The sequence below is a fragment of the Eutrema salsugineum genome, unplaced genomic scaffold (assembly GCF_000478725.1).
Source record: "Eutrema salsugineum unplaced genomic scaffold, Eutsalg1_0 scaffold_8, whole genome shotgun sequence".
Lineage (NCBI taxonomy): Eukaryota > Viridiplantae > Streptophyta > Magnoliopsida > Brassicales > Brassicaceae > Eutrema > Eutrema salsugineum.
The window spans coordinates 1,430,324-1,501,806 of NW_006256414.1; the positions used below are offsets into that span (position 1 = coordinate 1,430,324).

Sequence of the window (71,483 nt, forward strand, 5' to 3'; positions counted from 1 at the left end):
TTAAAAATCTAATAAGAAAAAATATCATCTATTTTTAAAAATGATTCTTGGGTTCACCCCTAAAGTTGAATCCCTTTATTCACCGACTTCTATTATAACCAATCAAAATGTGTTATGTAATATTTAAGATGACTTAAAAAATAAAAAATAAAATAAAATATATGAGATAAAGTAACAAAAAAAAAAAATCTAAACTAATTCTTAAACATTGAATTCTAATCCCTATACCCTAAACTATAATATATAAATTAAAGAAAAAATTGAAAAATAAAAACTAAACCAGAAACCATAAACCCTAAATCCAATTTTTTAAATTTTAAAAGAAATTAAAAATAAAAACTAAACTCTAATCTCTAATCCCTAAACCCAAATCTTGATTTGTAACCTTAAATGTATATTATTTATTTATATATATAAAATAAAATATTTGAATGAGTATTTTAATTCTTAAATTTTAATTTTATATTTTAATTACAAATAATATTACATAGCAAATTTTAATTAGTTATAATTAAAAAGGGGGTGAACAAAGGAATTCACCCCTAGGGATAAACCCAAATTTTTTTCTAATTTTTAATAGATCTAGGTAAGAATTTAATTTATTCATAATATTACTATCTGTATTTTTAAATTATTAAAGAAAATTAGCCAAAAATTTGAAGTTATTCACATATTTTTTAAGTTATTCATAAATGTACGTGATATATCTGATAAGAGATAAATCTCTTCCCTTAATAGTTCTCTCTCTCGTCGACAAAAAAAAATAGCACTTTTAATATAATATGATACTAAATTCTACTTCGTGCTTTCGCATAAGAACTTTTTTTATTTATGTAATATAATTTTATTTTCATTTTTGTTTATATATAATTTTTATAATAAGTTAATTTTTTTTTTGTTTAGATATAACTTGTTTCTATTGATTTACTTTTCTAGTATTATATATGACCGCGATTAGAAAAACATTAGAAAAATTAGCCAAAAATTTGAAGTTATTCACATATTTTTTAAGTTATTCATAAATGTACGTGATATATCTGATAAGAGATAAATCTCTTCCCTTTATAGTTCTCTCTCTCGTCGACAAAAAAAAATAGCACTCTTAATATAATATGATACTAGATTCTATTTCGTGCTTTCGCATGAGAACTTTTTTTTATTTATGTAATATAATTTTATTTTCATTTTTGTTTATATATAATTTTTATAATAAGTTAATTTTTTTTTGTTTAGATATAACTTGTTTCTATTGATTTACTTTTCTAGTATTATATATGACCGCGATTAGAAAAATATTATTTTATCACATCCGTTCATATTAATCTAGAAAGTACTACTATTATAAAAACGTCATTATAACATGATTATTTATATTAATCTAAAAACCCAATATTATTAAAACATAATTCTAACATGGCTGTTCATATTATTTATATATTTTTAATATTTATTAAGTTTAAATATTTAAAATTTTAGATTTATTTAATAAAAATATATAAAATATATGATTTTTATCTCTGTCATTGAAATATTATTTAAATTTAAATATTTAAATCAAATCTAAATTAATATTTGGTTTATTAATTTTGTAAAGATATAATAATAATTTATTTTTTTTAATTTTTGATAAAATATATAACTTTTAATTAAAGAAATCTATAGCAAATCTAAATTAAAATCCAAATTTTTGGATTTATATTAAAATATAAATTTAAAATATATTATTTTCTTAATATTACACTAAATTAATTTATTTGATAAATTTAAATTAAAATCAAATTAATATTTGTTTTTGGTAATAGAAATAATAATTATCTAAAAACAGAATAGTAATGAACTAAAAAGATTCTGTTTGGACACAAAAAATGCTTCCACTGTAATAGTATACTAGATTTTACCCCGTGCATCCGTATGAGACTTTTTTTAGTCAAAAGTTATAACATAATATATGTTTTCTTTATAAATTTATTTTTCAAATAAATGACAGAAATTTATTTTTGCGTTTAATTATAATTTGTTTTTAATTCTTTTTTAGTATTATTATTACCACTATCATAAAACCATAATTCTAACCCGACCATTCTATTAACTGAAAAAATGACTATTATTATAAATATATATTTCTAAATTGCTCATTTTATTAATCCGAAAAGAATCATGGTTAAAAGACCATAATTCTAACCCATATGTTTATATTCTATATAATATAAATATTTACTTATTTTAAAATAATTTTATCTTAATATCCTACATGTTTTGATAACATAATCTCTATAAGAGCATCTCCAAGAGATACTCTATAACTTCATATTTAAAGTTTTTTACACTCCAAGAGATACTTCAAACCTTCAAATTTTGAAGAATTGAATAGTGATACTCCAAATATAGAGTATCACTATTCAATTCTTCAAATTTGAAGTATCATCTTTCTTTTTGCAATTTTAGTCCTTATAATTATCTATCTTTATAGATAATGTTATTAGTTATGTTTGTTTATCATTTTAATTCTATAATGATATATCTCATAATTATTTTACATATATCTTCAAAAATTATAACTTTAACAGATAAAATTAAAAAACAACTTGTATTTAAAATAAAATATATTAACACATAAAAATATAGCATAACATTACTAAAGATAAATCAAAAGAACATATAAATTTTTAGCTCGTAATCTACAAATAAAAGGCAATCAACGAGAATACCCAATTTCAACAATTTTTAGCTCGTAATCTACATATAAAAAATAAAGAAGCTCATATATCACTTCGAAATGCATCAATTGACAATATATGAGAGTATTTCGAAAATAATTTTAGTGAGTAATTTAATATTTTATTGTAGTTTATGATTTTATTAATATATTTTATATTATTTTATTAATTAATGTTGTTTGTGATTTTTCTGTAATGTATGTTTAAATGTTATTTATAAAATTTTGTGATTTTTAACTGATTATGTTGAATAGGAAGGACTATAATGCAAATTAATATTTTTTTTGAAGTTTATTTTGAAGTATCACCATTGGAGAGAAACACCTCATACTTCAAATTTGAAGTATCTAATACTTCAAATATAAAGTATCTCTTGGAGATACTCTAAGAACACAATTATAAAAAATACCTAACTCACTCCATCAAATTACTGTATAATATTAATATTTATCAGTTTCAATATGTGAAATTTTAGTTTGATTGAATATGATTGAAAAAAAAATAATTCGTTAATCATATATGTGTTATTTTGAAATTATTTATATTTCAAATGTTAAATCAAATCTAACATATATTTAAGGAAGTGTAGAGTAATTTTAATTAATATCTATTTTTCAGAATTAAATTTAATTAAAAAAATAAATAGTTATAATTTAAATTAAATATGACATATATTTAAGGAAATCTTTAGATATTTAAACTAATATCAATTTTTCAGAATAAAAATTATATTTTAAAAAGATGTTTTTAAAATAATATTGCAACAAAATAAAATAATTTTAAAACAGTTTCTAAACAATTTAAAAAAAAAAAACTTTAGGAGTGTTTGGATGCAAGCACTAAAAGTATTTCTGTTTTAATAGAATAGATGTGGATGGTTAAATCACCGAGACATTCAATATTCTAATTACATGTAGTATAAGAGGTTTGACTAATTCTTAGGACAACTATATATTTCTTTCCAACAAATATATGCTACTTAAGCGATATGCTGTAATTACTGTACATATTTTAAATGAGTAGAAGGGCTATCTATTATCGATCCGAGATAAGATTCAAAGTTTATTTTCAATATATTTATTCATGCACATTATATCTACATTAATATATCTAATGAACAATTATAAAACTTTTCACAAAATATTATACTAATTAAAGTATGATTTTAATATTATATGCTCTTTGTTTCAAAATATAAGTTGTTTTGATTAGAGCACAAAAATTAATTAATATTTTTGTTTCTTTCCATTTTTATTTTTAATATAATAACTAAAAATAATCTCAACAAATCAATAAAAAGGGTAGAATATAATTGATTACACAATATCCAATAAATTTCAAAATTGTATAAAAAAGTGAGAATAATTTATATTCTGAAAACAAATTATAAGATAAAACTTATAAATGTAAAACTATCACTTAAAAGAGCATATTTATATAAAATAAATTTATTACATTATTATTTGAAATATTAAAAGATGTAAATATTACATTTATTCATATTTTCTATTCTCAATATAAAAAAATAAAAAAAATCTGAATTAGTTTATAAGACACAAATAATAATTCAACTTACATTAATATTAGTAAATTTTAGAAAAATAAAAGGTTATATGTATATTAGTATACATATATACATATATATATACATATCAGTTATGTTGCCAACTTATAACGTTTTCCTTCGCTTGATTATTCCTTCCGGCGTAAATTCCAGTGATTCGAGCAGATAATTGAATTACCTTATCTTTATTTCCTCTATGCGTAACAATGTTCACCCGATTCCAATAGTTCTTTTTTGGAATCGCAAAGCTGAGATCACAACTCCATTTTGTGTTTGGTGTTTTGCAAAACTGGTGAATCCATTCCCGATTATATTCTAAAGTCAATTCTTTGGAATCAAACTTATTTGGGCCACCAAAACAACGAAATTTGAGACGATCACCTTGATGGGCGAGAGTGGGATCACGAACGATTTTGTTCCAAACTACTAAACGAGCTGAATCACAAGGAGGAGCAGCTTCATTCAATCTAAAACACATAACCATAACTAACATAAAAACTATTGAATAACCCATTTTATATGATGGAAGACAATTGACAAAGATCATTAGTGTGTGGTATTTATAGAATTTTTGTGTGAGAAGAACATGTTACTTTAATTTATTCGATATCCTATTTAAGACATTAGCTAAATATAGAAACAACTATGAACCAATTAAAATCTCTGGTCAGAAGAGAGTTTACTAAGTCTATTGTCGAAAGTATGGTCAATTTTTTGAAGACTTATTTTGTCCTCTACTCTTTTGAAAAGTTATTTGTTTTTAGAACTTTTTATCCGATTTTTATTTTTCATAAACATGTTAAGCTTTTTTAGGACTTTCTTCCTAAATATTAGTAATTTTTAATTAATATGATATTATCGATATACGATCGCACATAGTAATTGGTAACTTAACATAAAATTGTAGTCCATATGTTACAACTCCAAATCATGACGGTTTTTTTTTTACCTCTATTCATATTAATACAAGAAGCCCATAAAAGTAATTGTTTCCTTTACAACACAATCACCAGCAAAATATTTAAAATAAAGGTAAAGCTTCCAAAACGGGTTCGTGTAAAATGCTATTTCCATATGCGTTTTGCTTCATTTTTTTCTCTACTTATAATGACTGGCTTTAATAGAGGGAAAATCGGATTTCGATGGTCGATGTTGGGGCTTATTCAAGCTTCCCTTTCGAAACTCCAATTTTCAAACTAGGTCCTCCTCCTCCTATTCCATGATTACTTCTTCTACTGCATCATCTTCTCATCTTAATCAAAATCACATTCATCATCAATCTCACCATTTGTCAAGGACCTCTAGTCGCCGAAGGGTTGGGTCAAAACTATCATCAAATTCCTTGGATGGCATCTGTCGTGAGATAACTTATTCTAATAAAAAGCCGATTATATTAAAGCTTGATCCTCACGCAAAAACTTATTTTCCTTGTGAGTTACTGAAATTTCATCTCCATCCAATCGTTTCTTTCCCTGAGAGTTAACTCCACTGGGAAGGTCAGTTCTAGTGGAGACCAAAGACCAAAGAAGCTATTCTACAGCCAAATTCAGAAAACTTAGGAAAACAAAACAAGTCTAAGAAGAAAGACAATGATGCCAAATCAAACGATACAGGGGTAAAAGTTAATAAATTAAACCAAGGAAAATGTCCAAGCAATGCAATTATAAGTTGATAAGAATAAATGTTTAAACACAGAAAAGGAGGATGAGTCTCAGTGGCAGAGCTAGAAAAAAAAATTATGGGGGTCAATTTTAATTTATAATGTATTCTAAACAAATTTTACGGAAATTATTTAGCTAAATTATTAATATTATATATAGTTTTTACATAAAAATACAAATATTTATTAAAAAAAAATTGAATTTTACCTGGGTCAATTGCATCCCTCCCAATATGCTCCCTCCGCCACTGGGATGAGACCGATATTCCTATCTATTTAGGTTCGGATGAGAAGTTTTCAAAAGAATAACCCATTTTTGTTGCCCATTCTTGTGTCTGGTCTTCTCAGTCCATATACTCGGTCCAGTATATGGACCTTATCTAGTTATCTTCTGTCTTTTTGATCCAAAGCTTCTTTCTTTGCACGGTTTTCTATTATTCTCGCATAATTATCTTAAGAAACTCTAAATACTATAAATATTGTAAACTAAAATCACCACGTAAATTATAAAACTGCACAATACGTTAGATATATAAGTAAACAAAAGCATATTAAAAATCAGAAAACTAGTATTGGGTTTAAACGATTTATTCATAGTGAAACGAATTGAATCATTGTAAAGACAAATTATAGTGAATATTTTACTTTGGGGAGATAGTTTAACAACTAATAAAAATATGAACCTTAATATTTATTATTATTATTTCTTCCGGAGTATAAATGTTTTTAATAAATTTAAAGAAATCCGTTCTCTTTATCTTTAGGAAAAAGAAAAGGGAGTTTCGTCTTCACTTTTGTTTCATTAAGATTGAGTATTGTATTGGGTAAAAGTCGGCAAAAGACATATCTAAAGATCATGTATGAAAGGAGCTACGGAAAAAAAAATCTAAAATATAAAAAAGAACCAAATAACCAAATATTTTCTCCAAAAGATAAAAGCTAAGAATGATAGTTCAAACTCCAAACTGAGAGAGATGGCAAATTTTTGGTTGATTATTTTTTCAGTTTTGGGATTCTTTGATTCACATTGGATAATTCGATACTTTAGATCTGAATTCTTATTGTATGTATGCATGTATGTGAACTATGTACTCGTTATAAGGTAATACGGATTTTTTTTTAATATGTACATAATTTAATAATTATATTTGAAGAATTTGTATAATTTTGTGTTAATTTTAGTTTTCCGTTCGGACTGCTTTTAGTAGAAATATAAGGTGGTGAAAATGTCAGGAGCTTGTTAGGCTCTTTGGATTTACTCAATGAACTAGATGAGGTCCTTCAATATATTCTTAATAAGATTCATCAGTAATCGCTTTAGTTATTAATCATAATCATAATCTATCTTATTCTAAGCAAATACATCTTATTTTTCCCCGGATATATATTATAATGTTAATACACACATTAGAAACATTAGAATGGACGTTGTTGTGAGTGAACATTCGAGTACGGAGCAAATTTAGGGTAAGATAGTGTCAACTGTCTTCGTTATTTTGTTTGGATCTGAAATGAATTCTATATTTATTTTTACAAAAAAAAAATCATTAATATCAAAATATAATTATAAAGTCAATATGCAAAACTTTTGAAAAATAAAATATTACATATATATATATATATACAATATTTAGAAAATTCGATTACTTGGCAATAACCCAACCTTTAAAATTCTTATACTTGCATCACAGTGGTTGTAACTAGTAAACACCACTCATAAGTCATAACACTCTTGTTCTACTCGTTTGTTTAGTCTGTTCTGCTTGATTTTGATTTGCTTGTTGAGGATTGTATACCAATAATACCACTTGTTTTGCTATCACTTTGGAGATCCCTAATATAAGTATCTTATAATAATAAAAGTTGAAGTTATAAACTTTTCAAGACGTCCACATAGGATTTAAAAGAGTAATTTAATTGGTTTACATCAGTATTTAAAAATAAAAATTTTTTATCAATTTTTAATATTATTGCTGAATAATAAAATTAACAAAGTTTAGAAATTCTAATATTATTGTTGGATAAAAAAATTATGTATAAATTTTTTATTGGTCCACCTCGACATTAAAAATTAAAAAGTTTCCAAATTCTATTATTGTTTTTGAAAATTATTAAAAATAAAGAAATTATACACAAAATTTCTATTAATAATAAAAAACCTAAAATAAATAAAATTAAAATAGGAGACCATAAAATCTCCAAAGCTTGACCACCAAATTCGAGAAAAATGATAAATTCTAAACAATCCAAGAAACATGTCAAGTGATTGGTATTCGACACTTTTGAAAAACGAAGCACTGAAAATTGAGAAAGAAGTTATGTCATTAAGACGAAGGAGACTCAGGTATCCAAAGAATTTTTTTGAAATAACATAACATTTGATGGGTTTTAACAACATAACTTTAACCACAAAGGTAACAATTAACTGACCAAACAACATCTGAATACATTCGGTAAGCCTCGAAACAAGGATGAGAGACTAATATCATGATACTTTTGAAAAACAAAGCACTCAAAATAGAGAAAGAGATTCTTTAGATAGTGTCCACATAGGATTTTAAAAGGTAATTTTATTGGTCCACATCAATATTCAAAATCAGGAAACTTTACAAATTATAATATTATTGCTGAATAAGGAAATTAAGAAAGTTTACAAATTCTTATTATTGCTGAATAAAAAAATTCTATATAAATTTTGTATTAGTCCACCTCAACATTGAAAATTAATTTTTTTTTCAAATTCCATATTATTTTTAAAAATTATTAAAGATAAAGAAATTATATATAAATTTTTTGTTAATAATAAAAAAACTAAAATAAATAATATTAAAATAGAAAATTTTAAATTTAAATTAGATGTATACACACATATTTAGAGAATCTTACATTAGTATCCAAATTTTTGTCACATAACTATAATAATTTTTAAGTTTTTTTTTTTGTGTGTCCAACCATTTCAAAAAAAAAAAACAAAAAAAAATAGAGTTAGGTTTCACAAAAAAATGAGTCATTACAACGTAAAAGAACCAACTTGGCTAAACTATAAGTTTAACTATTAGCTAAATTACAAAGAATGTAATGAAACGAGATATAAACAAAGCCATTACAAGCCGCTTTAATATCGAAAAAAAGACTAAAAAATCTCCAAAGTTTGGCCCCCGAATTTGAGAAGAGCGACACAGGAAGGAACGGGACCAGTATGGAGGAAGAAGCAACACTAGGAATACTGCTAAAGCGAACTCCCTATTCACATAAAGCAACACAAGGACATATTAGTCGAAACGGAAAGCTAACCTATTTCAAGTTTGAAATCTGCTTCCCTTTTCCGGCAGCCGAATCTCCCCCCTCCTATAATGATAAATTTCAAGCAATCCGAGAAACATGTCAAGTGATTAATACTCGACACTTTTAAAAACCAAAGCACTGAAAATAGAGAAAGAGGTTCCGTCATTAAGACGAAGGAGATTGAGGTATTTGAGGAAGATTTTTAAAATAACATGGCATCTGATACGGTTTTAACAATCTAACATTAACCACAAAGGTAACAATTAGCTGACCAAGTAGCATCCAAATACATTCGGTAAGCCTCAAAACAAGGAGGCGAGACCAAAATCATGACACTTTTGAAAAACGAAGCACTGAAAATAAAGAAAGAAATTTTGTCATTAAGCCGAAGATTGAGGTATCCGAGGAAGATTTTTGAATGGCATCTGATGGGGTTTTAACAACCTAACATTAACCAAAAAGGTAACAATTAGCTGACCAAACAGCATGCGAATACATTCGGTAAGCCTCAAAATAAGGAGAAACCATAATCACTTGCCTCGTGTGGGATCTTCCAGCTTTGATTTCTAAATCTATTATTAAAAAAATGAAAAGCTATATGCATCTAAGAATGTCCACATATGATATAAAAGTTCAATTTTATTGCTCCACATTAATATTTAAAATTATGAAAATTTTTAAAATTTAAAATTATGAAAATTTTTAAAATTTAAAATTATGAAAATTTTAAAAATTTTAAATTATATGGTTAACAAAAATATTTATTCATAGAAAAATAAAAATTGAAGTTATATACCTCTAAAGACATCCACATAAGATTTAAAAGGTCATTTTTATTAGTCAATAACTAAAATTAAAAAAAAAATTATAAAATTACATTGTTAATACAAAAAAATATAAAAAAGGTTAATTAAAACTATTCTATTATGAATAACAGTTAAAGCTATATTATTTTCAAGGCATCCACATCAGCATTTAAAAATTAAATTTTATTCGTATATATCAAAATTATAAATTTAAAATTTTTTTCTTAATTCTATTAAGAAAATAAATTAAAAAATAAAAAATCTCGAAAGATACTTACTATGATTTTGTAATTTAAAAAGATACATAAAAATAATAAATTATAATTTTATTATTTAAAATATACTAAGTATTTTTCGTAATCCCTAGCTAGAATTATAATTTAAAAAGCTTTACCAATTTTTAAAATTGTTATTAATCTCAAAACAAATATTTTATTTATTAGTTTATTTTTTATATAATATAAAAAAATAAAAATTTGTATCGGTGAAACAAGAGAAGAAAAAAGATTAAATTTTAAATTTTATTATTATTTTTAAAAAAATTTATATATATATATAATTGGAAGAAAAGTGAAAATGATGAAAAAAATTATTTTCATGATTTAAAAAAGTGAATGTATAATATTTTATCATCATGTCAATATTATGTTTAATAAGTATCATTTGATAAATTTATAAAAAATTTAGTTAATTTGGGTATATTAATTTATAAGTGTTTAACCAAATAATACGTTATTGAAATATGACATACTGTATATAGATTTAAAACAAAACCGCTAAAATCTCAAAATTTACATAAAAATTATTATATTAACTTCATAATATTTTTAATATATTATTAAATCAATAATATATAAAATTTATATCTTAATAAATATAATTAATTGCATATAATTTTTATTAACGCGTACCATAGGCGCAAAATCTAGTATAACTAAATGTTCATTACTCAAAATAGTTTAGACGGTGACGTATCTCCTTATCCATTTCGACCAATAAAACTCTTCAGAATTTTTATAGACCATATAATTTTTTTAATAAAAAGCCACGAAGAGAAATAAATAAATAAAATAGTATTATTTTATCCAACGGTTCAGAAACAAACCACGCAAAGCCCGAAAGGCTTCGTTATCTCCAAGCCATACGAACAATACGTTACCCGAAGAGTAGTGAAGTGACCAAATTTGATAGACAGAGCAGAGAGGAAGAAGAAGAAGAAGCGATTTTGACGAGCTCCCAAAGCGATAAAAATGGCGGCGGATGCTCTGAGAATTTCGAGTTCTAGTTCCGGTTCGTTGGTTTGTAATCTTAATGGGTCACAGAGAAGGCCTGTTCTTATTCCTCTGTCTCATCGTGCTACCTTTCTGGGTCTTCCTCCTCGAGCTTCATCTTCTTCGATTTCCTCATCTCTTCCTCATTTTCTGGGAAAATCTCGTTTTGGGCTTGGTTCTTCGAAGCTATCACACCGGAGAAAACAATTTTCTGTCTTCGCCGTTGCCGAAGGTCAGTCATCTCTCTCGTTTCTCTCATAAAGCTTTCATCTTTTCCTCACCTGATTTGAAATTGCATACATGCCTTCTAAGTGTTTGTCAAATTGCCTGTGAGAAGTTTTTCCACTAGTTAAGCTCTGATATTGCTCACTCTCTTGTGTTTATTGGGCTGTAATTATGTTCGATGAATCATAATTACTTTATTTTAATGAATTTTCTGCTGATTTTTTTTTTCAAATGTGTGTGTTTTCTGCTGTTACTTAGGAGAGGCGAAGCGTGCAGTGCCACTTAAAGATTACCGAAACATTGGTATTATGGCTCACATCGACGCCGGAAAGACGACAACAACCGAGAGGATTCTTTACTACACAGGAAGAAACTACAAAATCGGCGAAGTGCACGAAGGAACAGCTACAATGGATTGGATGGAACAAGAGCAAGAAAGAGGAATCACCATTACTTCAGCTGCAACCACAACGTTTTGGGACAAACACAGAATCAACATCATCGATACCCCTGGACACGTCGACTTCACTCTCGAGGTCGAACGTGCTCTCAGGGTTCTCGATGGAGCTATATGCTTGTTCGACAGTGTTGCTGGTGTCGAGCCTCAGTCCGAGACTGTCTGGAGACAAGCTGACAAATACGGTGTGCCTCGGATTTGCTTTGTTAACAAAATGGACCGACTTGGAGCCAACTTTTTCAGGACTAGGGACATGATTGTGACCAATTTGGGTGCTAAGCCGTTGGTGCTTCAGTTACCAATCGGTGCTGAAGATGTGTTTAAAGGTGTTGTTGATCTTGTGAGGATGAAAGCTATAGTTTGGTCAGGAGAAGAGCTTGGTGCCAAGTTCAGTTACGAGGATATTCCAGAGGATCTTGAAGATTTGGCTCAAGATTATCGGGCGCAGATGATGGAACTGATTGTTGATTTGGATGATGAAGTCATGGAGAACTATCTAGAAGGAGTTGAGCCTGACGAGGCCACAGTGAAGAGACTGGTCAGGAAAGGAACCATCACAGGGAAGTTTGTGCCTATTCTGTGTGGCTCAGCGTTCAAGAACAAAGGTGTGCAGCCATTACTTGATGCCGTGGTTGATTATCTGCCTTCGCCAGTTGAAGTTCCTCCAATGAATGGAACAGATCCTGAGAACCCTGAAATCTCCATTGAGCGGAAACCGAATGATGACGAGCCATTCGCTGGGTTAGCATTCAAGATCATGAGTGATCCTTTCGTGGGTTCTCTTACGTTTGTGAGAGTTTACTCAGGGAAACTCACAGCTGGTTCTTACGTGCTGAATGCTAACAAAGGAAAGAAGGAGAGGATTGGAAGGCTCTTGGAAATGCACGCAAACAGCAGAGAAGATGTTAAAGTGGCTTTAACAGGGGACATTGTCGCTCTTGCGGGTCTCAAAGATACAATCACTGGTGAAACATTGAGTGATCCAGAAAACCCTGTTGTCCTTGAACGTATGGACTTCCCTGATCCCGTCATTAAGGTAGCGATTGAGCCAAAAACAAAAGCAGACATTGATAAAATGGCGACAGGATTGATCAAGCTCGCTCAAGAAGACCCGTCATTCCATTTTTCCCGCGATGAAGAGATGAACCAAACCGTCATTGAAGGAATGGGAGAGCTTCATCTCGAGATCATCGTTGACAGACTTAAAAGAGAGTTCAAGGTAAAAAAAAACATAACCTTTTCTAAATCTGTTCTCTCTTCAATGTTTTCCAATCTTCTAATTCCTTTAATTGTTTCAGGTCGAGGCTAATGTGGGTGCACCGCAAGTGAACTACCGTGAGAGTATCTCCAAAATAGCTGAAGTGAAATACACACACAAGAAGCAGTCAGGTGGACAAGGTCAGTTTGCTGATATTACAGTCCGTTTTGAGCCAATGGAAGCAGGATCAGGATATGAGTTCAAGAGTGAGATCAAAGGAGGAGCAGTGCCTAGAGAGTATATTCCCGGTGTGATGAAAGGGCTTGAGGAGTGTATGAGCTCCGGTGTGCTTGCGGGTTTTCCGGTTGTTGATGTCCGTGCTTGTCTGGTTGACGGATCTTACCATGATGTGGACTCGAGCGTGCTAGCTTTCCAGCTTGCTGCAAGAGGAGCTTTCCGTGAAGGGATGAGGAAAGCAGGTCCAAGAATGCTTGAACCTATCATGAGAGTTGAAGTTGTGACACCAGAAGAACATCTTGGTGATGTCATTGGTGATCTTAACTCAAGAAGAGGTCAGATTAACAGCTTTGGAGACAAACCTGGCGGTCTCAAGGTATGTTTGTGTCAAATCGAATGATCGAGAAACCCAAACTTGGTTGATGAATCTTGATTTTGGGGTTCTTGTTCTTGTTATTGTAGGTGGTTGATTCTTTGGTTCCATTAGCAGAGATGTTTCAGTATGTGAGTACATTGCGAGGGATGACAAAAGGTCGAGCTTCTTACACAATGCAATTGGCTAAGTTCGATGTTGTTCCTCAGCATATTCAGAACCAGCTTTCGTCCAAGGATCAAGAAGTTGCTGCTTAAGACAGATTTTGTTCTTTTTTTTTTTTCTGGACTAATCCTACACCGAAACATTATTGTGATTTTTGTTTGGTTTATATAGAAATGTAAGCGAATCAAATCTATAAAGACAAGGATGTTATTATCTTAAAACACACATGAATATGAGAAGGAAAATGTTATATCAGAATAGTCTGGAAAAAATGGTAAGGACTCGATTTTGGTGCTGAGAGTTATAAAAGAAAAACAAATCTGCGAAGAAATCAATGTCTTTGCTTCTGAGTTTATTTCATCTGGACGATTCCTGAGCTGATAAGCTTTTGGATTTTGTTCATGACCATTGGATTCTGCATGTGTTTCTGTGCTGCTGCTGGATTCTCCTGGAGATCAGACAGTACCTGTGTACAAAGAAAAAGTGTTGGATTTTGGTGAGACAGCATCAACATGGAAATCAGAACTAAACATTAATTTCAGAACTGTGAAAAAATCAAGAGAAGTTTTAGTGTGTTTCTTTACCTGTCTCATTACAGGATCTGTGAGAATGTTCTGGATTTCCGGGTCTTGCATTCCCTTAGCCTGCAAGAAGTAAAAGCAAAATCCCAATTTCCGTAATCTTAAACTCTTAATCGAAAAATAACGAAGTTTTATAACACTAGTTAGAATCTAACCTGTCTTTCTTTCAACTCCTCAGGAGTAAGGTCACCACGGTTTGCCTTGTTAATCTGTTGTACACATCTGCAGAAAAGGTTTACAACAAGTTACAAAGGCACTAAAATAACAAGAGTGAATAAACTCTCCGTGACTTTACAAATGTGCATACCTTCTAACACCGTCAAGAAGTTCCTGATTGTTAGGATCATATTTGAGACCCTCCTGGTATGTTTCCATTGCATTGTCATACTCCTTCATGAAGAATTGGACTGCACCTTTTCTGCTGTATCCCTTTGAGAATGTTGGATCGAGCTCGATACATTTTTCTGCATCCTTCAATCCTTCGGGCATTGCCCCTAGTTTTGTGTAACATGCAGCTCGGTTGCTATATGCCTATGTGAAGTTCAAACAAGTTATTCAAACAGACAAGCAAGGGAAAACCATGGTACACAAGATTGAAGCACATATGATGATGAATTGGTCTTACTCTCGGGTCTTTTGGATTCCTTTTGATCGCTTCAGTGTAATGCCTCACCGCATCAGGATACTTCTGCTCCTTGAAAAATTCATTACCTTGCATCACAAACACAAGAGATTGTTAATTCAACCAACTATTTATTGGGATAATTCGTGATTCATACCTCAAATTAACAAGATATAATTGCAAAGCATATACCTTTCTCACGCTCCGCATCACCAATACTGGGATCAAAATACTCTTGCTGCTCCAACTCTTTCTTGGCTCTCTCTGCCTCATTCAGCCTCTTCAACGTTTCAGGGTTACGATGCTCTGTAAGAGCTTTCTGGTAAGTCTCAATCACAGGTTCGTAGTCTTTTGAGCATTTAGCCATCTTCCCCAGAGCTGTTCCTTTTCTAGTCAAAGCTTTAGCTACCATCTTGTAATCTGACCTAAGCTCTCTACCTCTCTCAACTGCCTTATCACAATCCTTGATGCACTCATCATACTGAATCAAACACATTCACATTTAAAAATTCAACTTCGGGCCAAGCAAATCACTCTAGAATAATGACAGGAACTTGACAAGAAATAACATACCTTTCCCATCTCCAGATGAACAGCAGCACGATTTGTGATATAAGAGATATCTTCATCATCAATCTCCATAGCCGTGGAGTAATGCTTGATAGCAGTTTCAAAGTCCTTCTTCTTGTACGCAGCATTCCCCATCTCTTTCTCCTTGAGAGCTTTCTGCTTCCTCTCCTTCTTCTCCTTTTCTTCACCAACCTCCGGCTCAGGTTCAGGCTCCGGCTCTCGTTTCTTCTCTACCACCTCAGGCTCTTTCCTCGGAGGCACAGCCATCTCATCCTCTTGAGCCTCCACTTCATCTCCCGTCTGCGTCCTGAATTGAACATTCAACAAAACTCCAAGAGCTTGCATCACTCTCTGGTCTTTCAAGTAAAGATTCAGATTACTAGGGTTTTTCTGGATTTCCTGCATCATGTTAACAAAATCAGGCTGCTTCAAAAACCCTCTAGTCGAAGGATCCGCCGTCAGCTTCGCCCACATCTCCGGCCCTTGGAAAGCATCCCCAAACGGATTCGGGGCGGCGCGTGACCTCGACGCAGAAGCTTGTGCATCTGCTAATCCAGATTTCAGAGCTTCATTGCTTGGATCGATCTCGAGCCCTTTCGTATACGCATCGACGGCTTCTTCGGACTGGTTTAACCCCAGGTGAGCAGCTCCGAGACGGCTATAACCCTTGGCCCAATCTGGTTTAAGTTCAACGGTCTTCTTCGCGTCTGAGAGAGCTTCTTCGTACTGGTTAAGCGACGCGTGAGCAGCGGAACGGTTCGAGAAGAGGACGTGGTTGGTTGGAGCTAGATTGATTGCGTCGGTGAAGTGATTAACGGCGGATTTGAAGTCACCGGAGGAGAAAGCTGCGTTTCCTTTAGCTTTTGCTTCGTCTGCCATGGTTGAATCTGGGAAATTTGCAGAGTTCTCTTCTTTTTGATTTGTTCTTCTGGAAGATACCTTGAGAGAAGAGAGTTATTGGGGTTTTGGTTAAGGGAAGTGTTTGGATACGAGTATAAATAAATATCCGAGAATGAGTGTTTGTTAGGGTTTAAAATATCCTCACCGCGTTTATTTATTTATAATAGTTGTTTACATCAAAACGCCGTCGTTTGCTCAAGTGTTCCCCGTCGACACCTCTCCGGCACGATTTCTTCAGTTCGATTTCCATTTTTGTCGATAGATCGATACTTTTGGATTTAGATGTTAGATTGGTTTCAGAAACATCTTATGATTTGGAAAGACAGATCAAAGAGATCCTGAAGTTTGTGTAAGGCTTTTTCTCATTTCGTTATCACGGGGCGACATATTATGTTTTTCTAGCGATTTCGCATTAGCTGCTTGAAATTATCTGTGATTTCACTTGTGATTCGTGCTTTTGTTGTTGTGTTTCTGATTGATTTTACGCATTTCGTGTAGAAAGCTCTCGTTTTTATTAATCAACAATGCTAGGTCCTTTGTCCACTAGGTGTTCGTTATAATTCCTGAATGAGTTTTATCTGTTACATTTGAATTGTTAATTGTTGCAAGATAAGCTCTTGTGTTCGTAGAGGGATTCTTGGTTACTGTTTATGTATAGCATTTTCAGATTCGTTGTTTTAAATGGTTGCAGGAGAAGAGAAACGAAGCAACAGGTTGAGAAAATCTGATGAATGGAGGAGGCTCGAAGAGTTTGCGTTCAGCATTATCCTACTGTGTACAACAAGTACGAAACTATGACTATCATCACTACCTCTGTCTACTTGAGCTCCCACCCGAGATGCGTAAAGCTGCATTTGCACTCCGAGCTTTCAACGTGGAAACCGCGAGAGCCATGGATGTTGCATCTGATCCAAAAATCGGCTTGATGCGTTTACTTTGGTGGCAAGAAGCAATCGACAAGCTCTACACCAAAAAACCCATAAACCACCCTACTGCACAAGCTCTGTCTTGGGCCATATCAGAGCACAACATCAGTAAACCTTGGCTTAAACGCTCGGTTGAAGCTAGAATCCGTGATGCTCAAAGAGAAGTGGAGGATATACCCGAGAGCATCGAGGAGCTTGAGAAATACGCAGAAGATACGGTTTCTACGCTTCTGTACAATACACTCCAAGCAGGCGGAATCAGTTCAACAGCAGCGGATCACGCAGCTTCTCACATCGGTAAAGCCAGTGGTCTTGTCTTGCTACTGAAATCGTTACCTTACCACTGTACAAGAAACCGTCAACAGAGTTACATCCCTGCGAATCTCGCTGAGAAGCACGGGTTGCTTGTGAAACAAGGAGGACGATCAGAGATCCTTCTGGATATGAATACAAGAGAAGGACTATGCAATGTAGTGTTTGAGATTGCATCTGTTGCCAATGTACATCTCTTGAAAGCCCGTGAACTGGCGGGAAAAGTTCCTGCAGAAGCTAAACCGGTTCTGCTTCATTCTGTGCCGGTACAAGTTCTTCTTGATTCGTTAAGTAAAGTACATTTCGATGTGTTTGATCCGAGGATTCAGAGAGGAGTTCTCGGTGTTTCTCCACTTTGGTTTCAGTTTAAACTCAAGTGGTATTCATGGAGAGCTATGTTTTGAAAACATTTGTCTTCTCCTCAGGCTTGCTTGCCTTTTCTGGATTCAAAAAACATTATTACATTGAACTTCTTTCTACACTTTCTTTGTATTTTTACAAATGGTGATGGATACAAAATAAAAGAATCTGTTCCCTTTTTCTTTCATGTATTATATACAGTTTAATAAAAGAATCTACTTATGTTACAGTGGAACAAATCCATCTTCTTGCATTTTTCTATACAACTCATCTGCTTCATGCCATAGTCGTTTCCTACAAAAGCCTGTGATCATTGTAGTGTATGATACAACATCAGGCCCGATTCCACTAACTGCAAGGCTACAAAACAAGTCCCAAGCATCTTCCACATAACCAGCCTTGCACATCCCGTGAATCACGATATTATATGTAGTAACATCAAGATCCATTCCACTCTTTTGCATATTCTCGAATACCACCAACGCTTTCTCTATCCTCCCGTTGTTAAAAAGACCATCTAACAAAATACTGTAAGTCCTTATATTGGCAGGAGAATCCATCCGTCTGAAAATCCGTTGAGCCACATCTGGTTTGCCCACAAGAAAGTATCCATGGATAATAGTGTTGTAAGTGACTGTATCGAAAACTAATCCTCTTTGAGAAATCTCGCTAAAGAGTTTCATCAACTCATTTACCCTCTTAGACTTGCAAAACCCATTTATGAGAGTATTATAAGTCACTATATCCGGGAAACACTCCTTGCTAACCATCAAATCAAGCATTTGTCTGGCCTCATCTAGCCGACCGTGCATACAAAGCCCGTTGATAATCGAATTGTAAGTGAAAACATCAGGTTCTATACACCTTCGAATCATCTCCTCGTATAACTTCTCAGCCTCCGAGAGATCTCCTTCTTTCACAGACGCATCGATCAATGCGGTGAAAGTGATGACATTAGGGACGATTCTCCTCGTTACCATATCACTCAGAAGCCGAGCAGCATCATTACATCTACCAAAGCTACAAAGACCGGTTATGAGAGAGTTGTAAGTAACAGCATCTGCTCTAACTCCAGCATTCTCCATCTGTTCAAAGAGCTCCAACGCGTGATTCACCAATCTTGTTTTGCAGAAAGTGTCGATGATTGTGTTGTAGATGACAACATCAGGTTTACATCCTATTGCCTCCATTCGAACAACCAAATCTATAGCATCGAAAACTCTATTCACTTGACAGAATCCATTGATCAGAGAGCTAAGCGTGACAACATCTGGCTTGTAATTAAGCCTCATCATCTTCCCAATAACGGATAAAGCAATAGAGAATCGAGAGCATCGACACAGGCAGTTAATCACAATGTTGTATGTATAAAGATCATGCGCGATTCCCAGAATCTCCATCTGGTGGAAGAGAGAGATCACAAGATCAAACTTCTTCGTTTTAGCGATTTGACTCAACAAGTTACTGAAATCAACAATGGAAGGTAGTGGACGAGATTGAATCATGTGACTGAACAATTCGATTGCATCTTTTAAATCGATTTTACTCGTTCTATTTTGGTTATCACCGGAGGTAGAAAAATCTCCTCTCCGGTGACGGCAACGGCTAAAGAAAGGAGCAGATACAAAATTACCTCTCTGGAGAAGACGCCGATTGAGAAAGTCCTTGGCTTTCGATGCAATCGAAATCGAAATCGATATCGAGATCGATCTCTTCATTTGATTTTGATCGGGTTTGTTTGTTCATTATCTATGTTACTGTAAATGGTTAAACCCTGTAATAAACCCTATTAGCAGTTTATCCACCACCGATATGAGGGGACGATGAGCGAGATATAGAAACCGGTTCAATCTCGGTCTAACGATTTTCTAATCAAACCGGGATACATTTCGAAATTTCGGTTAGGTGACGTTGTAAGTTGTAACGGGTGAAATGAGCACGGTGTGGGTCCTACAAATGTATACGTGTCTTGACTGTGGTTTGCATGTTCTCTATTGTGTCGCAAAGCAGACAAGTGAGTCAGTGAATGAGTCGGTTGATTTTTATGAGATATTGAGATCAAATGTTTTTTTTTGGAGATCAAATGTTATATTCCAAAATATTCAGTCGTCAACATCATAATCAATTTCACTCGTCTATTAAAAAAATTATCTTTTTATACAATTACAAACCACTATATCAAGGTCTCAAATTTTTTTTTTGGCCGTGTGTGTTACATCATCATATTCTGTTGTTGTTTTAATTATCATCATTTATATGATTAATAAGTTTATAATTATAATGAATAAACCTATTTTTGTATGAAATAACGAATGGTTCCACTTACAGGTTACAGAGCTGTTTTGGAGTAATATTTTAAATTACTAATTATGTAAAACCGGTAAATATATAAAAAAAAGGTTGTTCAAGCATCACTTAACATAAAAATAGAGGGAATGTATATTAATCTGGTAAGATCTTCTATTAATTTATTAACTAAGTTATAGTCATTGCTGGACAAAAAGACTTTCAATTAATCGTTTCTGTAGTAACTGATTACACCTAAGAGAAGTATTTAGACTCCTCTGTATGAATATCTTTCTTGATTAACAAAATTCAGTTCTCAAAAAAAAAAAAAAAAAATCAACAGAAGGAAAATGGCCCACCGAAAAAGCTTATTGACAAAAAAAGTGTAACTAGATATTAAAGTGTTGTTGACAAAAATATCTCAAACTCGCTTCCTTTTTTTGTCTTTTTAAAAAAATTAATGTTGTAAAAACCATGAGAACCATTTAGCTCTGTAACCATCATTTGCTTTTATAGCTCTCTTGAGTCTCTCTCTTCTCTCTCTCTCCCGGCCATGGCTATGTCTTTTTGTTTTAGATCAGCTCTTCTTCTTCTTTTACTTCTCCTGGTTCGTACCGAGTCACGCGGTCGGTTCGAGCCAAAGATCCTTATGCCGACCGAGAAAACTAAACCGGTTGAGCAAGAAGAAGCCGCTATCGGTACGAGATGGGCGGTTCTCGTCGCCGGTTCCTCCGGTTATGGAAACTACAGGCACCAGGTATATATTAACTTCTCAGATGTTTATATTGATTAACAAATTAAATCTGGTATTCGTTAAATGAAACTCGTTGATATAATTATTTTCTTAGATTTTTTGGACGGGAATTTTATGTGACAAGCTTATAAACTTTTTCTAAAAAAGAGCTACTAGTATCCAATGATTAGCTTAAAAGCTTATTTACAACTAATTTCCTATGGTGAACGAATCTCTCCATTTCTCAAACTATTTCTGCTTTGTTTATTTTTCTTTTTTTTGGCCAAACTAGTTCTGCTTTATACCACATTCTCATGGAAAAAAGTCTTTTTATCGATGATTCGATCAACAAAAATACAATTATATTTATTGTGTTTTCTTGCTTCTCTATTATAGGCCGACGTGTGTCACGCATATCAAATACTGAGAAAGGGAGGTTTAAAGGAAGAGAACATAGTAGTTTTAATGTATGATGATATCGCAAACCATCCACTTAATCCTCGTCCCGGTACTCTCATCAACCATCCCGACGGCGAGGATGTTTACGCCGGAGTCCCTAAGGTATATATAATAACTTAGCTTATTTCTTAATTATGCATTAATGTACATTTAATCCATATGATTAGTCTATGTTTTGGTTTGAGATTTTTCTTCAAGCAATTTTGATGGTCTAGGTGTTTCTAGCCTAATATGCCTTTTTTTGGGGTCCAATTAGCGTCCAACAAGGTTTTTAGATCTTTATTTTTATATTGTTGCATGGTATAATTTAGAATCTTATTTGGAATTATACTTTCTTCTTTGTCTGTGGCGCTAAGGTTATTAAATTTCTTAATATATTATTGGATCAATCGTGTAAGAGATGGTGACTTAGGCAGTACCCAACAAATTAGTAGTGATAGTGACTCTAGAGACATTTGGTGTGGTAAACCAAACTTTAAGTGTGGACCTTTGATTGGCAAATCTCCTAGATTTATTATAGCCACTAATTGTTTTCCTTTTATATAGTTTATTTACTTTTTGAGATATCTTTTTTTTCAGGACTATACCGGTCATGACGTTACGGCCGCTAATTTCTACGCGGTACTTTTAGGTGACAAGAAGGCGGTTAAAGGTGGAAGCGGTAAGGTCATCGCTAGCAAGCCTAACGATCACATTTTCGTATATTACTCCGATCATGGTGGTCCTGGAGTTCTTGGTAAATTCATCAACCATTTGTGGTTTCAATAAGATTTTCTAGCGGCTATATGCATTGCTTATAATGGTAAGTTATTCTTTTTATTTTTGTCGGTAAAGGGATGCCAAATACGCCTCACTTATATGCTGCTGATTTTATTGAAACACTTAAGAAGAAGCATGCTGCTGGAACATACAGAGAGATGGTAAAACTTAGTATAACAAGTTAATTTCTTGGGTGGTAAAAATTTTTGTATAACAATTTAATTTTATTGAGTGGTTTCTAATGTAATGAAGGTTATATACGTAGAAGCATGCGAAAGCGGGAGTGTATTCGAGGGTATAATGCCAAAGGACTTAAACATTTACGTAACAACAGCTTCAAATGCACAAGAGAGTAGCTACGGAACATATTGTCCTGGCATGAATCCTTCTCCCCCATCCGAATACATCACTTGCTTAGGAGATTTATATAGTGTTGCTTGGATGGAAGACAGGTATATATATATATATATATATATATATATATATCATTTTATCTTATCATTCAGTGCTTTTATTTGTATATCTATTGGTTTATTTGTTGTGATTTGTTTGCAGTGAGACACACAATTTAAAGAAAGAGACCATAAAGCAACAATACCAAACGGTACTAGGGAATTTTTTTTCTTTTATCATTTTACTTGAAGATTATTGGTTTGAGAATGAGAAATATATATAGCAAATCTTTTATCCCGGTATTTAGGTGAAGATGCGGACATCAAACTATAATAGCTATTCTGAAGGCTCTCATGTAATGGAATATGGTAACAATACTATCAAGGCAGAGAAGCTTTATCTGTACCAAGGATTTGATCCGGCCACTGTTAATCTCCCTCCCAACGAATTACCGGTCAAGTCACCAGTGGGAGTTGTTAACCAACGCGACGCAGACCTTCTATTCCTTTGGCACATGGTATAATTGGACTATTCTGTTTTGCTAGTCTAAAGTTTTTTTATTATTTTTGGTTATATGAAAGGATTGTAAATATTGGGTTTTACTTAAACTATATTGGCTTTGGTTTTACAGTACCGAACATCAGAAGATGGGTCAAGGAAGGATGAGATATTGAAGGAAATAACCGACCAAATGAGGCATAGGAAGCATTTAGACGCAAGTGTTGAATTGATAGGCATGATTCTGTTTGGTCCCACGACGAATGTTCTTAACTCGGTTAGAGAACCTGGTCTTCCTTTGGTTGACGATTGGGAATGTCTTAAATCGATGGTAAGAGTTATCACAATCCTTTAACATTTCATCGATCTCATGTACATATACTTTTATTCAAGTTTAATCAAACACAGTAACGTTTGGCTAATAAAATGTGCTTGAAATTTCTTAGGTACGTGTATTTGAAACGCATTGTGGATCACTAACGCAATACGGGATGAAACATATGCGAGCGTTTGCAAACGTTTGTAACAACGGTGTCTCGAAGGAGCTGATGGAGAAAGCTTCCGCTGCAGCATGCGGTGGCTATGAGTCTCGCTTCATGTCGCATCCGTCTATTGTGGGTTATAGCGCCTGATCATATATATTGAGGGTTTTCATGATCGTTAAGTGTTTGGTTGTTTAAGATGATCTCAAAATAAAAGAAATGTTTTTTTTCTTCTTTTGATAGGTTAGTTGTATGTAAATACGCACGTACGTAGCAATAAGGTGTTTCTTTCTCTTTTTTTTTTTGGTTTGGGTTTTTGTAATATATTTCGAGTGTGAGTGTGTTACCATGGGGATATTTTAAGTTTATAATGTCTAGTTTATATTATAAAAAAAGATATTTTTTTATTGTTGAGGTATTAAAAATGACTAACAATTTATTTATAATTATTTATTTATATTTTTTTATTTTAATATTATATTAATATTACATATTTTTTATAATTGTTTGTTGTTATTTATTTATGATAAAAACTAATAAAATAATTATTTTGATGTTATAAATTATATATATATATATATTTTATACTTTGATATTTATTTTATATTTGTTAATCTAAATTATTTTATCATTTAATAATAAACAAGAGTATATCTCATACGTTTGCATAGAAACTATTTTTAATTAATATACTATAATTTTTTTTTTTATATATAATTTTTAATAAATAATTAAAAATTTCTTTAAATATAATTTGTTTTCATTAATTTATTTTTTCTAATATTATATATATAACGACGATTAGAAAAATATTATTCTAATCCGTACGTTTATATCAATTCAAAAAATACTATTATTAAAAATTTTGCTATAACATATTTATTTATATCAATTCAAAAAATAACCAAAAAATATTTTACAAATCCGTTCATATTATTTTTATATTTTAAATATTTAAATTTTAGATTTATTTAATAAAAATATATAATTATATATTGTTTTCATTTTTTTATTGAAAATATTATTTAAAATTTTAAAATTTTAATTAAATTTAAATTAATATCTGAGTTATTATTATTATTTTTTTAAAAAATAATTTATTTTATAATTTTAAATAATATAATATATATTTAAAAAATTTAGAAGATATTTAAATTAAAAACTTAATTTTCAGATTTAAATTAAAATAAAAATTTAAAATATATTATTTTATTAATATTATACTAAATTAATTTATTTAATAAATTTAAATTTAAATTAATATTTTTATTATCAATAAAAATAACAGTTATCCGAAAACAAAATATTATAAAATCAAGTAAAAATTATGTTTAGACACAAAATACCCTTCTCATTTAATAGTATAAATGTATTCATATAGTAACATACATATGGACACAAATATATAAATATCTATGTATTATATAAATATATATATATATATATACACATACATATCTATTTAGTAACGTACATGTGGATACAAATATACGGATATCGATGCAATTATATATATATATTTATGTGCATAAAGTATAGATGGATGTAACTATATAGATACACATGTATATTTATACGTGTATCCATATAAATACAACTACATAGATATATATATATATGTATATTTATATATGTATTTATATAGTTGCATATATATAGATGAGTTCTGTGTGATTAAGTGTGTGAGATCAAATGAGTTAAGGTGGGTCCCGTGTGATTTAGTGTGTGGAATCAAATGAGTTAAAATAGGTCTCGTGTGATTTAGTGTGTGGAAGCTGATAAGTGAAGTTAAGTGGACTTCGTACGTTTTAATATTTTTTAAAAAAAAAAATAGAAAGTAAAAGAAAAGAAAGGACAAAAATGTCAAAAAATAGAAGTAAATGTGTCCAATTTTCAAAAAGTGTCTTTTTGGACATTACACTTTGAAAAAATGTCTCTGTAAATAATATTCACATATATTTCTTAATAATGTGATTATCTTAGCTATATGAATCACGTTTCTAGCTAATGAAGTGGTAGAGAATGTAGGACAAAAATAGATTGAACACCACAAAATATAAATATTATTATAAAATATAAACGTTAAGGTAAAGAGAAACGAGTGGAGGCAAGACTATGATTTCTTTTCTTAACTTTTTAAATTGTCTGTAATGCGATGGGTTTCTGTGATGTAAAAGTCGCATGATACAACCACACTTATCCGTTTTCAGAAGCACTAAAAAACATGAATTTACACGAACTAGTATTCTACTATACTTTCGGCAGAGAACTTACAAAAATAAAAGAGACTGTTGCGAGATTTTCAGAGTAAAAATGAGAGGTGAAAGATGTGTAAAATGAGAAGAGAGGTCGTGTATATATAGCAGAGGAAGAGATTTGAGCAGTCTGCAAAATCCTACAAAATCCACGAGTCCAACACGAATCTCGGCCATAATTTTAGCGAAGTCAAACGCTAAAAATCAGCGAATATGATAAAGTCACAATCACTGTCGTTACGTTTTTGTGGAGATAATGAATATCCAATATTCTTTTGACTGAATCAAAAACGCATGCAGAAAATTTTACTGAATGAAAAAACGTTGACCAAACGTTCATAAAATTATGGATCAAAAAGAATATTCGTCTTAGGCCCGAAGGCCCATTCGACCAACACGACCCGCACCCGACCCGACCCGACCCAGCTTGGCGGCGGCGGCACGCGTGAAGCTTCCTCTTTTCTCTCACAAGTTATTTGAACAGGTATAACACTTGTTCTAATATATAAAAGAGATTTTTCCACCAAACCATCGATGTGGGACAAATGCGTTTCATTAATAAAAAACCAACATTTAGTATTGACATATTTCCTCTTCACACTCTGATTTGTAGTAAAACCCATTAAGGCTTTATAAAATTCGGTCCAACAAAGAAAGCTATTGATGATGTACGAGATGGGATAAAGAAAGGAGACAGAAGCTGGTTTCAATGAACAATAACAGAAAGCTCGCTATATGGAAACTTAACCACCAGAGGAAGGGCGTTTGAAAATGCAATATAGGATTCTCTTGGTCAAAAGAGTACCGAGCCAAAGAAGATTCTTCCCCTAGTTATACTTATCACCTTTTCATACTGGGCAGCATCTATTGAGAGTGGATTGACGGTGTTGAGAGATTTCCAGCATAAGCAGTAGTTGAACCAGCATAATGAAAAAGCTAACCATTTCTAGAGCTTCTTGTATAGTGATGTAGCTATCATTGATCCGTTGATTTTAGAATACCCAGAAAACTAAGATAATCCTAATATTATTTGTTTAGTTTGAGAATTCTTAAATACATTAAGTTTTCTTAAATTTATTGAGATTTTTCAAGCAAAAAATAAATAAAAAATAAAAACTCAATTATATATGAATGGATGATTGGGCTGATTTTATTAAAAAATATGGATGAAGTTTGCATGGATAATTGAGCTGATTTTATTAAAAGTCGGAAGATAATTTGGCCGCCAAAACATAATAAAAATATAGAGGTTGGATTTTAATTTTGGATTGCCTTCTGAGATGATAGATATGTGTGTTGATAATTATATGCTTTTATGAAAATATGATGATAAAGCTGCAGGAATGTTAATTTTGTTAAAACCGAGATATAAACCGCAAACTTCTGGGCAAAGTAAGATAACGTACCAACGGATGTGGTATCTTTCTATAACTGATAGGTTAAAACGATTTTCTCAATCTGAGAGGACAGCTGCAGCAGTGAGATGGCATGTAGAACAATCATAAACAGATGAGAAATGACTCACCCGTCCGATGCGAAATCGTGGAAACACTTAAACATTGTACATCCAGTATTTTCTAAATCTAAGCGGTATATCTTGGTCTTTGCACTGATAGATTTAATCTATTCGATATGTCTGGTAGGCAATATTCGTTATGACCAATAATCCTTATGCCTTATAACATTTTCCTAGATATGTGCATGCAAATGAAATTTTATGTTTCTCAGTATCATAGTCCCTGGTCCAAATCACCTGAAGCGGACCCTTGATACGTTTTTGTACTCATATATGAGTTGAACTAGTTGTGGCATAACGGAGTTCAAACATATGACAGTTCGAGAGGCAAATATTTTATGATGCAGACGGTGCTTATATGGACAATAAGCAACTTGCCTACATACAGAATGCTATCAGGTTAGACTACTTACGAGAAGTTATCTTGTCCTTATTGTCTTGATAGAACTGATGCATTTCAGCTTAAACATGGTTGGAAAAATTGTTGGTTTGATTGTCACCGCTGATTTCTACCACCCAATCATCAATATCAAAGAAACAAGCGACTGTTTAGGGAAAACAAAGCTGTTCGTCTCCCTCTACCAGTGTTTCTATAAGGGTCTATAGGGGACAAGCTTGAATCGCAAATATATCATTGGGGGGGGGGGCACTTGAAACGGTCCCTCGAAGGAAAAATTGGCATACTCCTGATGGATATGAAGTTCATCAAAATTAGCACAAGAAAATCATTTTTGGGAACTTTCTTACTGGAAATATATCTACTGAGACACAATCTTGATGTCATGCATATTGAAATTTTTTTTTTGATAACATCATGCATACAATGTAAAACGTGCAAGAGAACCAAGGACAGCGGGAAATCACAGATGGACTTGTCTGTATGCAATAGAATTGAGTTGCATAGTTTGAGCAATGGGAAAGCACCAGTTCTAATATTTTGGTTGGGTGCAAAAAAACATATTCGTTGTTCAATTGGGATTTCATCTGCCATGAAATTCTCTGATGGATACATATCTAATCTTTCTAAATCTATTGAGAAAGGACAAAAGTTTTCATGGATGAAGAGTCATGACTGCCATATGTTTATGCAACGATTACTTCCTTTCACATTTGCTGAACTCCTACCAGAAAATGTTCATGAATCACTTAGAGGCATTGGAGCATTTTTCCGTGATCTTAGTACACAGACATTATCAGAAGTTTTAGTTTCACAACTAGCTGTAAATATTCTAATATTATTGTGCAATTTAGAGAAAATATTCCCACTCGCTTTTTTGATGTTATGAAACACCTACCCATTCATCTCCCTCAAAAAGCGGAACTTGGCAGACCAGTTCAGTTTAGGTAGATGTATCTGTTTGAGCGCTTCATGATATATTTAAAGGGAAAGGCCAAAAATCAGCTAAAGTTGCAAACTCTATCGTTGCAAACTTTATCGTTGCAGGAAGTTTGACAGAAGAAATTTTGCATTTCACGTCGTACTACTTTGCTCCTCCGTACACGTAAACAAGCTCCACGACATTATAATGATGGGGTGTGGGACGAACTTATGCACAAGAAGGTGTACCAGACATTTTCTCACCCGTGGTACGTCTTAGTGGAAAACTGAAGAAAACTTGTTGGTTCAACGAAAAAAGACCATCACAGCGCACATATATACATCCTCATAAATTATGACGAATTGGCTCTTTACAAGAGCACTTTTGTAAGTCAGTTTCGAGAATGCATTTAAAGAGTTTTAGAAAATAAAATCAACGATTGAAAAGACCAACATTTCGCCCCATGGTTAAAAGCTCAAGTAATATATATATATATATATATATATATATATAGATATTAATTATAATATTTTCTTATAACATGCATATATGTATAATATATATATCAATCTATTTAAGTAGATCACAATGACCTGAATTATCCAGTGTGGTTTTATGAGTTACTCCAAGGCTTCATATCAAAGATAACAACAACATTTATGTATTTTACTCGAGGTTATGTTTTCCATACATACAATCATGGCATTCAACGGCAACTATCAACTATGGAGTATGTGTAAGAGGTGAAGTAGATTTCTATGAGATCTTGCAGAACATGATTGAAGTGGAATATCCCGGTTTGGTAAAGATGAAAACTGTTCTCTTCAAATGTGATTGGTTTGATCCAATTGTCGGACGCGGAATGCGTATTAACAAATTTGGTAAGATAGACTTAATCAATCATGACGGTACAACAAGTTTGAGCCTTTTATCCTAGCCTCACAATCAAAATAAGTCATATTTGTTTCATATCCAAGAGTTCGAAACACTGGAATCACATGGTTAGTAGTTATTAAACTGGTTCTAAGAGGTATAATTGATAGTGTAGATCCGCCGCCTATATAACAAGATGCATGCGTTAACACCATTGAACCAGAGGTTGAAGAGAATGTTACTTTAATTAATCCATGTAATAGAAAAATTGAAGATCTACACGATGACACCGAAGCAAACGGAAATTCTGATGATTTTAATGAGAATGATGAGAATGATGATGATTTAGAGGACGATGGACGCAACCAAAACATATCATCAGATGAATTTGAGTGATAATTTTATGTATGATTGTTTTAATTTTTGTCTTTAATGAAAAAAGTTTATATATATATATGTGTATATATATGTGCTTTCTTAAACATCTTTCTTATTTTTTTTAAATTGTTTTTATATGTAAAAATTTGACTTTTATGACGATTTTATATCGATCCGGTTTTGAGTTTTACGATGATTTACATCGATCATTGACTTTTACGACAATTTATGTCGATCGGGTTTTGAATTTTACAATGATTTACCCGAATTATCGTAAAATCGATTTAAAAGACAAATCCTATATATAAATTTCAGAGTTTAAGGTATGATTTTTGTGATTATTAAACAATTTTCTGGTTAATTACTTAAACAAATAGGTTTTGTTCTTATAAACCCTTCACATTTAAATTACTTTATAACCCCTTCACATTTTAATTACATCTTAAAATTATAATTGTATTTTTAAAATATTTTTTTATTATTATTTTGTTTGTCTCTATGTAAAAAAGATGCTTAGTAAAGTGTGAAATATGATTTATGATTTTTTTTTAATTTACCCAAAAAATAACATATTAAATTTTTAAAGAATGCAAAATTTTAGCTAAAATATTTGTAAATAAAAATTAAAATAATCTAAATTAAATTAATAGGTTAATAAAAAATCTACTACATCATGATAGAATACTGAAAACGCTCAAAAAGACATATCTGCCTTGTTCTATACCGATGGGGTCCAAGCTCAACTCGTGCAGCTCAAAGACCACTTGGACTACATTCTCACCTCATCTGGAGCCCGTCTCGAAGAAAAATCAGTCCAATCCGAGTTCAGATGAAGAAGTTATTGAGTTTTCAAATCAGGTGAACTCGAGGTTACTCAATTTGGACCTACGCGCATTCAAAGGAGGATTTCGACCAATCCAGAAGGAACTATTTTATGATCCGACTTGTTCTGGAATCTTGATTCATCACAGAAGCATGGAGAGTTGGAATCACTTCAAAAAGAGTTCAGACTTCGAAGATATGGATTTTACAACACAGTGGATCTGCTTCAGACCCAGTTCCGCGTCCGACCCAAAGATTGAGGTCCAGAGCCCAACTCAGAAACGATCTCGACATGAAACCAATTGGAGAATCTTAACGGATCTGTTCTGGTTCCAACAAGCCCAAGATAAGAAGAAATTTCCATCGGGTCTCAGAAATTTCCATCTGATCTCGACTTGATGATTTCTAGGCCTGATTGGTTTGAGAGCTTGCAGGCTTACGTTTGGCATCCAGGAAGCTTTTCTACTAAGCCCAATATGAAGACATGACTCAGCCCATCTTGTTTCTGATCATCAAAATTCGTTCAAAGGAGTTAAAGAGACAAGAAGCTCAAGGGTTATTCAAAGAATATCAAGAGTCATTCAACCATTAGTTAATATTTGTCTTTAATTTTAGTCTAAGTAATAATTTCGAGATTGTCTTGTTTTCTTCACATTTCTACTCTATATAATCATGTAATCTCTAAGAGAAATAATCAGACTATCTTTTTATACAACTTCTTCTTTGAGAGTAATTCTCACTTTTGTACCTTATGAACATTTTCTGATCATTTGGAGGTTATCCTTTAATCATCTCACGGTGAGTCATATCCGTGGTTCGATTGTTGGTGAGTAATATCCATCAATCACAACTCGATCTGTTTGGTTAGTCATATCCAGACGATCACAAACTAGGCTTGTCTTGGTGAGTCATATCCAAGGAGTCATTTCGGTAAATCAGGAGCCTTTCCGCAGCTACCTGTGTGACCATTCAATCCACATCCTTTGTTCTTTGAAGCCTTTTGGTTCCTTAGAAGCAAAGCTTATCCATTACCACCTTCAGAGTGCCGATTCCTTGGGAGGATTCTATCAAGTAGTATCAGAGCAACACTATCTAGTTTGGTATTTTATCCTTTTTTCATTTTTTTTATTCCTCTTTTGACCTTCTCATCTTCTCATCTTTTCATCTTCTTTCATTCTTCTTCTACCTTTTCATCTTCTTTTCTTTTCATTTCTATTTTTTTCTATTTTTTTTTATTTTCGTCATTTCAAAAAAAAAAAAGAAGAAACAGAAAAAAAAAAAGAAAAAAAAAACGAAAAAGATAGGAAAAAAAAATGTATTTTGGTCTATTGAAAAAGGAAGATCCAAAAAGAGGAAAAACAGATGTCTTTGAAAGGAGGACACAAGAGGGAGATCAACCAAGGAAGCCTAGAGATCTAGAGGCAGACAAATATCACATCCGTGATAGTTATTTGTCTCAAGAAAACAAAAGAAGGCATAGGTGTGAAAGAGGAGTCCGAGATCATTATCATTACAACCCTGGAGATCTCTATCTTGAAATTCCATCATTCATTGGTAAAATTTTTGATCCAGACAGGTACTTGAAGTGGGAGAGAAGAATGGAATGTATTTTCAAATCCCATCCACTTTCAGAGTATATCAAGGTGCAAGTTGCGGCTACTGGATTTTGTGAGCATGCACTTTATTGGTGGTGTCTATTGAAAACCAAAAGGAGGCGTAATGGAGAGTATCCAGTGGAGACTTGGGCAGAGATGAAAGCAGTTATGAGAGAGAGGTTCATTCCCAACCATCACCAGCGTGAGCTAAATCAGAAGCTAAGGTGTTCTTCTCAGCCAAGCTATGAAGCTAGATCCAAGGATCCACACATCAATTCAACCGAGGCCATTACTCGTGATATGAAATGTTTTAAGTGTCAAGGGAGAGGACACTATGCAAAGGAATGCCCTAGCAAGCAAAACGTGGTTCTTCTAGAAAATGGCGAAATCATGACCAATGAAGAAGAGGAGAATGACACAGGACCAATGTTTGATGAATATGAAGAGGATGCAGCCGAGGATGAACTATTGGTAGCAAAGTGAGCAAAGTAACGCCAAGGAGCATGAGCAACAGGAAATCTGCAAAGATGATTCAGCTAAGGCGCTCACAAGGAGGTATCCATCATTATCTTTGCATGATTCATATACTCTGGATTTTAAATTGGTGGAAGAAGTGGATTTCGTTTTTGGAGATTCAGCATTTTCAAAACCAGTAAACAGAATTCAGAGATTGCTGGCTGAGGTTATGAAGCCAAGCAGAGAGAAACCGAAGCTTCACTACTGGCCAAGCAAAACAGATCAGATTTTGGAAATCCAAGGAGCGAAAAGCAAACTAGGAGATCTCACTCAAAGCGGTGCAACTATCCTTCAGAATCAACAGAAGGGAGTAATCTATTCCATGTTAATCAAGTAGAGTCCACCATTCTCACGTCAACACTTCCCAACCGAAGGCTGTACAGTTTTGAGGACGAAAGTTTTTCAAGAGGGAGGGGATGATAGAATACTGAAAACGCTCAAAAAGACATATCTGCCTTGTTCTATACTGATGGGGTCCAAGCTCAACTCGTGCAGCTCAAAGACCACTTGGACTACATTCTCACCTCATCTGGAGCCCGTCTCGAAGAAAAATCAGTCCAATCCGAGTTCAGATGAAGAAGTTATTGAGTTTTCAAATCAGGTGAACTCGAGGTTACTCAATTTGGACCTACGCGCATTCAAAGGAGGATTTCGACCAATCCAGAAGGAAATATTTTATGATTCGACTTGTTCTGGAATCTTGATTCATCACAGAAGCATGGAGAGTTGGAATCACTTCAAAAAGAGTTCAGACTTGGAAGATATGGATTTTACAACACAGTGGATCTGCTTCAGACCCAGTTCCGCGTCCGACCCAAAGATTGAGGTCCAGAGCCCAACTCAGAAACGATCTCGACATGAAACCAATTGGAGAATCTTAACGGATCTGTTATGGTTCCAACAAGCCCAAGATAAGAAGAAATTGCCATCGGGTCTCAGAGATACACCTCATTTTCCTAAATGGGTCAACATGGTTCTATACTTGATGATTTCTTGGCCTGATTGGTTTGAGAGCTTGCAAGCTTACGTTTGGCATCCAGAAGGCTTTTCTACTAAGCCCAATATGAAGACATGACTCAGCCCATCTTGTTTCTGATCATCAAAATTCGTTCAAAGGAGTTAAGGAGACAAGAAGCTCAAGAGTTATTCAAAGAATATCAAGAGTCATTCAACTATTAGTTAATATTTGTCTTTAATTTTAGTTTTAGTAATAATTTCGAGATTATCTTGTTTTCTTCACATTTCTACTCTATATAATCATGTAATCTCTAAGAGAAATAATCAGACTATCTTTTCATACAACTTCTTCTTTGAGAGTAATTCTCACTTTTGTTCTTTATGAACATTTTCTGATCATTTGGAGGTTATCCTTTGATCATCTCACGGTGAGTCATATCCGTGGTTCGATTGTTGGTGAGTCATATCCATCAATCACAACTCGATCTGTTTGGTGAGTCATATCCAGACGATCACAAACTAGGCTCGTCTTGGTGAGTCATATCCAAAGAGTCATTTCGGTAAATCAGGAGCCTTTCTGCAGCTACCTGTGTGACCATTCAATCCACATCCTTTGTTCTTTGAAGCCTTTTGGTTCCTTAGAAACAAAGCTTATCCATTACCAACTTCAGAGTGCCGATTCCTTGGGAGGATTCTATCAAGTGGTATCAGAGCAACACTATCTAGTTTGGTATTTTATCCTTTTCTCATTTTTTTTATTTCCTCTTTTGACCTTCTCATCTTCTCATCTTTTCATCTTCTTTCATTCTTCTTCTACTTTTTCATCTTCTTTTCTTTTGATTTCTATTTTTTTCTATTTTTTTTTCGTCATTTCAAAAAAAAAAAAGAAGAAACAAAAAAAAAACGAAAAGATAGTAAAAAAAAATGTCTTTTGGTCTATTGAAAAAGGAAGATCCAAAAAGAGGAAAAACAGATGTCTTTGAAAGGAGGACACAAGAGAGAGATCAACCAAGGAAGCCTAGAGATCTAGAGGCAGACAAATATCACATCCGTGATAGTTATTTGTCTCAAGAAAACCAAAGAAGGCATAGGTGTGAAAGAGGAGTCTGAGATCATTATCATGACAATTCTGGAGATCTCTATCTTGAAATTCCATCATTCATTAGTAAAAGTTTTGATCCAGACAGGTACTTGAAGTGGGAGAGAAGAATGGAATGTATTTTCAAATCCCATCCACTTTCAGAGTACATCAAGGTGCAAGTTGCGGCTACTGGATTTTGTGAGCATGCACTTTATTAGTGGTGTCTATTGAAAACCAAAAAGAAACGTAATGGAGAGTATCCAGTGGAGACTTGGGCAAAACATAAGTCCAAACGAGGGAAACATAAGCCCAAACAAGAGAAACAAAGCTGGAAGAAGACACTTTGATGGTTTAGAATAAGTTGTGCATATATTGACACTGTTGTAGAATAGAAACTTGTATACTTTCTTACTCTATTTTGTCAACCCATAAATATAATTTTTATATTTTTATTTTTCTTTAATCTATTTTCATAAGATTTAGTATCTTAATGGGAAAAAAAGGGCTAATTTTTTTCTTTATATATATAGGAAAAATGCTAAAACAATTCTTAACTTATAATTTTCAGCTAAAAAAACTATCAACTACTTGGTAAACAAAATCTATTTTTTTATTGACTAATTCGTTTAGTCCAACGTTTTTTACCAAGCCATTATAAACCCAATGTTAGTCAATATTTATAGTTGACTAACAATAAGACTAAAGTTAAATTTATATAAAGAAATAACTAGTATTGCAACAACTATATATATAAAAATTATTAGAGAGTATATAAAACATATAATTTAAATTTTCTTAATTTAAATAATAAATAAATAAAATATGTTTATGTAAAGAAAAATCATAAACAAAAAAAAGAATAGAACAATAAACTAAAAAAAACAAAAAGTGAAAAAAAAAATGGGATACAAGCACAATAAATATATGGTCTATGGATATGGCCATAGGAGCACATTGATGTGTGAGAAGAAGAAGAAAAAAAAGAGTTGGGAAACAACCAGTATTGTAACTAACTAATTAAATAACTAATAAATAGCATATAAAAAATAATTTATATGAAGACAAAGTAAAATCTGAAGATGACAAAGTCAAAGCCATTTGACTAATTCTTCAATTATTTTTAAAAAATTGAAAATTAAATCTTGAAAAGAGAATTGAATATTGAAGAATTATATTAGTTTTGACTTTGTTTTCATCAAATTTATTTAGGATCTCTAGTTCCAATCATACGCCTTCACAAATGACTCACTCTTCAAAAATGTTGTATCCTTCAAATGAGTGTAATAGATCCCATCATCTTGAACTTTCCAAAAATATGTGCCACGATGAAGGTCAGGGCCTTTTGTATAAAGGACAAAGTCCTTGAAGACCTTATAATCAGATCCTTTGGCCAGTCTAGCTGACATCGTCGAAAATTTCTTTATATTCATCACGCGGTTTCAGATAATGAACACCAAAGTTATAATTCAATCTCCTCATTCGACAACTTACCCTGAGCCATTTCTTGTGTGAAAGGTTATTCCAAATGGCGATAGTTGTCGTTACCCCTTCAAATGGCTTGATGCAAAGGGCGAAAACAAATAGAAATAATAAAAGATTTTTCATTTTTCCTTCTAGATGTTTTAGATGTTTTATTAACTCTTTTTCTGGTTTTTACCGAAAAATCTTGTTTCTGGTTTATCGTATTATATACATATGTACTTTGCTATTTTTGAATATACATTTTCTTTGTGTTGCTCTATTATTAAAAGTTTTCTAATTATATTTGAGGTATCAATTCGTCTTTGAAACAATAGATTTATGGTGGATTAAAAAAATATGTAGTTTACACTTTTCAATAAATATCAGTTTCTCTTTTGAGCAAAAAACGAAAACACTTTAAAATAATAAAAGAGTTTGTTAGGTAAATTATAACTTTAAAGGTCTAAAAGCACCAGAGAAGCATTGTTGTCAAAAAAAAAAAAAACACCAGAGAATCATAAGAGAGAAGAAAAAAAATTATTTGTGAGATATTTAAATTATGATTTTTAAAATAGTAAAAGAGTTTGTTAGGTAAATTATAACTTTATATTCTTTATTTTGTCAGAACTTCTTCGGTGCTCGAGGTTATATGGCACTGCATCAAGCCAAGGAATCAACTTTCAAAAATCCTCAATTACCTTCGGCTCAGAGATTGACCCGTATATGCGAAGATTGCTGGCATCACTACTGAATATAGATAAAGAAGGTGGATTTGGATACTTCTTCAGTGGTTCAAAACGAGAGCTTCGATATTTTATTGGAGATAAACTCACCAAACGTCTGAGTGGCTGGTACGCAAAAACGTTGTCGTTTGGAGGAAAATAAATCCTTTTGAAGTCAGTGATTATGGCACTACCTATTTATGCTATGTCATACGTATGTTAGAAGCTCATGAGTGCAATGACAGACTTCTGATGGAACTCATGGGAGAAGAAGCAAAAAATCCATTAGATCTCAGGGAAAGAGTTGTGTAAGTTTTGAAACAAAAGGGAGGCTTAGACTTTCAAGATGTGGAAGACTTAAATCAAGCACTCCTGGCTAAGCAAGCATGGAAGCTTCTAAATGACTCAACCTCATCACTTTGTAGACTGTACAAGAAGCGATATTTTACTACAAAATATTTTCTTCAATGTGGCAAAGGCTATGGACCTTCGTATGCATGGATGAGTATACCACATGGAAGAGAGAACCCCTCTCAAGAGGTCTTACTTAATCCATTAGGAATGGCAAGAATACAAAAAATCTAACTTGAGTGTTTGATACTGGATGAGCACCCAAGAAGACCAGTCAACAAGCAATCCCTAACTGATCTGGAGCTGAACGTGAATTCCCTAATATCTTCAAATGGCTCGTGGAGGGAGAGTGTAGTCAGGAATCTCTTTCCCCCTGCAGATGCGGAACGTATTTTCTAGTTACACACTGGTAATGTAGCCAACCTTCATATATGGGCTTATACAAATAATGGATCTTACTCAGTCAAAAGGATATTGGTTCTCCGATCCTCCAATCATCCCTTAATTCTTCTGCCCCGCCTATCATCTACGAAACAAGTGAAAGTGGAGCTTAAGATACGCATCTGGAAACTGCAAACTTCTCGTAAAATCAATGTATTCCTATGGAGGGTGGTGTCAGGTGCATTAGCTGTAGCAGATAGACTTTGTACTCAGGGTTTGTTGATGTTACTTGCCAATTCTGCTTACATAGGCCATAAACTATAAACCACATGATTTTTGAGTGTATGGCACATCAACTCCTCACTCAGGCCAAGGTGAGGTTTCTGCTGGCAGGTTATATCATACTTGATGGATCTCATGGACTACCAATCTTATTAGAAGGAAACAAGCATCGTGATTCCCTGGATCCTTTGGAGCATTTGGAAAAATCGCAACTCCATCGTAATTGCGGAGAAACAAGAAATCATCAATGTTGTGATACAAATAGCTTATGAGGAAGCCTCTGCTTTGTCGGAAGTGAACATCTCAACAGAACATGACCTTACCAACAGACCTACGAGGAGCTTATCTGAGAACAAGTAGAATCTTCCCTGTAATGGTCAGATCAAATGCAACTTACATGCCAACTGGAGAAATGCGAGGCTGCATAGTGCGAGAAGCTTTCACTCACTTCCCAAACAGAATAGTGGCAGAATTCAGGTGCATCATTTGGTCTTTACAGAGGTTGCGAGATCTTCAGATTGCAAGAGTGATCATACTGTGGGATTTGCAAGCAGTTGTTGATGCAAATCACAACCCCCTTGATTGGCCTCGATATCGAACCTGTACACCGTATATATCTCATCTATGCTCTTACTTTAATAGTTAGCTTTGAAGTTGAGAAGATTGGGGCAAATTATATAGTTCGGAAAATCTCCAAAAGTGTCAACGGAGATAGAAGATACCAATCGTATATGGCATTAGGTGGACCTTCATGGCTTCAAGACCGTATTCATCGAGAGGCTTCATCGAGTATCTAGACATCCTTCGCTTAGGACTTCAAAACTCTAATTGTCTCTGTTTTTCAGTTTCATGTTTAAATACTCTGGTCCCAATGATTTGTTCAATTAATAAAACATCCAGATAAAAAAAAAAAGTCACTAAACCTTAACAGCCTAAACCCCAAGCATCTCCTAGTATCTGTGGAATAGCATAGAAAACTAAGCGTTAAATGAATCTTAAACTGTTTTCATCATTTTCTATTCTATGAACGGTAAAAATATTATCAAAACTCATGTAACTAAAAGATCAAACACCAACAATACGTAAATTCTGTATTTGAAGAACACCGAATCTATTATATGTTTTTAAGGACGTCCACATAAGATTTAAATTGGTTCATATCAATATTTAAAATTAATAAAAATTAAAATTTTTAAATTATATTTTTATTGATATGCATGGTAAAATATATACTATAAAGTAAAAAATTAATATTTTTATTCTTAATTTTATATTTAATAATAAAGAGAATAAAGTAAAAAAAAAAGTTGCAAGAGTATACACAAAAAAAGTTGCAAGAGTATACAAAATCAAAATTTCTATTTAGACAAAGAAAAATAAATTATACTTTTTCATAATATAAGACATCATTAATATAAAAATATGCAAGTAAAACCAATTAAAATTTGTCATGTAACGCTGAGCTGACAAAATGTATAAATTAAAAAGCTTTTTTGATATATAGACATATCCACATATTTACATACAAATATTTTGTTTATGAATTTGTAATTTAAAATCAATTGATAATAAGTAAACTGACCTATATTATTTATATATTATAAACAGTTTTTAAAAAAAAAATTAATGTAAAATTTTAGTACGTCATTAGTCATTCGAAATGATGGTTTTTCCATCTAGTCTTAAACCAAATTTTCACTAAAAAATCAAAAATAAACCTTATTAGGACTAGACCACTCTTGATCATAATCTCTGATATCATGTCATAGGAGAATAAGTTGACAAATGTTTTCTCTGTTATCTATCTGGCACACTAATAAAAGATTTCTATTTATACAATAAAAAGTTCGTTGATAAACTCTTCTATCATCACGTCAAAAACAATCTTGACTGATGAATAGAACTATTAATTGATAGATTAAACGAATTAGTCATAGAAAGTTGAAGATTTATTTTATCTATTAAATAGTTGGTGGTTTTTTTAGCTGAAAATTATGTATTGAAATTTCTTTTGGCATTTTTCCTTATAAAAAGTTTGATTATATAATTGATAGATACCGTTCAACAGTCTAATATATAATCGATAGATACCTTTGAACTTGAACATAATTATATACTCTAATATTTTTTTTTTTTAACTAACATATAATTGATAGATACCATTCAAATGGATTCTAGTCAAATTAAAAAGTTTGATTTGTTAACAAAAAAAAAACGAATTAATAGGTTGACAAAAAAAAAAAAATAGTTCCTTGTCAATTTTTCATGGCCTCATGGGTCTACAATTACATATAAATATTAACTAGTGAAAGTTTATAATGAAATTATAAACGAAATAAAAAGCTAGTTATATGTTGAGTTTGTCAAGTTAGTATTCGTCTAATATAGAACATGCATTTATTTTTCCATGTTTAATCATTTAGTATTTTATGAAATAATTAGAAGCTGGTACATGGCACATTGGTATAGTAATCAAAGCCATGCATGTTTTTTTTTATTAAACATTATAGTTAACGATAATGATCTTTCTAATTAATTATCAATACCATAAACAATATAGTATTTATCATACAAATTAATTAGATGAGTTTTTATAATGTAAGTTTTATAACTGTCGAATTGGAGAAATCTTACAGCTCAAAAGAAATTAAAGCTAAGTTATCCGTAGGGCTGGATCGTCTTATACTTATAATTGATTGTATAATGGGCATAACTAAGCCTAAATAAATATATATTATCTCACAAAAAGTCTTGCAGATCTAGATTTAGGTTTCGTTTGCCTCTCTGGCATTCGGCGCTCCTCGCCGGAGCCACGAGAGGGCTTCCTCTTTTGTTTTTCTTCGCTCTGGTTCTTTCATCTCGTGGTTTGACGTTTGTCTCAGAAGTGATTGGTGGCAAGTCTGGACTTCTCCGACATAGCAGTGACGTTTTCAGTGGTGGATAAAGACCGAGGCCCTTCGCAGAACTAGATCTATTGAGGACAAGGTCTGGGAAAGCATCCGCAATGTTGGAAACCACATCGGAGGCACTTGCATCTCCTCTGTGCGATTTGGTCTCAGTTTTTGCTAGCGTTGAGGCAGCGATTAGATCCGGAGTGGTAGTGTGAAGCGTTAAAGGTGGTCGAGTAGGCATGAACTGAAAGGTATCTTGGAGGAATTTTTTTAGGTTGCATGAACTGCTGGTGTTTGTAAGTAAACTCGCTGCTTTAGAGGACAGTGGTGGGTAGTGAAATCAATTCCGGTGGCAGCTGATTACGGCGACGGTAGCTTTGTGACCGGATCTGCATCTCTAGCTCTCTAACTCCCGCTTCATATCCTGCAAAGGTGAGTTGGTCAATGTTTATCTATGCGCTGGTGGGATCTCTTTTCTAGGAGGTGGCTGCTTGTTCTAGTTCTGGCTCCGGCGATTGTGGATTTTGGTTTTCTATTGGTGGTGGCGGTTCCAGAAAGCGCGTGTCTGCGGTTATGGTTTTCGGATGCATCCCAGTTTAGCCGATTTTGTGAGCGATCATGGTTCTTTGGTCAAATTACAAACCGGACCCATTAGGAAATTTTGTTGTTGGGTTTTTTCTTTATGTTTATTTGTTGCCCGTTATGGACTTAGATTTAGTTTAAGTTGCAATTTCAATTTGTAATTTTTAAAAACCCAAAAAAACAAATGAAAACCTTTTACCAAAAAAAACTAAGCTTAAATCAAGCATGTAGGAGAAACTTTTCTTCAATGTGGTTTCCAACATTTAAGTTACGTTTTCATCAGACAAGAAACTGACAAGTGACAGAAGAAATAGTTTTCCCCCAGGTGGTTTATTTCTAGGGTCTTTTCATAATGACTAGGGCAGTTCTAATGGGAGGGGGGTGGGTTAGGATGGGGTTCTTAGATTAATTATAATTAAAAAAAATCAAAAAGCTATCAGAGTTTAGAACTGATCTTTATATAAGAGCTTTTAGAACCGATTCTTATCGCCATGTTTCAAATAGGTATTGGCGAAGTGTTTTTTTTATGCTCTCTTTACTCACATTTTCTCTATGTTTTTGGACGTTATCTCTCCTCGTTTCTCTGTTTCTCTATTTCTCTTTCTTCATATTAATTTCTTTGTTTCTCTTTCCTCAATCAAAATTTATAATTAAAATTTGATAAAATCCCATCAAAGGGGTTTACCGTTGAGGATGGTCTTAGAGTCAAATTTAAGAGACTTCTAGTTCCGAAGAAATTTGTCCTTATATGGCACGTGGAATGCTTACATTCTCGGCCATCACTTAATCCTATTTAATTCAGGGTCTGAATGGTGACAATGTATTTAGCTGTGTAAGAAAAGTATTTTGATAATACAGTACGGTACAACTGCGTTATATAAAATAAATGGTATGAATAGCTAAAAAAACTTATTATATATAATAAAATAAATAAAAAATTAGAAAAACCTGAAATTAAACAGTACAGATTACAAATTGTAAATATATATATTAGAAATAAATAGATTATAAATTAGTTTAATAGTACCTTTATTCTTTGTTTTCTGTTAATGAAAAAATATTTTTATTTAATCAAAACTATAATTGAACTAAAAACTAAAATACTATTATATAACTAATACTATATTAGTATTATATTGACATGTAACACAATAAAACAAAAAAACTTAAATTATAAATATTAAATGTATAGAAAAATTGACTAAAAACTGTTTTGGAAAAATAAGAATAGATTTATAATAGTTCTCTTTGTATATTATATATATATTTTAGAATATATATATTTTAGCAGCATATATATGTACGTACCTCAATTTTATTATTAAAATAATAAAACTATTCAAGTATATGCAATTTTTTATTTTATTCGCACTTTCTTAGAACATCTGCATCAGTGAAGACATCTCCAATAGAACTGCATAACATCAAATTTGGTGTAATTTTTGCACCAAACATCTTTATGAACTCCAAATCTAACATCAAATATAGTGTTGTGAGCAGTATTACACCAAATTTGGTGTGACACAATTCACAACACCAAACAATATTTACTTATTTTATTGATAAAATGATCAATTAAATATATATATAAAATTAAATAATAATAAATTAATTTAATAATATAATAATAATAAAAAATATATTTTTTTGGTGTAATATTTGGTATTGTGATTGGAGATGAAAAATAATTTGGTGTTGAAATCACACCTAATATAGTCCAATTGATGGTGTTAAGGTTGGAGATGCTATGAGTCTCTTAAAATAATCTCTCAACAAATAAATATTAATATTTTAATATAATTTAGATTTAATATTAACTTTTAATTGAAAAAAAGAATTAAACTAATAATAAAGTCGCATATGGCTTAAGAGTCTCTCATGAGTCTCTCAAATAAGAGACTTAACTTACTCTCTTTCATCTTTTTATTACTTTTATTTATTTTTAATGTGAGAGACTTCGTGAAAGAATACCAATGCAGATGGTTTTACATGTGAGTTGAATTTTTTTTTTAAAAAAATTCATTTTAATTAAATATCAAAATTCATGCACGAATTTTTTATCATTTTTTTGTTAATTGTACAAAACTGCATAATATTGAAAAAAGAATTATGATTGGTATTATTAAAATGTTTGTAAAAAAATTTCTGAAATCCAGACTGGTTTTTGGTCTCTAATCACAGCCTAGATTGGACAATTTTTAGTTTTTTTTAATTTCGAAGCATACCAATATATTTTAGGGTTAACCATGAAGTGGATATTTTGCATAAGATGGATAATTTTTATGTATAATAAATCGATATATATATATATATTAGGGCTAAAAAGAAATTAAAAGTTGTTTAATTAGTACTTCGAGACAAGGTGTCTCGGTATGCTTATGTAGGTTATTATAATTCGTAGTCTCGTCTATTTTAGATATTGTATTACAAAATTATTAACACTATAAATTTAAGATGATCTTCAATCCTACTCCATTTTCACTTCCAAATTTTATTATGGAGTAAATTTTTCTCCAAACATATTCTATTTTTCACCTCCAAAATGAAAATGTGAACAGTACAATTCTATATATGGAGTGATATTATTCATCTTCTCTATTTTAGAGTAGAACTTTTTTTATTTATAATTTGATACCTCAACTATTGTTTGCTATCATTTAATTCTTAGATAAAAAATTTTGTTATTTTTTACACATAAATTTTATTATAAATAAGAAAACTAATTATATAGATTGTGAAAATTTTAAAATACAATCATAACATATGTATAATAAAAACTTTAAAAATAAAAATACTTAAAATAGATAAAACACAACAACAAATTAGTAATCTAGTATACTATTTCTGAATACACCAAGATCATTATAATAATGTACAAATAAAGTAGCTGGAGGAATAACTTCTTCAGATTTTTAATTTTATTAATATAATTAAAAATTAAGTCTTTGGATACAATTCATAAGTTTGACAAACAAAAAGATATACCTACAAATAATCTATAAATTTAGTAGAAAAATAATATACTTAAAATATTTTTTGTGGAGTAAAAAATAGAGTAAGACTGAAAAAAAGTCAACTCTATTATGGAGTTACTCCATTTATAGAGTAAAAAATGATACTCTTAGACTCTAAAATAACATTGTAATAGGGACTCAACAAGTGTGGCTCTATTCATGGTACAAAAGTTCCTTTCGATATATGTGGAGATTCTTCTTCTGGAATATATATAGCCCCTGAAAAACAACATTATATTTACACTTTTAACTATAGAATAGCTGTGTATCTGTATATGTATTGATGTATATATACTATACGATCTTATTCATAATTGTAACGTGCAATTTCAGCAGGATCTTTCAACAAAAAAATAATCAGCAGGAACTATATGAAAAGTATTTTGACATTATTTAAAAACTATAATGCATAATTAATGCATAAGTTTAGATTTTAAGTGGAAAATAATATGGAAGCAAAAAATATTAGAGAAAATTATCACCACTAATAATTACGATCAAAAAGTATTTACTTTTTTTTGTTGGTTTAAAATGAAAGGCCAAATTAGAGAGTATATATATTGCTTTAACTAAATAAACAAATTCTAAATGTTTTACAGTTATATATTCCATGAATTGAACTTACGGTTGGCTTTGTTACAAAACAAAAAAAAAACTTTATGGTTGGTGGCCAATAGGAACTCAAAAAAACTTTACGTTTACTATTTACAATTAGCCAACATTAAGATTTCTGCATTTTTTTTTTTTTGACAACAAATACACCATTTTATTACGTTTGCGGCAAACGACTCTCCTCGAGGGATAGCCAGGCTGGAGCCGCAACGCTTACATGGGAAAACCTTACTCCTCGTGCCCTAGCGGCTTTTGCTAACAGGTCAGCACGGACATTACAAGACCGGGGGATATGAGCTAAACGAAATGAACTAAAACATGAAGATAAGGACCTAAAGTCTTCAAGCTCAGCTGCAAATGTAGGCCAATCCGAGGGGTTCGCTGTCATGGAAATTAAGTCCAGGCAATCTGTATAAAAGACTTCACTAATAACATGTGAAGAGAGAACGCATTTCATGGCCCATAAAAGAGAATCCAGTTCCGCGTGCAGGGGAGATAAGCTTCGATCTATTCCGCGTAGACCCACAAGACTGATATTTCGGTTGGCAACGACAATCCAACCGAGTCCACTAATGCCCGCAGAGTCCAACCATGAACCGTCGATAAAGCAGCCTGACATCTCGGAAGTGGATGTGTTTGTTGGCGTTGGAGTCGGACCTGGACTGGACGTCCCGCTTTCCTCCTCATTGGCCAATCTCCAAGCTTCTTCCTCTGCCTTTGCATGATCTAAAATGTCTGGCGGTTGCTCGTCCACATTCTCAAAAACCTTTTTGTTTCTTGCTTTCCACAAGAACCATAAGATCCAAGGAAAAATCCTGAGATGTACCTCGTCTAAGCCTGACGCTAGTGCTCTCCAAAATAGATAATCAAGGTTACCAAAAATGGAGAATGTGGGAAAAAGATTTGGAGCGGATGGGATCACCGAGAGAGCCCAAACTTGTTTCGCCGGTGAGCACTCGAAGAGCACATGGTTAATCGTCTCCTCCTCCGCCCCACATCTCGGAAATCCTTTATCACTTCCTATATGTCGAGAGAATAAGCGTTGGCAAGTGAGAACACTGCCATTCACACACTGCCACACAAAATGTTTGATCTTGCGTGTAGTTTTCAGTTTCCATGCCTGTGCCTTTAGAACCAAAGTATTTGGACCCTGAACAGGGAGGTCACATGACAAACGAGATAAGGCTCTCGCATTCCAATATCCAGACTTGACGGTATAGTTACCGGATTTTGTAAAAATCCAACTATAACCATCTCTCGAGAAAACTTGGCTCGGACGCAATCCTAAGATGAGGGTAATCTCCTCGGGGGGGAAAAGCTCTTGAAGGCGATCAAGCTTCCACCGTTTTGTTTCAAAATCAATTAAGGTGTTGACGTAGAGGAGCGGATCCCGATCCTCATGGAGTCCCTTCGGGGGTCTTGCAGGGATGTCAGGAATCCAAAGTTCGGACCACACGCAAGTGTCAAAACCGGATCCTATGATCTTCCGAATGCCCGATGTAAGAAGAGGTTTTGCCGCCATTATGCTACGCCATCCGTACGACGGCCGATTCGATGCGCTTACTTCAAGAGGATTACAATATCTAAAATATCTCCCCTTTAAAACGCGACATAAGAGGGAATCTGGGAATCTCAAGAGTCTCCAAAGCTGTTTAGCAAGCAGCGCAATGTTGAAATCTTCGATAGTCCTGAATCCGAGGCCGCCATCCTTCATTTGGTCGCATAGGGAATCCCATGCCGTCCAATGGACTCCTCTACTCTCACTCTTAGAACTCTACCAGAAATTGGCAATTGCGCTCTTTAACTTACAGCATAAGGCCTTTGGGAGGAGGAAGCACGACATTACATATGTCGGGATCGCTTGAGCCTGGGATTTAATCATAATCTCTTTGCCACCCTTCGAAAGTAGTTTAGAAGACCAGGAGTTAACCCGGTTTTGTAGTCTATCTCGAACGAAAGCGAAGACTTGAGCTTTAGAGCCTTGGATATTTTCCGGGAGACCTAAGTATGTGCCCATTCCCCCTTCCTGAGAAATACCAAGGGTTTCTTTTATAGCTTGTCTCATAAGGGTGGGAACATCGTGTCCAAACATGATGGACGATTTCGCAAGGTTGATTTGCTGCCCCGAAGCCTCGCCGTAAAGGCGGATAATCTCGATAATTTCTCTGCTCTGAGCAATATCTGCCTTACAGAAAAAAAGGCTTTCATCCGCAAATGGGAGGTGCGAAGTAGGAGGGCTTGCACGAGCAATCCTTATACCATGGATTTTTTCCTCCGCTTCGGCTGCCCGGAGCTGAGAAATCAAGGCTTCCGTGCAGAGGATGAAGAGGTAAGGTGAGATCGGGTCCCCTTGCCTAATCCCACGTGATGGAGTAATGCTCCCCCTTGGCCTACCGTTGATTAAAACTCTGTATTTCACAGAGGTGATACAGTACATGATCCATCCAATCCACCGATCATCAAACCCCATCTTCTCCATCAACGATTTGAGGAAAGACCATTCAACGCGGTCGTATGCCTTACTCATATCGGTCTTAATAGCCATAAACCTCTTCCTACATGCGGGATTCGACCTAAGTGCATGAAAGTTCTCTTGTGCAATAAGGATGTTATCTGTAATTAATCTTCCTGCTACAAAGGCTGATTGGGTCTCGGAAATCAGTTCCGGAAGTAGTTTCTTCAGACGCAAGCTCAAGACCTTCGAAATAATCTTATAGCCAACATTACATAGACTTATTGGCCTAAAACCAGATATCTCTCGGGGCCGGTCACCTTTAGGGATAAGACAAATATTTGTCTCGTTAAGGTGTTCAGCGAACGATCCCGAGTCTTGGAAGTCTTTTATCAACTGCACAAGGTCAGCCTTGATCATTTCCCAGAACTTCTGGAAGAAGAGGGCTGTAAACCCATCAGGGCCAGGGGCTTTCCCTGGATTCAAGGAGAATAGAGCCCGTTTTACCTCTTCCTCCGATACCTCCCGTGTCAACCTCTCGTTCATTGCTGCGTCGATCTTTACGGGGATGTCTTTTAATACCGCCGCTGGGTCTCTCAGTGCCGAGGAGGTGAATAGCGAATCGAAATAGTCAATAGCGATTGACTCGACGCCCTTCTCATTATCCACCCATACCCCTTCTGGGTTTAGAAGTCCAAGAATCCTATTCCTAGCTCTCCTCTGCTTAGTAGTGGCATGAAAAAATTTTGTATTTTTGTCACCATCTCTTAGCCAAAGCGCTCTACTTTTTTGTTGCCAGTATAACTCTTCCTCGCGGTATGCTTCACATAAACGCTTCTTAATAGCCAAAAGGTCCTCCAAGGAGACATTATCATCCTCTGCCGCATTGTCTAGCTCGTTTTGTAGGTGCTCAATGAGCTTCTGGGAGTTCGTGATTAATCCTTTCTTCCACACCGAAATATCTTGTCTACATTTTCTAATGCGACATACAAAGGAGCCATGTACTCGTGCCAAAGGTTCTCCCCACCCTTGTTTCACGGAGTCTTCTAGACCGGGTTTACCAATCCATCGTTTGTCGAACATGAATCTCTTATAATGGATTGGTGGAGAATTACCAATATATGCGATCATTGGTCTATGATCTGAACCCCACATCTTCAAGTACTCCACATTTGTATGGGAAAAAATGTTGTGCCAATCTTCATTGCCTAAGGCTCTATCCAATCTGCATCTAATGACACCATTTCTTCTCCTTCCAACCCAAGAGAGAGGGTTTCCTTGAAAGGGAAATTCAATCATTCCGCAATTCTGAATCATTGCCCTAAACGGAAGAAAGGTGGCTTCTGAACGTTTTTTGCCACCACTTTTTTCATGATTACCAGTAATCTCATTAAAGTCGCCGATGATGAACCAAGGCTCATTTCAGGAAATGCCAATTCGGGATAAACGTTCCCATACGTATTCTCGGTTTTTCACAACGGGGTCACCATAAACAAAAGACATACAAACTCGATTACCATCAATAATTGTCTCAACATCAAACAAACGATCATCCTGATGTAAAATCTTAACCGGAAAATCCTTAGAATAAAAGAGAGCAAGACCTCCACTATTCCCTAATGGGTCAACAGTAAGGAGGCTATCAAATCCTAGATTAACTTGCATATTTTGCAGAAAAAAGTGATTGTTCTTAGCCTCTGATAAAAACATAAAACCTGGAGAATATCTATTACATAGTTCCTCCAGTCGACGAGTAGTAAGCTCAGCTCCCGCCCCTTGACAATTCCATGCAAGAATCCTCATTTGGGTGGTTTGGGAGGAGCTCGGGAATCCTCCAAACCGTCTTTCTTCTTGTTGTCGTCGGTGATCTTAGCTTTTGGGATGATAACAGGTACGGGGTTTGGTGTCGCCACCCTGCGGGCATTGCGAGCCTGATGCGCAGCTGTTGAAGATGTCGATGGAGCTGCATTCCCCCCAGAACGCTTCTTCGGAGGACTCTTACTCTGATACGGTTTAAGCTTCTTTGACACAGCAGCATTCACCTTGGGGCTCCTTGGAATCTTTTTCTTCTTATCCTGCATTTTCTCATGTCGGGCGTGAGGTGAAGAGCGTTGGTTCTTCCTTGCGAGAGACTGATCAGGAGATCTCACCCTTTTGCTGGTTGGGGATGGAGAAATGGCAGGGGTCACTGCAGGCGAGTGAGAGATTGGCACCACAACATCAGAAATTGTATGCTCCAAGCTCACCGCAAATTCCTCAGCTGCTAAGTCTTCGCCCAATAGATCGTCCTCCTCCATTGCTTCTTCAGTCATCATCAAGCATTCGTCCAAGATCCGCATGTCTTCCTCCGTCAGCTCTGTATTCTCCGCCGTTGCATCCACTCTATCCTCCCAGTCTGTCGGAACAGATTCGTTGCCAAACATACTCCGCACTTCGTCGTTCTCCGGCTCTTTACATTAAGATTTCTGCATATGTTCTCTTTTTTGGTCAAAATATTTCACGAATCAAAGTTACATGTTCAAGTTCCAGGTTACAATTTTGAAGAGTGCTTCTAGCATTTCTTGCCATTACATGAGTATATTCTTTATACACAGTCGTCCAATATATATTAGCATAAGTGTCGAATAAGTAGTAATAATTCAATGCCAATGTCAATTTTGTAATTGACAAGAGACAAGGTGGGACCAAAAATGACACTTTTTAGGATCTCAGACTTTACTTATGCTTCACTTCTATGCTTCGTTCCAACAACACACCAATTGATTAAAAACAAAACATCAAAATGCCCATTTTCCAACTATCGCTGTATTGTTGCTTTGAATTTAGCAGAAAACAAACCTTTGCCCTAAAGTCCCTAACCTCAGCCGCAGAACCATCCGAATTTTGATGAACTTACCTAAAGCTGTACTATATATAATCTAAATATCTTGTTAGTTGGTTTGTTAGTTAATTAGTTACCAACATATTTTATCCACTGAGAAGAGAGTTAAAGTTGAACTTTCAATTTTCACCCAATCATAGAGTAATTAGGAAAAAAAAATCAACTTATATCAGTTCCATACATTGAGATAGATGTCATTTGAAACGTAAAAAATGCAATTACAAACATTTAAAAAACTAGCAACCTTTAATCGCTTTTTCTAGACCCAAAAAAAAAAAATTGTAAACATCATTTGAAAAAACCATCTCAAACTTTGATTTTGGAATCTCTGGCCATGGAAAGACTTTGGTCAACTTCATCACCATACCACACCACACCACCAACACCGTCATATTCATTTTTTTTTTCAAGCCATTACAAATTTCACTTTGAAAACCTTTTTTATTAGCACCCGAGAATCCGAGGCCCGAAGGCATCTGACTAATCCTCTGGTGGGACATGAGGCCGCCCAGTTACATTCCACGTGGCCAAAGCTTTAATGTGATATAATTCCATATATGAGAAAAGTCGATCTTTGACCTAAATCAACAGAAATTTTTTTCCCATAAGTGAGAACCACCCCACTAACCACTGGGTTAACACTTTGAAAACTTGATGGAACTTAAAATAGCATATCAAAAACATAGGTCAATCAATTTATAGCCAATAAATTTGTACTTTTGTGTTAAAATATGAGATTTTAACACAAACTATTTATTCCATTAAATTCACTAAATATGATTATTTGAGAACAGTCAAATACAAGTTAACCCAATATTATATAAACAAAGAACTAGCTATCAACATTTTTTGAAACAGTGTAACTTCACATGAGTTTTGTGGATTTCCTAGCATCAAAATTAAGTCTCCTAAACTAATATTGAAGGCGTCGTTGAATGCTTTATACTTATATTTTATTTTAAAGAAAATGTGGAACACAAGGTTTAACTAATGATAATTAAAACGATTATTTTTGTTGTAATTTAATGCCGCATTAAATTTTTGTTTTTGTTTGCATCATTATAAGAAAGTGAAATTTCAATAAATATCAGATTTGGTTTGAATTTTAGGTAACACTGGTTCAATTATGTGAGAATTTTCTTACAATTTTTCCTAGATGAAAGTTTGTTTTTTGGTTAAAGAGAACTGAGAGCAAGTTAAAATTTTTTTATTCACCTTATAAAACAAAAATTATAAAAATCTGCTATTTTGTAAAAAAGAAACTGATATCTATTTTTAAATTTGAGATCCAAGAATATTAAAAAATAGAAAAGGTTGTTTAAAAAAGCAAAAGAAAACGGAAAAACGGTACGGGACCAACATGACCCAAACGGCATGCAACTGCAAAATTGTAAGATTAATGATCGTAGCCTATCTCACGCAGGACCGTTAATTGCCATGTCAGCACATTTCTTTGGTGAGGCCCGATTTCCACTATTACTGGTTCAAAGTTCAAACTCCAACCTGATTCTGATCGGTTCGGCTTTATTCTGCTTGACACGGCTCTTCTCTGAGCTGTAAAAACCGTTTTTATAGTAGACATTCCAAAGATTGTTTAAGTCTAAAGACTAATCACACGAAACTTTGCATTCGGATACGCGTTTTATAAATATTCTAAATTTTAAACCAGGTTAGGGGGGTAAAAGGGCCTGGACCCCGGGATTTTTTTATTTAAAAGTTCCCCCTCTCTTAAGCAACCTGGTTTTTTGGCCGGAGTAAAAAACTTTGGGGATTTATCCATTTTTTTTTGGGGGGGGGGGGGGGGGGGGCGGCTATAAACCTGTTACAGAAAAATGAAATTGTTGGGCTTGAAGATAGTCAAAATAAATGACAATTCAAAAAAGAAAATCGAGAATACCTTTTTTCAATAGAAATATTTTCTATATTCGATATTGACTCTTTTTCCTTATCATTTAGAATATATTTTTTTAAGATCAACATTTTTTGTACGGTACTATTATTTCTGAGGTGAAATACAAAATTAAGCTAAGCTAAGATTATGAAAGATTCTAGAATTAAGATCTTAAAAAAAAAACCAACCCTTGACTTTAATTAACCTAAGATCATGAGAGCTACCAAATTCTAGAATTAAGATCAAAAATAAATGAATAAAACCCAACGAATAATTACCCTTCTAACAATTTTAAAATAGCAATTATAAATCCATTTGAAACCTAACCACAGAACTACTCTACTTTATATGCGTCGTCTGTATTAGGATTGATCGATCCCTTTAGTAGATTTTAATCGAGCAATCGTTCTCAAGTTTGTATATCAAATGAATAGAACCAAAACGGAAGCGGATATAAGTCTATACGTATCTATACTTCGAATTTTAAGGTAAAGTCACATACTTTGAATTTGCCAAAGGATTGAAAATGTCCAAAGAGAAAGTGTGCATATACAATAAATATTTAATATTTTATAGCGTGCAATAATTACCTTATAAAAAGTGGAGTATATTAATTTCATTGGACATATTTAACAGGATAGTCTTCAAGAAGATACACGCACTTTGACAATTAATGATTAAGGTATGTCTCAACAGTTACTTTTGTTCGAAATGATTATATGAATACAAATGAATACATTTCATATGTAACACATACATATTCTCAAGTAACTTTTGTTTTAACAAAAAAATAAGACTTTTGAAGTCTTTAGAAAAAAAGTTACTCGACGCCATGAGAGTTTTGTTTATCCCGCGGCAGTAAGTTACTCAAAACAAAAAAGACAGGCAATAGAGATAAGTTTGTTAATTCGAAACATTTGAAATATCAAGCCTTACGGCATGCTACTTTGTAGTTTTAAAAAGATAAAAATAAGTTATTAAAAACTATATTTATATAACCTTTAATTCTTTTTATCGCATGCATGCACTATTCAAATGGTTAGAATTTCATCAATTGTAATCTCTTACGATACTATCATACTATCATCTCTTAAAATTATATCTTATCATTTTAAGATTTTTTTTTTTGTTACCACACCAAAATGGAGTATTGTATTTGTGTTTTTTATTGTTACCCATTCGAACCCCAATTTTTTACTCTTGGGTTTTCTAAATTCTAACCAAATGGCTCATGCGCGTTTGGGAAATGTAGCTCGATATTTCTTAGATGTGAAGAAATTCATATTTTGAAAGAAAAAAAAATGCAAATACAGTATCCATTGTTGTCCGCATTTTTTTTTCTTACAACTCAAACATTGCATACAAATTGTATTCAGTATATAGTAGAAACCAGCTGAACTTACAATTTCCGGTCATTTTATTTGATCAATATATGATACATGAACTCTCGAGTCTCGGCCAAGATGATAACTCTAGACTAGTTGGAACGGGATTATCACAAAAATATCTTGTGTTGGTATGAAAATGAGTTAATGTTCGTCAGGAAATAGTTTTTTTTGTCGTAAAACTTTAGACGGTCTCCATCAAGAGCTGGTGGGTGGCAATGGAGGTTGCCCTCTCTCTCTCTCTCTCTCTCTCTCTCTCTCTCTCTCTCTCTCTCTCTCTCTCTCTCTCTTGAGCCCCCATTATCCGCCTCTCATTTGTCCCGAAGCTTTTGCATCAAATTAAGTATCTCACTCGGGGTTATAAGACATAGCTAGAGAGACTATGATTGAGAAGGACATGGAGAGAGATAAAGTAGTATATATTATTAGGACACGCTTGTGTACTTTTGCTTGTGTCTTCTCTCTCTTTCTCTTTCCTTCTTCTTAATTCATCATCATCTGATATATCTTTATTTAACCCTAATCTCTTTCTCTTTTCCCAACCTCTCTCTCAGTCTCTCTTTCTCTTTTCCATCCTCTCTCTCTTTCATAATATTTCTTGGGATCCGATCTCTTTCCGGTGGCTATTTCCGATGATAACTGTCAAATCTTTTCCATTTGCGTAACATCTCTTTTAGGGTTATCTCTCTCCTTCTTTATCTCTCTCTACCTCTCTCTAGCTTTAACTCTATAGTGTATGTCATGAAGTGTTCGATCTTTGCAAGTACAAGAGGAAGATTCAGTAGAATCCAATCCAGTCACATATAAATAACTCAATTCCAGAGCTTTATGTAGGGTTTGAGTTGAATCGACCTTTTTCGAGTTTGTTGAGGTATAGAACCTAACTTCATTTGAGGTTTATACTTCATATTTGGTCCTCTCTTTAATTATCTCTATGTTTTTGCGTTTTTTCTAGTTAGATATTTCGACAGATATTTACCATTTTTCTTCTTCTTGAAGCTTGTTACCTTTTTGAATTATTATCATGATTTTGATGATCATCATCATATATTGTCCTCTCATCCTACTCAGTGTTGCTGATATTACAAGCTAAGCAAAATCAAGAGACTCATAGGCTATGTTTCAGAGTATACCCAAAATCATAAATCCATGAAAGCAGATGATTTCTTCTAATATTTTTTTATTGATAATTTAGATAATATATTAATCTCTTATAGGTTGATCATCCTAGAGATATTTCTCCTCTTTTTTTTTTTTCTTCGTGGCCTCAACTTTGTCTGCTGATACTATCAGTACTTTAGCATATAGCATATATAAACTATCATTGCAAGATTAATAACATGGGAGAGCTTTTTCACCCTATTATAGGAAACTACTAATTATTTTATTTATCCCTATTCCATCTTCAAGAGTGCCATGAATCTATAACCAATTTAATGGGCTTAATCGGCTATTTCTATTTTCCATTTCTCTTAAGATGCATAAAAGGTTTTTTTTCAACGAAATATAAAGGTACAAGCTTCTAATCAAAAATTAGTTAGCTAGGAAATAATATACATATGAATTTCTAAGTTGATATATAAAATTTGTATAGGTATTAGTGCATGTATGTTTGAATTAAAATTGTTTACCATATGTATATTAGCCCGAGAGATAAACCTAATTAGTTTCTAGAAAAGTTAAATGAAACGATCAATCACTGCACTAGATCATATACTAATACGTATCTATATCAATTCTTATATTTTACTTTCATGATCCAACAATTTAACATTCAATGTTTTCATATCATACGCAGGATGGATTCGGTTTCACATGTACCTCCTGGCTTCAGATTTCATCCAACTGATGAAGAACTTGTAGACTACTACCTAAGGAAAAAAGTTGCATCAAAGAGAATAGAAATCGATATCATCAAGGACGTTGATCTTTACAAGATTGAGCCATGGGATCTTCAAGGTCTCGCCAGAAAATCCTACCATTTCTCTTTAGTGATCCTTTTATAATAATAGAAACGCTTGCGATTATGGTTTTTTCTTTGTGAAAATACAGAGTTATGCAAAATAGGAAACGAAGAGCAAAGTGAATGGTACTTCTTTAGCCATAAAGACAAGAAGTACCCCACAGGAACTCGAACCAATAGAGCAACAAAAGCAGGATTCTGGAAAGCCACGGGAAGAGACAAGGCTATATATTTAAGACATAGTCTTGTCGGTATGAGGAAGACACTTGTGTTTTACAAAGGAAGAGCCCCAAATGGACAGAAATCGGACTGGATCATGCATGAATATCGTTTAGAAACAAATGAAAACGGAACCCCTCAGGTATATATATTGATCCAAACACATCTTTAACTCATATATAATTAACTTGTATAAGAAAGTTAAGAAAAATTTCCTACAAAATTGAGTATAATTTATTTACATTAAGACACAGAACTTCTATGTTCGATACAATATATCCAACGTACATTATTAAACTTTAATAAACATGTATAGTTTACATGCTATTACCAATTTGACTCAAGCCATCAAAAATGAGAGAACCATTGTTTATTTCTGGTCCAAATATGTTTACTAATGGTACACATAGCTTACATATGATGTTAATACTCTAAACTTGACTGTTGTCACAATATCCGAATTTGAATTTATATCTTCTGTACTCAGTAATTGTTTTGGTTAATTTATATGTAAAATTGATTGAACCCAAACTTTTGTTTACATGTTTCAGTTTGTTTTTAGAGAGAAACGTTACATTGAAGTTGGATTTGAAACATTCTAATTATAAATCTGTCACATGTCCGGATCAATATTATATACTTATTCAAAGAAAAAACAAATATAATGGTGGAAAAGTGTGTGCATATTAATTGTTAATGAGATCTTGTTTAATTGCTATATTTGTGTAGGAAGAAGGATGGGTGGTGTGTAGGGTTTTCAAGAAGAGATTGGCGGCGACAGTGAGGAAAATGGGAGATTACGATTCTTCGCCATCACATTGGTACGATGACCAGCTATCTTTCATGGTCTCGGATCTCGATTCCAACTCTCCACGGCGGATTCTTCCAAATCATAATAATCATTGTAATAGACATCATTACCAGCAGCCATTGCCTTATGGCCTCAATGCGTCTTCAGCTTATGCACTAAGCAACAGTTCTAACCTGCAATGCAAGCAAGAGCTCGAGCTACATTACAACCATATGTTACAACATCAACAACAAAATCATCATCTTCATGAATCTATGTTCCTCCAGCTTCCCCAGCTTAAAAGCCCTAACAGTATATGCAACTCTATACCTTATGGATCAAGCAACAACGGTAATAACACAAGAAATATTGGTAACTTGCAGCAAGCATCAAATCTCTCTCATGAGGAACAACTGCAACAAGGGAATAATCAAAGTTTTTGCTCTCTTTATTACGATCAAGGAGTGGAACAAGTGACTACGGACTGGAGAGTTCTTGATAAGTTCGTTGCTTCACAGTTAAGCAACGTGGAGGTTGCAGCCATGGCTTCTGCTTCTACTCATGATAATAACACCAAGATCGAGGCGAGAAACAATGCTTATAAAATGGAAGATGAAGGAATGAATTTTTTGGAGGATGATTCGGAAGGGGTTGTTGAAATGGGAGAAGAGTATACAAATTCTCATGCTGCTTCTACTTCTTCGAGTTGTCAGATTGATCTCTGAATCTCTGATCAAAGTGAAGAAGATGCAAGATAAATATTTATAAAATATGCATGCACATTAGTACTGTGTAGACGATGATGGTGGAAACAGATTTATAATTGAGATGAAAGGGGAAAAACATGGAGTTATTTCCCGGATTTATGGAGGTTTTGTACATAATAAAAACCAAAAAAGTATGGTATTTGCTCTTGATGATTCTTATTGAACTATATATATATATATATATGCTATATGTTTTGATATTTATTAGTTACATCTACATCTACATTACAAACCAATTTATAGAGACTAGTTAAGTTCTTTCAATTTATTCGAAATTACCATCACATTTCCTTATGAAATAAAGCGCAGTAGAACGTAGTAGAGCACTTTTGCAACATTATACTAACGCAAGAAAATGTTCAAAGAAAAAAAAAACCTAATAGAGCAAGACATGTTTAAAACTTACATATAATACATACAGTAACATAGAATAACTCATTCATATATATCCGGATGACATATACCCAAAAAATCATAAAGTTATTATCTAAGTTTGATTGGGATTGACTTACACATTTGAGCTGTGTTGATGAGAAACTACTTACAAGAAGCTTGAAGAGTTTTTTTTTTTGTGGTTAAAGAAGAAGCTTCAAGAGTTAGTATGTAAAACCCAGAGATATTATGTATATTTATGAAGGAGTGTGAAGGAGAAGTAAAGATGGCTTTAAGAAGATCAATGTAGAGAGAGATACAAGCCGTGAGAAAAAAGGAAGATAAAAAAAATAGAAAGAATTAAAAATATAGGACAAAAAAACACTACTATTGTCCCCTTAATACTTATATAAAATAATTTGTCCCCCTAAGACTTCTACAAATATTTTAACCTCTTCTACCCTTTTAATTCAAATTTAACAATAAAATTAAATTCTTAAAAGTAAAAAAAAAAAATTACTCTTACATTGTAGAAGCCGCCTCCTACCACCCATCTCCTTCATCGTAAAAGAAAAAAGTTCAGAGAACTTCTCTTTCCTCCTTCACCGGAACTTCTTCTCTATCTTCGGTAAGTTCCGGCGAACAGCCGTCCTCCTCTAAGTTATGAAGAAAACGTGAAAGTTTGTAGGTTGAAGGAGGAGAAAAAACGCTAAATTGAGGAGGGGAAGAAAAAAAATGGTGACAGAATTCTCTAAATTGAAAAAAAAATATTTCAAAAATTAATTAGGAAATTAAATATTATGAAAAGGAAAATAATATATTCTCCTAGATCTGCTCCTAGATTTTCGGAAATTCATTTAACTGAATTGTAGAATAGGTATTCTATAATTGTAGAATAAAGGGTTTCCGTAGAAATGAGATTCTACTAAGTTTGTAGAACAAAGAGTTTCCGTATAAATCTAATTCTACTAAGATGTAGAACAAAGAATGAACTATAGAAATATAATTCTACTAAATTGTAGAACAATGATAAATTTATAGAATACGATTTCACAGCTTTGTAGAACATAGAAGAAATGTAGAAAACTAATTCTATATTTTTAGTAGAAAACTAATGAAATAGTAGAAAGCCTATTCTATAATTTATAGATTTATAGAATGCACTTTCTACTAATTTGGAAAATATTTGTAAAACAAATGTTTAAAATTTTTCAAAAAATATATTCTATTTCAGAAAGTATTCGTAATTCCCTTTTTGATTTTTCCAAAATTTTTTAGACTGTAAAACTATTTTTTTTTTAATTTTCGAAATCTTATAAAAGGGTATTTATGTCCAAAAGTGACCAAATTTGAAAAAATTTTAAGGGGACAATATTACAGATTTTTTGTCCTATAAATATAATTGCATAAGCATGCTTTGTCGTTAGGGATTTTAGAATTATAAGGGAGGCAGAAAAGACAATACAAAACCGATGATGTTATTTTTCTCAGAGTCATTAGCTCCAAAAAAGACAATATGTTATTTTTTTTTATTTTTTTTTGCTAATTGAAGACAATATGTTAATTGTTAAACACGATTTGAAGGATCTTATGTTCAGCCTCCAGGGCAATTTGGGATACATGTGTTGTTGGATTCAAACCCCTCAAACTATATATGTAAACTTTATCTCGGATTTCACTCACATGTATTTCCAGTCAGGAGAGACAAACAACTTTTGTATCTCGGATTTCACTCACATGTATCTCCTTTTTGGGAATTAGTTATCTTATTTTGACTATATGCTGAAGTTTTTCTTTTATTAAAAAAAACACCATAATATTTTTCTCCAATAACCATTACATATCATTAAAATTACATCATAAATGTCAGCAATTAATAACTTCAATTTCATTTTAATTTTGTGAAGGAACATCATGATTTGGGCGTGCTCTTTCGGATTGACACACGACACGGTCCCGGTCCAAAAGAAAGCATCGGATAACATTGAATTTACTGCATTAACAATTAATTAGACTTTTATCTGAATAACATTACTCATATTTAGGGAGCATTACATGAGACAAAACCATGTGACGTGTCATCATTAATGTTTTTCTTATATAGGAGTGTACGTTTACGCCACAAAATGACAAATTACAAGATGTCAATAGTTTTCTCGTTGGCCAAAATAGTTTACAACCTTTTGAACATTAATTATCAGTATCAAAAGTTAGACAGCCACTGAAGTGTGTACGATTTTTGATGAATATGAACATTGTTTGATCGCTTTGTACGTATGTTGAAAGAGATACTTTTTGAACTTATTACTTCAGCAAGAGATATCACCGCAAATATTTTCAACATTAACGTTTGCAAACTTTCCATAGGAAAATTATATGAGATTTTTCAAATCTTCTTCAAAATATGATAAACTAATCTCACACTCCAAACTTGTTGAATAGCTATAAGAAGAGAGTTTGCTTTAGCTTCAAGAGGTGTTGTAGCGGTTCCAACTGATATAGTGTAATGTATTTGGTTCGGATATTAATGTTATTATGGAAGATATATATAATTGAACGATTTAATAGGTCTATTATTTATGTTTTTGGAGATTCTTTAGTTTGATTTATATTTAAGGAAACAAAATGGGTTCATTTCTTTTTGGAGATTCTTTCATTTGATTTTCTACTATCTACAAGAGACCCTACTTTGTATCATGAAATCTGATAACAAAGGGAAATCTTTTTTTGCTCAAAAAAAATCAAGAGGAATCTTTCTGGTTAAAGATTAAAAGATTAACTAGATTCTAACCCAGTGCATCTGCACGAGAATTTTTTATCTTTTATATCTAATATAAGTTATATTTATTTTTTAGATATAATTTGTTTTTGTTATTTTTTTAAATCAAAAATTTTTTTTTATCATGTTTTAATTTTAAATAGAATAGATTTGTATATTAGTAAAATAAGAATATGAGTTAATTAAGCATACATTAATCTAATATTAATTATAAACTTTTTTATTATGTAAATTTAGATTTACACATAAATAATCTATATATTTATAAATTTGCTAATTCGTCCGTTTAGTTGCTTTTAATTTTTTTTTTAATATCTTACATGTTTTGACAAAATAATCCGTATAAGACTATAATTATAATTACATAACCTTAACCTGCTCCATCATATTATTGTATAATATAAATATTTACTAATATTAAATATTTAGACCAATTGGTTATGATAAAATATAATAAGATATTTATTTACTATTTGTGCTATTATAAAAAATGTATATATCTATAAATTGGCTAACCTGTTAGTTTAATTGGCTAAAATCATCTTAATATCTTACATGTTTTAATAAAATAACTCATAGATCTTTAGTATAAATATATAACCTTAATCAGTTCCTTTATATTTTTATATAATTTAAATATTTACTAATCTTAAATATTTGATATTTTAGACTGATTGATTATGATAAAATACAATAAGATATTTGTTTACTATGCACTATTATGAAAATATTATTTAAATTCAAAATTATAAATTTTGTAATAAAATTTAATTATAATTTTTTTTGAATTTTTTGAATTTTAAATTAAATTGAATACAGATTTTTGTAATTAAATTTAATTATTATAAATTATGAATAATTTGTAATTTAAATTAAAGATAACCTATATTTAAGAAAATCTGAAAATATCTAAATTAATAACTAATTTTCAAAATTAAATATAAATATGAAATTAAATATTTTAAAAAAAACTTTAGGAATGTTTGGATCCAAGGTCTAAAAGTGATTCTGTTTTAATATAATAGATAAATAAAAAGTTGAATTAATCGACAATAAAATAATATTATTTAATGGGCTTTTAAATTATGCTAAAGATGGGCTTAACAAAGCATATAAAGTAGAATTTGGACACAATATATACACATATACAATAAAGTCTCTATAAATTAATAATGTTGGGACCATGCAATTTTATTAATTTATTGTGATATTAATTTATCTATAAATTAATAATTATTAATTTATAGAGATAATCTGTTTTTTGCTTATAATCTTCTAAAATTGTTTTTTGAATAATATTGTATTTAATAATTTAAGCAAATATCTTATTAAAAATTATGATTAATAAACATATTTATTATAATAAAATAGTTTTTAATAACATATTAATTTATGTATTAAAAATATACATGTTTACAAGTTCAAAATTTATAACAAACCGTGGCTATTATCAAAAAAATGAAACTGAAGACAATACTACAATACATTTGTAAACATTTATGTGTAAGAAAATCAATTATCACATCAAAAAATCTTCACAAATTTGAATGTATATCGAAAAACAACAACAAAAGATAGATATGCAATAAGGTAAAAGATGAACACCAATGAAATTTTAACTTTAAGTAAAAACAAATACTATTAGTCATATTTTAGTATAGTATATTACATATATTTGCATAAATTTATACAATTATTAATTTATATTTTTGTTGGGACCATATATTTATATAGGGGTTTCAAAAAAAATGATTATCTTATTACTTTATCGAATTTGATGAATTTTTACATTGGCCCGACTTGGGACTGACAAAATTTATTATTTTATAGTGATTATTAGTTTATAGAGTATTAATTTATAGAGTATTAATTTATAGAGGTTTTAATGTACTTTCACTACTTTCACTTCACTTGCTTGCTTCCTTAGCTTCTCAATATCTCAAGTACATTCTCTCTTTCTCTTTTGATCTCCATTGGTAATAATCATTTTTGTATTCTTCGAATTAAATTGTAGGTGAAGTAAATTTCATTGATTCGTAAATTTCATTGATTCGTCTCATAACACTTTATTAAGCCGCTGGTTCAATTCGCATTGTTTATTAGCGATGCAATTTTGTTAGGGATTCTAAAAAAAAAAAAAACTGTTTATGGGGTTTTTCATTTCTAAATTCACGATCTTGTAATTGGTTTAGTTATTAAAGTTTTTGGATTTCATTACAAAGTCTATAATTGTTTCTTAGACTAAAAGTTGGTTTCTCTTTTTGTGGAGCTTGGACTTGTTATAACTCTGTGAAACTGATGGGTGTTTTAAGGTTTTGATTTGGACAATGATTCACAAGAAAAGATTTTTGACGGCTGTTCGGGATTTTCCAGCGGGTTGTGGTGTTTTTCCAGGACAGATATCCAATGCTCTGATGCAATGCAAGTTTAAGGTAAGAATCAGATTCTATTAGTTACTTGTAAAAACATTTTGAACAATTGTGGCTTTTGTAAATGCTAAAAGGAGAACCGTGCAGGTTCATAGAGACTTCTCCAAGACTGATTCAAATCATTTCGAGACCTAAAATTCTGGAATCGATGTTGCAAAGGACGAATCAGTTGATTCTAACTTAGGTGTTAAATATCATAACTTAGGTGTTAAAGATCATCAAGAGAAGAGAACTGGTGAAGGATTACTCAAATGATGTTGTTAAAGACGAACCAGTTCTTGAATCATCTAATGAAGGTGTCAGAGATCATCTAGAGAAGGAAAATCTTGAATGCTCAACAACTGTGAGAAAGACGAGCAGTGAAAAGAAGAGAAGATTGTGTTTACATAAGTCAACCATGGAAGGTGAGTCAGATGTCGTGAATACCTTAAAGAGAGTTATTGTTTCGGGACTCGCTGCTAATATGTGGAAACAGAGGAACCACGTTTCAAGACAGATGAAAGACTGAGATGAGTCTGAGTTTTTTCTGAATCTATAATGTTTCTAGTTTTTTTTTTTTGTTTATATGGTTCTTAAAGGGGAAAAGCCATTTTATTGCAGGAGAAGAGAAGGTGGATTCTCTGAAATCAAAGACAAAAATTTGGAAAGTAGATCACTCTTTTGTCTTTTTAGGTTTTTTATCTCATGATTTATAGCCAAAAATTCTCAATAAATTCCACTTTGTAATCGTTCTATCTTTGTCTTCTGAGATTTGATCTGTTTCCTTTGGTGAAGTACTTACTCATACAGTCCAAGAAAAATACAACTATTAAACCAGAAACTGAACCGAGTCGAGAACCAAACCGGGATCAAAAAGTAAAAACTACAAGAAATTGAAAATTAACTATATTCTTATCAAATCGGGATAAGAATCGAAGTTTCCAAGAAAACCACTCGAATTTTTGTTTTAAACGGTGACTGTGATCAAATCACTGGCGATTAGAGTCGATAATACTCCGTTTAATATTTTAATTATTAAACCGGAATTGAACCGGTTTTAGGCCTCTCGAATTCTCGGTTTACCAAATCTCTCGCAAGTCTCAATAAACATTTCGTTCCCAATCAGACAAAGCAAAGAGAAAACGATGCAGAAAACGATTGCGATGACGGCGAAGAGGTTGCTTCACCGGAATCTTCTGGAAAAAGGTAAACCTAGAAGTACTTCTCCTTCGTTTAGCCATTGCGTTTTCTGCTGTCGCTGGGTACGATCTTTCACTAGCGTGATTGATTTCCGAGAGAGATTGAGCAGAAATCGGCTTCGTGACATTAAGCTAGACGATGCAATCGATTTGTTCAGCGACATGGTCAAGTCTCGTCCCTTCCCTTCCATTGTAGATTTCAATAGATTGTTGAGCGCCATTGTCAAGATGAAGAAGTATGATGTTGTGATCTCTCTGGGGAAGAAGATGGAAGTTTTGGGAATTCGAAATGATGTCTATACATTCAATATTCTGATTAATTGTTTCTGTAGCTGCTTTCAAGTCTCTCTCGCTTTATCTCTTCTTGGCAAGATGTTGAAGCTTGGTTTTGAGCCAGATAAAGTCACGCTTGGGTCTCTTGTGAATGGATTCTGTCGTAGGGATAGGGTTTCTGATGCTGTATCTCTGGTTCATAGAATGGTGGAAATAGGATATAAACCTGACATTGTTGCGTACAACACGATTATTGATAGTTTGTGCAAGACCAGACGGGCCAATGATGCTCTCAGCATTTTCAAGGGAATTGAAAGGAAAGGAATTAGACCGAATGTTGTTACCTACACTTCTCTCGTGAAGGGTCTTTGTAATTCAGGTAGATGGAGAGACGCTGCTCGGCTGTTGAGTGATATGATCAAGAGGAAAATTAGTCCTAATGTGATTACTTACAGCGCATTGGTCGATGCATTTGTGAAAAATGGGAAGGTTTTAGAGGCTAAAGAACTCTACGAGGAGATGATCCGAATGTCTATCGACCCTGATATTGTCACTTACAGTTCGTTGATCAATGGGCTTTGTATGCACGACCGTATTGATGAGGCCAGTGAAATGTTTGATTTGATGGTAAGCAAAGGTTGTTTCCCAGATGTAGTGAGTTATAACACTCTTATAAATGGGTTTTGTAAGTCAAAGAGAGTAGAGGATGGGATGAAACTCTTCCGCGAGATGTCTCAAAGAGGATTGGTCAGCAATACAGTCACTTACAACACTATTATCCAAGGGTTTTTTCAAGCAGGGGAAGTTGATATGGCTCAAGATTTTTTTAGTCAGATGGATTCTTTTGGTGTGTCTCCTGATATTTGGACCTATAACATTTTGTTAGGTGGTCTTTGTGACAACGGGGAGCTAGAAAAAGCATTGGTGATATTTGAAGATATGCAAAAGAGAGAAATGTATCTTGATATTGTTACATATACTATCATCATCCAAGGGATGTGCAAGAATGGTCAGGTTGAAGACGCTTGGGGTTTATTTTGTAGCCTAAGCCTCAAAGGAGAAAAACCTGATGTTGTAACATACACTACAATGATGTCAGGCTTGTGTAGGAAAGGCCTACATTGTGAAGTAGATTCATTGTATACAAAAATGAAAAGAGACGGGCTTATGCTGAATGACGGTACACTATGTCTTAGAGATGGTGACATAACCGCATCGGCTAAACTTATCAAAGAAATGTTGAGCTGTGGCTATGCACCGTCTTTACTTGGAGACAGAGAATCTGGGCGATGCAACAAAGTTGTGTCTCTCTTGTAAATTGTTACTGCAGTTGGGTTTTGTCTTGCAAATTCCTCTGTTTCAGTGGTGTCACTCACTGGCACTCGGTAATTCTCTAAATTGAACGGAGAGATCCTCAATTGCTTCATCCAAGCATTGATTGCCTTGTTCAGTCGATTCTTATTCAATGGCAAATGCATTTGGATTCTTCACGTATTCTTCAGTCCTTGTTGGAGATTCTGGATACGGTTTTTCATTTTCAAAGGGATTACCTAGAAGATTTTTGTGCTCCGGCATCAGCAGCACCTCGGTCGGCAGTGCTGATAAGCATGGTTCATCATCTCCTTTTTATCTCGACACAAAAGGTGAAATTTCTGTCTTTATTGTATCAAAATATAAGTTTTGTTACGTTTCTTGGATTTCTTGATCATGGTTTTGCTTGTCTTTTTGGAATCCGTTGGTTTGAAATCATTCCTTACCACCACCTTACTTGTCCTGGCTGTTTTGTTAAGTTTGAAACTGCCATGCAAAGTTGAAGATATTAAGTCTTGTTCGGCTTTATAAAGATCTTTAATCTCCCAAAATCACGAATCACCTCCAATACGTTGTTAGCTATCCTCTAAAAGGCGTACTTATTATTAGACTTTCCTCACGGCAACTTATCTCTGATTCATGCTTTCTTTGACTCCATTCTTATTCATCAGCCCCCAAGTCTTCTAGTGTCTAATGATAAATAGGAAAGGGATGGTAACTACGACTTTCCAGTTTTGAAGTTATATCACGTGTTTCTCATAACTAGTGGAAGTGTGATTGTGGGTGCACATAAACTCGTGAACCACCTTTGTTCTTTCTTGAGCTTTTCGAGGTTTGTGCTTTTCACATTTTGAGTACTCAAACTATTCTTTTGGTACGTAATGCAGGTGCTGAAGAGCAAAGGAATGTAGGAACGGAGGAATGTATTTGGTTACCGGTTTCTCAAGCTTATCAAGAATTCATGACTTCTTGCTACGCTCATACTGATAAGGAATGTTGGAGAAATGCGCTGCCAGAGGTTATTTCATATTTAGCTATTCGTTGGAAAGTGAAAAATAAACAAAGTCAATGACAAGTTTTGTGTAAATATAAGAAAAAGGATGATACGCGGGTAAGTGTAGAAGAGGTTACAAGTAAAGAAAATGATTCCACTTTTGGTTTGGTTTTGTTCCTTCTGGTGTAGTTTGACAATTTACCGTTGAGAAGTAAAGGAAAACCTAATCGATTCCGTTTCTCTTATCTGTTTTGATCAAAGGTCAATTCTAGTCATATTGTATGCCTAAATTTGGCTTTTTGACAAAGTATATTATATTCATGGAAACAAAGTGGCGGAAAAGCACTTATTGAGAAGCAAAGAAAGTCAATGCTTCTGATTGTAGTCTTGCTCTTTGACTTTTCGCTTCCGAAACGATGATCGCTTACTTGCAAAGTACTCCCATCTTTTTATCTTTGTGACTCTCTTCTCGGTGACTGTTCAACGATGGGAGGTTGTTTCTCTTGCTCGTTGTCATGTGATCATGTGGTGGATCAAGTCTCTCGATGGTTGTGTGTCAAACAGAGTTACATTCACAATCTCGAGGAGAATCTCACCGCTCTGGAGAAAAACATGGCAGAACTGAACGCAAGGCGAGATGATTTGTCAAGAAGGTTGGAGAGAGAGGAGGATAAGGGTCTACGAAGGCTTGCCCAAGTCCAGGTATGGCTTACTAGAGTTGAGACCATCGAAAGGCAAGTCAATGGCGTGCTTAGTGCTAGATTAGCTGAAATTCAAAGGTTGTGTTTTTGTGGGTTTTGCTCCAAAAGTTTAAAGAAGAGTTTTCGTTACGGAAAAAGGGTTTTCTTGATATTGAGGGAGATCGAGGATTTAAAATCTAATGGAGTTTTTCAAGTTGTTGCTGAGCAAGTTCAAGCATCTGAAGTCAAGGAGAGGCCTATCCAATCGTTAATTGTTGGTCGGGAAAATGTGCTTGGAAGGGCATGGAACCGACTCATGGAAGATGAAGTAGGCATTATGGGTCTGTATGGTATGGGTGAAGTAGGGAAGACTACACTTCTCACACAAATCAACAATAAATTTTCCCAAAAAGGGAATTCATTTGATATTGTGATTTGGGTTGTGGTATCTAAGGATTTAGATATCCAAAAGATTCAAGAAGAGGTTGCAAAGAAACTAGGCATGGCTGGCGAGGATTGGAATAAGAAAGATAAAGACGACAAGGCATGTGACATACATAATATCCTGAGGAGGAAGAAGTTTGTGTTGTTACTGGATGACATATGGACGAAAGTGAATCTAGCGGAGATTGGAGTCCCTTTCCCAAATAGAGAAAATGGATGTAAAGTAATTTTCAGCACTCGTTCTCAAGAAGTGTGTGGGCGCATGGGAGTTGATGTTGGGATGGAAGTTCAGTGTTTGGCTCCTAGGGATGCATTGGATTTGTTCCGGAAGAAAGTTGGAGACATCACGCTAGGAAGTCATCCAGATATACCTGAACTCGCAAACATAGTTTCTAAAAAGTGTCATGGCCTACCACTAGCACTTAACGTCATTGGCGAGACCATGGCGTTCAAAAGAACGATTCAAGAATGGATGCACGCAATTGATGTTTTGGCTTCATACGCTGTTGAGTTTTCTGGTATTGAGGATGAAGTTCTTCCAATATTGAAGTATAGTTACGATAATCTAAAGGGTGAGCAAGTCAAGTCGTGTTTACTCTACTGCGCTTTATTTCCCGAAGATCATAAGATTTCTAAACACGGATTGGTAAATTATTGGATATGCGAAGGGATCATTGATGGAAGTGAAGATATGGAAAAGGCTGCGAATAAGGGTTATGAGATCATCGGTAGCCTTATTCGTTCATCTCTTCTGATTGAGGATGAACGTAATGCACTATATGAAGTGTATATGCATGATGTTGTTCGTGAAATGGCCTTATGGATAGCATCTGGGTTTGGAAAACAAAAGGATCATTTCATTGTCCGTGCAGGGGCTGGATTACATGAAATACCAAAGGCTAAGAACTGGAGCGCTGTGAGGAGAATGTCGCTGATGAATAATAAGATTAAGAGTTAATGCATGAAACTATCCTCCTAAGCATGGTTTATTGCCAGTGTATCCTTGGATAAGTCTACCTTACTAGACTATCCTTAATAAGTTTGTCAATGTCCATTTTACCTCGAGGATACACAGTATTACAGAATTGCCATTTTCAATTATATTATTTTATTTTTAAATAGATATTAATAAAAATAGAAATATGTTAAAATTAAAACTGAAGAGTTGTTGGTTTCTGAAAAAAAAAATAACGATAGCGGCAGCGGCGAAGGCGAAAAGGAATGAACGAACTTTGTCGACCAGATTCCGGCGGAGATAGAAGGTTTTCCGGTAAGATCTTCTTCCTGACACTTCTAAATTCTTTCCTCTTTGTTTACAGAAGTTTCTGCACCGTTCAAAGCATCTGCAGAGTTTTTCGACGAATTTTAGGGTTTGAGTCGCTGCAGATTTTTGAGGAGTTGCCGGAATTTCTTTGCGAAAACCTTGCGGCGCCGTTTTAGTTTTCGACAGCAAGGATTAGACAGCGAAAATTACCTTGCGACGCTATTTTTGTTGGGTAAAATCTAATCCTAATTTTTTGTTTGCAGGTGTTAGAGAAATTCCCGGTGGGTTAGAGGAAATCCGGTGAGGGTGAAGATCTGCGGTGAGTTAGGGTGATATTATGGTCGATTTATTGTTAAGTAAGCTGAGTTTTTGTTATTGGTATATAAAATGAGTAGTAGACTTGTTTCCATAAAGACTAGTATACTTGTTCATAAATGAGAAAGAGTAATAGACTTGTCGGAAAAGCAGAAAGAGTAGTAGACTTGTTCAGTAAAGATAGAGTTTAGTTTAGTAGACTTGTTCATAAATGATTGAGAGTGGTAGACATGTTCAGTAAAGATAGAGTTTATTTAGTAGACTTGTTCATAAATGATTGAGAGTGGTAGACATATTCGTATAGTGAGTGGTAGACTTGTTCGTAAATGATTGAGGAGTGGTAAACATATTTGTATAGAGAGTGGTAGACTTGTTTGTAACTGATTAAGAGTGGTAGACTAATTCTTATTACATATATGCAGAGATGGCCTCTTCTATCAAGACAAAGGAGTACCCATCCACACTATTTTCGCCTGGGAGATCACCTCTGCAGAAGAAGAGTTTCCATAAATGATTGAGAGTGATAAACTTATTTTGTATGTCAAACAATTATGACGGTAGACTTGTTATGTCTAACCCTGACGAAGGTAGACTTTTATTGTTTTGTATGTCGAACCCTAACGACGGAAGACTTCTATGGCGGATTCTTTTAGGACATATTGATGAACTAGACTTAAAAAGGACCATGATGTTTTTTGGCATGATGTTGGTTCTTTGAAAATTTGGTATATTTAATGTTAAAACGGTTAATTATTGGAATATTTTGCATCAATTAGGTTGACAATAATTTTTTAAAAAAAACTACGACAATACAAGTACTAGAAGAGAGTACAAAAATGAAGCAAGTGTTACAAGTCTAACAAACCGATTATTACAAGAAAATAGAAAATTTAGGCTTTACATGTGATGCGATTATGTCCACTTTTACCACAAGTAGAGCATTTAGGCATCTGTCTTGGACGTTTGTTCGCTGTCGCGATCTCGAATGCACTCTTAATGCGTGTCTTCTTTGGTCTGCCTGGAGGATTGCGAACGAAAACAGTATGAAAATTTTTGTTAGCCATTTCTTCTGGCACTGGTAGTGCTATATCTCTTGGCATTACACTTCCTACGTAAGCATGTTGCAAGTAATTTGTTTGATAGTAGGGATGGTATAGGGAGATTCGTGAAGTTTTCTTGCTTCCTCAGCGGCTATGGCATGTACACAAGGGATTTTATCAAGATCAAACCGGCGGCAGGTACATGTTTTTTCTTTCAAATTGACAACATGGGCAGAAGTTGTGCCAATAACCTCTGACTGATCTGCATCAATAACTTGCACAGCCAAAAGTTTGGCATCTTCAACCCTGATCTGCTTATAAAACATGTGAATAAGTCTACTACAAATGCTACTTCAAATAATATGTTCACTATAAAATATAAATAAGTATACTACAAGTGGTTATTCAAATAACATGTCTACCATAAAATATAAATTTTCAAGTATCACACTTCGACGGCTGCAACCCTAATCGAAGAAGATGACACAATCAGTGTTTTTGTAATATCTACGAACAAATTTGGGCAAAAATGTCTTTTCAAATTTTAAAAAAGTCAAATGTCTACTATAAACCAGCTTCATAAGTCTACCATCACCCAAATAATTATAA

At 33.2% G+C, this 71,483-nt stretch overlaps 8 protein-coding genes and 2 pseudogenes across 8 annotated transcripts; 7 read left to right on the forward strand and 3 right to left on the reverse strand.

Moving 5' to 3' along the window:
- Positions 1–11,124: 11,124 nt before the first annotated feature.
- Positions 11,125–14,179, forward strand: LOC18010197 (elongation factor G, chloroplastic). Its single transcript, XM_006391765.2, has 4 exons — positions 11,125–11,535; positions 11,787–13,204; positions 13,284–13,796; positions 13,883–14,179. The coding sequence occupies exons 1-4, from the start codon at positions 11,283–11,285 to the stop codon at positions 14,048–14,050; spliced, it is 2,352 nt and encodes a 783-aa protein (XP_006391827.1). The 5' UTR covers positions 11,125–11,282; the 3' UTR covers positions 14,051–14,179.
- Positions 14,150–16,676, reverse strand: LOC18010158 (hsp70-Hsp90 organizing protein 2). The gene is made up of 7 exons (XM_006391764.2): positions 15,735–16,676; positions 15,354–15,642; positions 15,165–15,250; positions 14,847–15,070; positions 14,695–14,761; positions 14,543–14,602; positions 14,150–14,424 (listed from the first exon to the last, which is right to left on the reverse strand). Exons 1-7 carry the CDS (start codon positions 16,608–16,610, stop codon positions 14,311–14,313), a joined length of 1,716 nt encoding a protein of 571 aa, XP_006391826.1. The 5' UTR covers positions 16,611–16,676; the 3' UTR covers positions 14,150–14,310.
- A 155-nt stretch (positions 16,677–16,831) lies between these two features.
- Positions 16,832–18,361, forward strand: LOC18010184 (NADH dehydrogenase (ubiquinone) complex I, assembly factor 6). The gene is made up of 2 exons (XM_006391766.2): positions 16,832–16,980; positions 17,323–18,361. Exon 2 carries the CDS (start codon positions 17,359–17,361, stop codon positions 18,271–18,273), a length of 915 nt encoding a protein of 304 aa, XP_006391828.1. The 5' UTR covers positions 16,832–16,980; positions 17,323–17,358; the 3' UTR covers positions 18,274–18,361.
- Positions 18,362–18,450: 89 nt separating this feature from the next.
- LOC18009899 (pentatricopeptide repeat-containing protein At1g62720) lies at positions 18,451–19,981 on the reverse strand. The gene is made up of 2 exons (XM_006391767.2): positions 19,863–19,981; positions 18,451–19,629 (listed from the first exon to the last, which is right to left on the reverse strand). The coding sequence occupies exon 2, from the start codon at positions 19,627–19,629 to the stop codon at positions 18,454–18,456; it is 1,176 nt and encodes a 391-aa protein (XP_006391829.2). The 5' UTR covers positions 19,863–19,981; the 3' UTR covers positions 18,451–18,453.
- Positions 19,982–20,987: 1,006 nt separating this feature from the next.
- LOC18009906 (vacuolar-processing enzyme beta-isozyme) lies at positions 20,988–24,214 on the forward strand. The gene is made up of 9 exons (XM_006391768.2): positions 20,988–21,272; positions 21,645–21,809; positions 22,287–22,443; positions 22,542–22,627; positions 22,719–22,918; positions 23,022–23,070; positions 23,167–23,376; positions 23,491–23,688; positions 23,804–24,214. The coding sequence occupies exons 1-9, from the start codon at positions 21,069–21,071 to the stop codon at positions 23,987–23,989; spliced, it is 1,455 nt and encodes a 484-aa protein (XP_006391830.1). The 5' UTR covers positions 20,988–21,068; the 3' UTR covers positions 23,990–24,214.
- Positions 24,215–45,604: 21,390 nt separating this feature from the next.
- On the reverse strand, positions 45,605–49,776 carry LOC112089974 (annotated as a pseudogene).
- A 5,068-nt stretch (positions 49,777–54,844) lies between these two features.
- Positions 54,845–57,753, forward strand: LOC18009486 (NAC domain-containing protein 26). The gene is made up of 4 exons (XM_006391769.2): positions 54,845–54,927; positions 55,855–56,015; positions 56,109–56,380; positions 56,968–57,753. Exons 2-4 carry the CDS (start codon positions 55,856–55,858, stop codon positions 57,751–57,753), a joined length of 1,218 nt encoding a protein of 405 aa, XP_006391831.1. The 5' UTR covers positions 54,845–54,927; position 55,855.
- Positions 57,754–63,273: 5,520 nt separating this feature from the next.
- On the forward strand, positions 63,274–63,883 carry LOC112089988. Its single transcript, XM_024160883.1, has 2 exons — positions 63,274–63,378; positions 63,581–63,883. The coding sequence occupies exons 1-2, from the start codon at positions 63,274–63,276 to the stop codon at positions 63,881–63,883; spliced, it is 408 nt and encodes a 135-aa protein (XP_024016651.1).
- A 613-nt stretch (positions 63,884–64,496) lies between these two features.
- LOC18010146 (pentatricopeptide repeat-containing protein At1g62680, mitochondrial) lies at positions 64,497–67,451 on the forward strand. The gene is made up of 2 exons (XM_006391771.2): positions 64,497–66,469; positions 67,025–67,451. The coding sequence occupies exon 1, from the start codon at positions 64,500–64,502 to the stop codon at positions 66,141–66,143; it is 1,644 nt and encodes a 547-aa protein (XP_006391833.2). The 5' UTR covers positions 64,497–64,499; the 3' UTR covers positions 66,144–66,469; positions 67,025–67,451.
- A 214-nt stretch (positions 67,452–67,665) lies between these two features.
- The window catches only part of LOC18010181, a 5,811-nt pseudogene continuing 1,993 nt past the window's right edge, over positions 67,666–71,483 (forward strand).

Excerpts from the sequence above, each read along its gene's own strand:
- LOC18009899 (XM_006391767.2), bottom strand. The coding sequence starts at position 19,629 with ATGGAGATTCTGGGAATCGCGCATGATCTTTATACATACAACATTGTG.
- LOC18009486 (XM_006391769.2), top strand. The coding sequence starts at position 55,856 with ATGGATTCGGTTTCACATGTACCTCCTGGCTTCAGATTTCATCCAACT. Across the intron at positions 56,016-56,108 it reads TGAGCCATGGGATCTTCAAG|AGTTATGCAAAATAGGAAAC; the intron begins GTCTCGCCAGAA and ends GTGAAAATACAG. Across the intron at positions 56,381-56,967 it reads ATGAAAACGGAACCCCTCAG|GAAGAAGGATGGGTGGTGTG; the intron begins GTATATATATTG and ends ATATTTGTGTAG.
- LOC18010146 (XM_006391771.2), top strand. The coding sequence starts at position 64,500 with ATGCAGAAAACGATTGCGATGACGGCGAAGAGGTTGCTTCACCGGAAT.
- LOC112089988 (XM_024160883.1), top strand. The coding sequence starts at position 63,274 with ATGATTCACAAGAAAAGATTTTTGACGGCTGTTCGGGATTTTCCAGCG. Across the intron at positions 63,379-63,580 it reads TGATGCAATGCAAGTTTAAG|GTGTTAAAGATCATCAAGAG; the intron begins GTAAGAATCAGA and ends ATCATAACTTAG.
- LOC18010184 (XM_006391766.2), top strand. The coding sequence starts at position 17,359 with ATGAATGGAGGAGGCTCGAAGAGTTTGCGTTCAGCATTATCCTACTGT.
- LOC18009906 (XM_006391768.2), top strand. The coding sequence starts at position 21,069 with ATGGCTATGTCTTTTTGTTTTAGATCAGCTCTTCTTCTTCTTTTACTT. Across the intron at positions 21,810-22,286 it reads TTTACGCCGGAGTCCCTAAG|GACTATACCGGTCATGACGT; the intron begins GTATATATAATA and ends CTTTTTTTTCAG. Across the intron at positions 22,919-23,021 it reads GTTGCTTGGATGGAAGACAG|TGAGACACACAATTTAAAGA; the intron begins GTATATATATAT and ends ATTTGTTTGCAG.
- LOC18010197 (XM_006391765.2), top strand. The coding sequence starts at position 11,283 with ATGGCGGCGGATGCTCTGAGAATTTCGAGTTCTAGTTCCGGTTCGTTG. Across the intron at positions 11,536-11,786 it reads TGTCTTCGCCGTTGCCGAAG|GAGAGGCGAAGCGTGCAGTG; the intron begins GTCAGTCATCTC and ends GCTGTTACTTAG. Across the intron at positions 13,205-13,283 it reads GACTTAAAAGAGAGTTCAAG|GTCGAGGCTAATGTGGGTGC; the intron begins GTAAAAAAAAAC and ends TAATTGTTTCAG.
- LOC18010158 (XM_006391764.2), bottom strand. The coding sequence starts at position 16,610 with ATGGCAGACGAAGCAAAAGCTAAAGGAAACGCAGCTTTCTCCTCCGGT. Across the intron at positions 15,071-15,164 it reads GGAATCCAAAAGACCCGAGA|GCATATAGCAACCGAGCTGC; the intron begins GTAAGACCAATT and ends AACTTCACATAG. Across the intron at positions 14,603-14,694 it reads AGGAGTTGAAAGAAAGACAG|GCTAAGGGAATGCAAGACCC; the intron begins GTTAGATTCTAA and ends TACTTCTTGCAG.